This window comes from Crinia signifera, chromosome 2, assembly GCF_055691185.1.
Source record: "Crinia signifera chromosome 2, ASM5569118v1, whole genome shotgun sequence".
NCBI classification, from domain to species: Eukaryota; Metazoa; Chordata; class Amphibia; order Anura; family Myobatrachidae; genus Crinia; species Crinia signifera.
The window spans coordinates 401,388,658-401,460,746 of NC_139218.1; the positions used below are offsets into that span (position 1 = coordinate 401,388,658).

At 50.4% G+C, this 72,089-nt stretch overlaps 2 protein-coding genes across 2 annotated transcripts; one reads left to right on the forward strand and one right to left on the reverse strand.

Annotated features, from left to right (window-relative positions):
• Positions 1-355: 355 nt before the first annotated feature.
• Positions 356-2,356, forward strand: LOC146058634 (olfactory receptor 52K2-like). Its single transcript, XM_083170907.1, is given in 4 exon segments — positions 356-542; positions 545-1,142; positions 1,144-1,318; positions 2,330-2,356. Coding segments are annotated over 4 exon segments (987 nt in total).
• A 25,364-nt stretch (positions 2,357-27,720) lies between these two features.
• On the reverse strand, positions 27,721-49,766 carry LOC146059273 (olfactory receptor 51E1-like). Its single transcript, XM_083171379.1, has 2 exons — positions 49,576-49,766; positions 27,721-29,203 (listed from the first exon to the last, which is right to left on the reverse strand). Exons 1-2 carry the CDS (start codon positions 49,602-49,604, stop codon positions 28,183-28,185), a joined length of 1,050 nt encoding a protein of 349 aa, XP_083027505.1. The 5' UTR covers positions 49,605-49,766; the 3' UTR covers positions 27,721-28,182.
• Positions 49,767-72,089: the final 22,323 nt, after the last annotated feature.

Sequence of the window (72,089 nt, forward strand, 5' to 3'; positions counted from 1 at the left end):
AAGTTCCAGCCAATCAGTTCCTAGCTGCCATGTTACAGGCTGTTTTCAAAATGACAGTTAGGAGCCAGATGCCTGCTACATTATCTATCTCCCCTATATAACTCTCCAAGGCTTAGGACATCTGCCGCATGTCTTGGAGTGTGAGTGGAGGAACCAGAGAACACAGAGGGTCTTGGTTGGAGTTAAGCCCATTGAGACAGCAATGTCCACCACCGGAACATTTAAAAGTTGAGCATGTATTAAAACTGTAGAATGACCATAGAAAAATGGATATAACTCATAATTCCTGTATTGTTATTTGATGTCTCACTACAGGGCCAGAACCCAACCATTACCTTAATATAAGCAGAAGATAATGTCGCTGCCAAATCCTACCAATGACTTTCCCGTCAAGTTCATCCTCCTGGGGATTCCTGGTCTGGAACACACGTACCTCTATATTGCATTTGCCTTTACTTTGGTCTACATAACATCGGTCATAGGAAATGTAACGCTGCTATTTATCATCGAGGTAGGCCGGAGCCTCCATGAGCCGATGTGTCTTTCTGCTTCCTGTCATCCATCGACCTGGTTTTATCCAGTTCTACAACACCCAGGATGTTTGGAATCCTTTGGTTTAACTCCAAAGAGATTTACTCCGATCTCTGTCTCACACAGATGTTCTTTCGCCATTCCTTCTGTATAATGGAGCCTGCGATACTTCTCTCCATGGCATTTGATCGATATGTAGCCATTTGTAACCCTTTAAGATACTCTTCAATAGTAACAAAATGGCTAATTACAGAAATAGGTCTGCTGGCTGTCAGTAGAGCGGTGCTACTAATGGCCCCATTACCATTCCTGTTAAAACGTCTCCCATTCTGCTCTGCCAACATCATCCGCCACTTCTGCTGTGAGCACATGGCCGTGGTGAAGCTGTCCTGTGCCGATACCACTTTCAACAACATTTACGGCATTGTGGTGGCTCTATTCATCGTGGAGTTAGATTTGATCTTCATCATGTGGTCCTACATTCTTATTATCCATGCTGTGTTCTGCCTGGCCTCCACGGAAGCCAAGGCCAAAGCCCTTGGGACATGTGTTTCCCATATTTGTGCCATACTCGCATTCTACGTTCCAGTTGTTCATTCATCCATGGTCCACTGGAAAAAGTGTCCCAATTCATATTCACATCTTGTTGGCCAACGTATACCTGATGCTGCCACCGCTCATTAACCCTATTGTGTATGGCGCAAAGACTCAACAGATTGGAAACAGGATCATGTCCATCTTCAGACTGGATTGCTTGTCTTCTACCAGCATCCGCTTTGGAAATGGAGTAACTCGGACAGGGCCGGTGCTAGGGTGTCCGGCGCCCTCCTGCAAACCCTAAATTTTGCGCCCTTTTACATAGCCATTACAGCAAGCTGCAGCTCGTTTGTGGGAGCGTATGCACTGTCCACCGTCCCCGCTGCCTATGGCCTGTTGCGGGGGCATCACTTCAGCATTTCATGAGAGGCTCCGTCACCACCCACCCTCCCGCCTCTGATGGCCTGTTGTGGAGGCATTGCTTCAGCATTTCATGCGAGTGGTCGAGACAATGCAGGCATGTCAGGTGGAGGGCTTCAACAGCTAGGTGACATCACACACGACCCAACACATGGCCGGCCTGCATCTGGCTTCACAGCTACCATAGGCTGCGCAGCCAGGATGCAGCCGATACTGTGCAAATGTTTCACTGTTTAGCAAACCGCTCACATCTCAGTGCTGTGTCTGCAAAATGTTGTAGGCATTATTTAAAAAGTGTCTAAATTAATATAAAAAAATATATACAATTATTACAAAAATATGTTATAAACATTTATACTAAAAGACGTACTGTTCTTTGCTGTTTAAATCTTGTACAGTCCCTCCTCTTCTATCTGCATAGGCAGGACACTGATGATGCCATTTCCCCTCTTGTGACTGAGAGGGAAAGGAGGGGAGAGAAGGAGGAGATGGAAGAAGGCAGGGGAGGCACACTGAGAAGAGGGAAGGAAGGGGAGGCAGCCTGTTCATCATTTGATTGACAAGCGCAGGGAGCAATGGGTAGGGGGCGGACCCAGACATGACATCCAGGCATTCACAGTGTCAGTGAGTGAGGGGAGTTGCTCTTCAGGCTGCTGGCTGCCTCTCACAATATGTGACAGGCTGCGGCAGCCAGTAGCCATGATCAAAATATATCTAAAAAATATAAAGGTTAGACAAGAGCAAGGCACGGCACTGGCTGCACAGGCTGTACAGAGACTGGGCGGGGGGGGGATCAAGCATTGCCACACTGCACGGTCACCGCCACTCTTTGTTATTACAGCACAAGAGTCCGACGACCTTCGGTTGAGGAAGAGGGGGCAAGAGGAGAACTTTGGAGGACAGACAGTGTGTGTGTGTGCACTCAGGGTGAGGGAGCAGCTTTTCATACTGCCACCCACTATTAAACAGGCGATGCGGGCAGTGTGCAGGCAGTGACAGTGAGGGCTGAGGCAGCTTTAGCAGAGCAGGGAGGGAGACAGCGCCTTTTCAGCATGGCGCCTCCCTGCTTTGCAGGAGCTGCTTAGTGGGTAGCGCCGGCCCTGAACTCGGACTACCGGATTCTCTCAATGAAATACAAAAATAAAAATCTAAATATTACTACTTGGTCACACACATATTGTTGGCCATTAATCCACTTGGATGTTCAATTCACTCTCTACTCCACAGAGATCATCACTGTACAGATGGAACACAACTAAATCGGGAATACAGTAGAGTACGCACAGTCCAAAACCTCATAGGGTCACCAGAAGGTAAAATACCTCACCCATCTCTCCAATTGTACTGCATGACATTGCCAATTAAGGGTGTCTTCTGCTGGCTGAGGGGCCTATTCATTATTACATATGGGTCGGGCTGTTGCTTCTTGGAGCTCATTTTCGGGCCGGCAGGGGAACCGCTCCTGGAGCTATGCTGAATTTCTCTTGGACCTCAGTATCGGCAGATTGTTCCAAGTTGGGTATTAAATTATTCGGGACCAACAGGCCTTCAGTAATGAATTGTCACGGGGCTATGTTTAGATGACGTCGCGTGAGCTTCAGGAACTTGAGACGGACCAGTAGGAGGAGGGTTAAACCGGGCAGGTTTAATATGAGACTTCATACAGACAGTAATGCTTCAAATACTTCTCTGAATGGCAGTCACTGGAATAGGGTAGACCACTAGATAGGCATAGAAATAATGAGAGGATGGCCGTACGGGAGATGCACACGGAAGGTCCACTGGATAAATGGATAAGGTTGGGCAGGGTAAGCTCCAGGGAGGAGGATAATGTCCAATGAAATGAGGTATGCCGGAGATCCGGAGCGGAAGGAGGCACCGAAGCAGGCTGGGTCACTGGCCGTGGCTGGACCGGAGAGAGCGACGGCTGGAGCACCGAGACGGACTGACACAAGGAACGGGACAGGATGCCAAGGGCACGAGAATAGTCAGGAGTTCTCCCAAGGTGTAAGCAGCTCGAGAGACTTATTGCACTGACACAGTTTAGCCTAGGCAGACCCCCTATATCCCTAGGGAAGGTCACCCTCTTGCCCACAACCAAGATGGCGGCGCCCCCCTCCCGACGCCGCCAGGACACTGACAGACCCCTCCCATGCTCCACAGCACCGCACAACCCTGCCGGACCCGCCGCCTCACGCCAGCCCCCGGGAGACGGAGACACACGCCAGCCGACGGCGGGCACGGACGGGTGAGTATAGTAGCCACCGCGCACCGCGGCGGCAGCGGCGAGTGACATGAATAGGTTCTCAAGCATCCAATCAAATTTGCCATTTTATTGATATGTTTACTTTTAGATATCTAATTCTAGACTAATTCTAGACTTTCTACGAACACACTGTTTGGGTTTAGCAATAAAAAATTTTTTTAAAATAAAACTTTGGTTCATTCCTATTTAATTTGAATTTTAATCTTAAACATTAAAACCGGCTGCTCACATTGTGGACCTTATTCAGATCTGATCGCAGTACAAATTTGTTCTCAAAATGGGCAAAACCATGACCACTGCAGGTGGGGCAGATGTAACATGTGCTGAGAGAGTTAGATTTGGGTGGGGTGTGTTGAAACTGAAATCTAAATTGCAGTGTAAAAATAATGCAGCCAGTATTTACCCTGCACAGAAACAAAATATCTCACACAAATCTAACTCTCTCTATACATGTTACATCTGCCCCACCTGCAGTGCACATGGTTTTGCCCAATTTGAGAACAAATTTGTACTGCGATCAGATCTGAATAAGGGCCTGTATCAGAAGGTATCTACATCTTTGGCACACGCTGTAAGAAAGTAACAGGCATCCGGACAGTTTGGTTATTGTGCGCCAAGGTTTAATGACCAATATCCTGTAGACCAATGTTTGCGTCCTTCCTTATGAAGTGGGATCTCAGCTCAGCCCAAAACGGAAGCCACAGACCATGGACGTGACAACATGGATCCAATCCTCAGTGATTATACTTCATTACCTTCATGTGTGAAGGATTAACCTGTGTGACTGCTGTATGTAGATAGAATAGATAATTGCCGATAATAATTATTTATTCCTCTCTGAAATCTCTCTCAGCAGAACTGTGAGCTCCTTATATTATACTGATGCTGAGGTCCCATCACAGGAAAATGATTAATGAAAATGAAAATCTAGTTAAAATATTTCCTTTACAAGGAGGCACAGTACATAGATCAGTGCCGTATACAGACATTTTGGTGCCTTGTGCCAGAAAGGGAATTGGTGCAACCCCCACCTTATGCACATAATCCCCCCAGGAGTAGCACCGCTTATGCACATAATACCCCCAGGAGTAGCACCGCTTATGCACATAATCCCCCCAGGAGTAGCACCGCTTATGCACATAATACCCCCAGGAGTAGCACCGCTTATGCACATAATACCCCCAGGAGTAGCACTGCTTATGCACATAATACCCCCAGGAGTAGCACCGCTTACAGTATGCACATAATACCCCCAGGAGTAGCACCACTTATGCACATAATACCCCCAGGAGTAGCACCGCTTATGCACATAATACCCCCAGGAGTAGCACCGCTTATGCACATAATACCCCCAGGAGTAGCACCGCTTACAGTATGCACATAATACCCCCAGGAGTAGCACCACTTATGCACATAATACCCCCAGGAGTAGCACTACTTATGCACATAATTCCCCCAGGAGTAGCACCACTTATGCACATAATGCCTACAGGAGTAGCACAACTCCACAGGATTAGGGCTGCGCTGCTTACACACCTAATGGCCACAGGAGAAGTGCCACTTATGCACATAATGCCCCCAGGAGTAGCACCACTTATGCACATAATACCCCCAGGAGTAGCACCACTTATGCACATAATACCCCCAGGAGTAGCACTACTTATGCACATAATTCCCCCAGGAGTAGCACCACTTATGCACATAATACCCCCAGGAGTAGCACCGCTTATGCACATAATGCCTACAGGAGTAGCACAACTCCACAGGATTAGGGCTGCGCTGCTTACACACCTAATGGCCACAGGAGAAGTGCCACTTATGCACATAATGCCCACAGGAGTAACACTGTTTACACGTACAATGCCCACAGGAGTAGTGCCTGTGGGAGTAGCAAAGTTTACACACATACTGTAGCTCCTGCAGGAGTAGCGCTGCTTGCACACATGGGACCTTATTGTTGTTATTATTATTATTATGAGCCGCTCTCGGGCCAGCATTCCCTGGAGCTGGGGGGATCGGAGGCTCTTCTAGCTGCTGGCGCTGCTGTCTGTCAGACTGTGTGTTAGGCATAGCAGTCGGACAGCAGCAGGATGCAGAGCAGGGAGAGTGCATATCCTACCTGGTGTCTTCCTGCTCTGCAGACTATGTGTATGCCAGCAGATGCACCAACAAGGCACCACTGGCACACACCGAGTTCTGGCCTTCCGTAGCTACACTGATGTACGGCACATTAGCACCCCAGGAAACCAGCCCCCTTTTATCCCCCCACTCCCATACTGTGATTGGGTGGCCCAGGTGTAATTGCGTGCTGCTCAGCTTAGATCCCCTCCTGGGCTGGTCTAGGGGGTACATTTACTAAACTTCTATCAAAAGTTATTTCTCAGAAATGGCAAAGTCCTTGAGCAAAATATTCCTTGTCAGTCATGTAGCTTAGAAAAGCAGAACAGGCGTAGGCATAACTTATAACACAACATGGCAGACAGGATACAAAATGGCAGCTACAATGTGGAGAATACAATATCAGCTTTCAAAAAATAAAAAACAGCTGATGTTGCCCATCGCAACCAATCAGATTCTGCCTATCATTCCTCTACTGCATCCTAGAAAATAATAGACAGAATCTGCCGTCTGTCGCCGCCCCGCCAAGCACCCCTATCCCGCCGCCCATGCAAATCCCCCCTCAATCCCCCACAGCCTTACCTATCGCGCTGGTCCCGGTGGCTCCGTTCTTCTGCTGAGGACCACCAGAAAATGGCCGCCCCCATACAGCAGAACTGTGTGCTATATGGGGGTGGCCATTTTGTGGTGTTCCTCAGCAGAAGAACGGAGCCGCCGGGACCAGCACGATAGGTAAGTCTGCGGGGGATTGAGGGGGGTTTAACTATAGCACCGCAGCCCCCGGCGCCCCCACATGCACAGTGCCCCCCCCCCGTGGTGGCGGGGGCTGCGGTGCTATAGTTACGCCGCTGGCCTCCCTGTTAAGGGGTATTTGCCGATATCCTTTGGTTAGATCTAAGGTGGATGTGTAGCAGGCTCCACCTAACCTGTCAAACAGCTCATCCATTCATGGCTTGGGGAACGCAACTGTCACGGTTACCTTATTTAACTTCCAGTAGTTCAGGCAGAACCAGGTGGGGACCAGTACCAGACCTGTCACTACGGGAAGGTATTGTAACCCCTAGCCTGCCTCAATAACTCTTGTGTCATTCTATATGCTGGTTGCTTGTAGAACTTTGCTTCTCCAGTCTCCACATGATGTGTGGCTAGCTTAAGCCAGCCTGGCAAGCAGGCGTATTGGGCCTTATGTTCCATTAGCACCTTCCCCATTCTGCTGCTGTTGGTCCATATCATGGTTGCCTACCTCACCCTCTGCTTCAGGGACACAATGCTCTGTTCCTGGACTTCCCTGGTAATGTATGATTGCCAGCACCTGTGGTGACACCTTTCTTATCAGTTACCTAGCTCGCCACAGGTGCTGGCAATCATACATTATCCATACATCCCAGCATGCCCCTCTCCAGGAGGACACAATGCTCTGTTCCTGGGCTTCTCTGGTAATGTATGATTGCCAGCACCTGTGGTGACACCTTTCTTATCAGTTACCTAGCTCCCCACAGGTGCTGGCAATCATACATTATCCATACCTCCCAGCATGCCCCTCTCCAGGAGGACATAATGCTCTGCTCCTGGCCTTCCCTGGTAATGTATGATTGCCAGCACCTGTGGTGACACCTTTCTTATCAGTTACCTAGCTCCCCACAGGTGCTGGCAATCATACATTATCCATACCTCCCAGCATGCCCCTCTCCAGGAGGACACAATGCTCTGTTCCTGGACTTCCCTGGTAATGTATGATTGCCAGCACCTGTGGTGACACCTTTCTTATCAGTTACCTAGCTCCCCACAGGTGCTGGCAATCATACATTATCCATACATCCCAGCATGCCCCTCTCCAGGAGGACACAATGCTCTGTTCCTGGGCTTCTCTGGTAATGTATGATTGCCAGCACCTGTGGTGACACCTTTCTTATCAGTTACCTAGCTCCCCACAGGTGCTGGCAATCATACATTATCCATACCTCCCAGCATGCCCCACTCCAGGAGGACATAATGCTCTGCTCCTGGCCTTCCCTGGTAATGTATGATTGCCAGCACCTGTGGTGACACCTTTCTTATCAGTTACCTAGCTCCCCACAGGTGCTGGCAATCATACATTATCCATACCTCCCAGCATGCCCCTCTCCAGGAGGACACAATGCTCTGTTCCTGGACTTCCCTGGTAATGTATGATTGCCAGCACCTGTGGTGACACCTTTCTTATCAGTTACCTAGCTCCCCACAGGTGCTGGCAATCATACATTATCCATACATCCCAGCATGCCCCTCTCCAGGAGGACACAATGCTCTGTTCCTGGGCTTCTCTGGTAATGTATGATTGCCAGCACCTGTGGTGACACCTTTCTTATCAGTTACCTAGCTCCCCACAGGTGCTGGCAATCATACATTATCCATACCTCCCAGCATGCCCCTCTCCAGGAGGACATAATGCTCTGCTCCTGGCCTTCCCTGGTAATGTATGATTGCCAGCACCTGTGGTGACACCTTTCTTATCAGTTACCTAGCTCCCCACAGGTGCTGGCAATCATACATTATCCATACCTCCCAGCATGCCCCTCTCCAGGAGGACACAATGCTCTGCTCCTGGGCTTCCCTGGTAATGTATGATTGCCAGCACCTGTGGTGACACCTTTCTTATCAGTTACCTAGCTCCCCACAGGTGCTGGCAATCCTACATTATCCATACCTCCCAGCATGCCCCTCTCCAGGAGGACACAATGCTCTGCTCCTGGACTTCCCTGGTAATGTAGGATTGCCAGCACCTGTGGTGACACCTTTCTTATCAGTTACCTAGCTCCCCACAGGTGCTGGCAATCATACATTATCCATACCTCCCAGCATGCCCCTCTCCAGGAGGACACAATGCTCTGTTCCTGGACTTCCCTGGTAATGTATGATTGCCAGCACCTGTGGTGACACCTTTCTTATCAGTTACCTAGCTCCCCACAGGTGCTGGCAATCATACATTATCCATACCTCCCAGCATGCCCCTCTCCAGGAGGACACAATGCTTTGTTCCTGGACTTCCCTGGTCATGTATGATTGCCAGCACCTGTGATGACACCTTTCTTATCAGTTACCTAGCTCCCCACAGGTGCTGGCAATCATACATTATCCATACCTCCCAGCATGCCCCTCTCCAGGAGGACACAATGCTCTGCTCCTGGACTTCCCTGGTAATGTATGATTGCCAGCACCTGTGGTGACACCTTTCTTATCAGTTACCTAGCTCCCCACAGGTGCTGGCAATCATACATTATCCATACCTCCCAGCATGCCCCTCTCCAGGAGGACACAAAGCTCTGCTCCTGGGCTTCCCTAATAATGTATGATTGCCAGCACCTGTGGTGACACCTTTCTTATCAGTTACCCAGCTCCCCACAGGTGCTGGCAATCATACATTATCCATACATCCCAGCATGCCCCTCTCCAGGAGGACACAATGCTCTGTTCCTGGGCTTCTCTGGTAATGTATGATTGCCAGCACCTGTGGTGACACCTTTCTTATCAGTTACCTAGCTCCCCACAGGTGCTGGCAATCATACATTATCCATACCTCCCAGCATGCCCCACTCCAGGAGGACATAATGCTCTGCTCCTGGCCTTCCCTGGTAATGTATGATTGCCAGCACCTGTGGTGACACCTTTCTTATCAGTTACCTAGCTCCCCACAGGTGCTGGCAATCATACATTATCCATACCTCCCAGCATGCCCCTCTCCAGGAGGACACAATGCTCTGTTCCTGGACTTCCCTGGTAATGTATGATTGCCAGCACCTGTGGTGACACCTTTCTTATCAGTTACCTAGCTCCCCACAGGTGCTGGCAATCATACATTATCCATACCTCCCAGCATGCCCCTCTCCAGGAGGACACAATGCTTTGTTCCTGGACTTCCCTGGTCATGTATGATTGCCAGCACCTGTGATGACACCTTTCTTATCAGTTACCTAGCTCCCCACAGGTGCTGGCAATCATACATCATCCATACCTCCCAGCATGCCCCTCTCCAGGAGGACACAATGCTCTGCTCCTGGACTTCCCTGGTAATGTATGATTGCCAGCACCTGTGGTGACACCTTTCTTATCAGTTACCTAGCTCCCCACAGGTGCTGGCAATCATACATTATCCATACCTCCCAGCATGCCCCTCTCCAGGAGGACACAATGCTCTGCTCCTGGACTTCCCTGGTAATGTAGGATTGCCAGCACCTGTGGTGACACCTTTCTTTTCAGTTACCTAGCTCCCCACAGGTGCTGGCAATCCTACATTATCCATACCTCCCAGCATGCCCCTCTCCAGGAGTACACAATGCTCTGCTCCTGGGCTTCCCTGGTAATGTAGGATTGCCAGCACCTGTGGTGACACCTTTCTTATCAGTTACCCGGCTCACCACAGGTGCTGGCAATCCTACATTATCCATACCTCCCAGCATGCCCCTCTCCAGGAGGACACAATGCTCTGTTCCTGGGCTTCACTGGTAATGTAAGATTGCCAGCACCTGTGGTGAGACCTTTCTTATCAGTTACCCAGCTCCTCACAGGTGCTGGCAATCCTACATTATCCATACCTCCCAGCATGCCCCTCTCCAGGAGGACACAGTGCTCTGTTCTTGGGCTTCCCTGGTAATGTATGATTGCCAGCACCTGTGGTGACACCTTTCTTATCAGTTACCTAGCTCCCCACAGGTGCTGGCAATCCTACATTATCCATATCTCCCAGCATGCCCCTCTCCAGGAGGACACAGTGCTCTGTTCCTGGGCTTCCCTGGTAATGTAGGATTGCCAGCACCTGTGGTGACACCTTTCTTATCAGTTACCTAGCTCCCCACAGGTGCTGGCAATCATACATTATCCATACATCCCAGCATGCCCCTCTCCAGGAGGACACAGTGCTCTGTTCCTGGGCTTCCCTGGTAATGTAGGATTGCCAGCACCTGTGGTGACACCTTTCTTATCAGTTACCTAGCTCCCCACAGGTGCTGGCAATCATACATTATCCATACCTCCCAGCATGCCCCTCTCCAGGAGGACATAATGCTCTGCTCCTGGCCTTCCCTGGTAATGTATGATTGCCAGCACCTGTGGTGACACCTTTCTTATCAGTTACCTAGCTCCCCACAGGTGCTGGCAATCATACATTATCCATACCTCCCAGCATGCCCCTCTCCAGGAGGACACAATGCTCTGCTCCTGGGCTTCCCTGGTAATGTATGATTGCCAGCACCTGTGGTGACACCTTTCTTATCAGTTACCTAGCTCCCCACAGGTGCTGGCAATCCTACATTATCCATACCTCCCAGCATGCCCCTCTCCAGGAGGACACAATGCTCTGCTCCTGGACTTCCCTGGTAATGTAGGATTGCCAGCACCTGTGGTGACACCTTTCTTATCAGTTACCTAGCTCCCCACAGGTGCTGGCAATCATACATTATCCATACCTCCCAGCATGCCCCTCTCCAGGAGGACACAATGCTCTGTTCCTGGACTTCCCTGGTAATGTATGATTGCCAGCACCTGTGGTGACACCTTTCTTATCAGTTACCTAGCTCCCCACAGGTGCTGGCAATCATACATTATCCATACCTCCCAGCATGCCCCTCTCCAGGAGGACACAATGCTTTGTTCCTGGACTTCCCTGGTCATGTATGATTGCCAGCACCTGTGATGACACCTTTCTTATCAGTTACCTAGCTCCCCACAGGTGCTGGCAATCATACATTATCCATACCTCCCAGCATGCCCCTCTCCAGGAGGACACAATGCTCTGCTCCTGGACTTCCCTGGTAATGTATGATTGCCAGCACCTGTGGTGACACCTTTCTTATCAGTTACCTAGCTCCCCACAGGTGCTGGCAATCATACATTATCCATACCTCCCAGCATGCCCCTCTCCAGGAGGACACAAAGCTCTGCTCCTGGGCTTCCCTAATAATGTATGATTGCCAGCACCTGTGGTGACACCTTTCTTATCAGTTACCCAGCTCCCCACAGGTGCTGGCAATCATACATTATCCATACATCCCAGCATGCCCCTCTCCAGGAGGACACAATGCTCTGTTCCTGGGCTTCTCTGGTAATGTATGATTGCCAGCACCTGTGGTGACACCTTTCTTATCAGTTACCTAGCTCCCCACAGGTGCTGGCAATCATACATTATCCATACCTCCCAGCATGCCCCACTCCAGGAGGACATAATGCTCTGCTCCTGGCCTTCCCTGGTAATGTATGATTGCCAGCACCTGTGGTGACACCTTTCTTATCAGTTACCTAGCTCCCCACAGGTGCTGGCAATCATACATTATCCATACCTCCCAGCATGCCCCTCTCCAGGAGGACACAATGCTCTGTTCCTGGACTTCCCTGGTAATGTATGATTGCCAGCACCTGTGGTGACACCTTTCTTATCAGTTACCTAGCTCCCCACAGGTGCTGGCAATCATACATTATCCATACATCCCAGCATGCCCCTCTCCAGGAGGACACAATGCTCTGTTCCTGGGCTTCTCTGGTAATGTATGATTGCCAGCACCTGTGGTGACACCTTTCTTATCAGTTACCTAGCTCCCCACAGGTGCTGGCAATCATACATTATCCATACCTCCCAGCATGCCCCTCTCCAGGAGGACATAATGCTCTGCTCCTGGCCTTCCCTGGTAATGTATGATTGCCAGCACCTGTGGTGACACCTTTCTTATCAGTTACCTAGCTCCCCACAGGTGCTGGCAATCATACATTATCCATACCTCCCAGCATGCCCCTCTCCAGGAGGACACAATGCTCTGCTCCTGGGCTTCCCTGGTAATGTATGATTGCCAGCACCTGTGGTGACACCTTTCTTATCAGTTACCTAGCTCCCCACAGGTGCTGGCAATCCTACATTATCCATACCTCCCAGCATGCCCCTCTCCAGGAGGACACAATGCTCTGCTCCTGGACTTCCCTGGTAATGTAGGATTGCCAGCACCTGTGGTGACACCTTTCTTATCAGTTACCTAGCTCCCCACAGGTGCTGGCAATCATACATTATCCATACCTCCCAGCATGCCCCTCTCCAGGAGGACACAATGCTTTGTTCCTGGACTTCCCTGGTCATGTATGATTGCCAGCACCTGTGATGACACCTTTCTTATCAGTTACCTAGCTCCCCACAGGTGCTGGCAATCATACATTATCCATACCTCCCAGCATGCCCCTCTCCAGGAGGACACAATGCTCTGCTCCTGGACTTCCCTGGTAATGTATGATTGCCAGCACCTGTGGTGACACCTTTCTTATCAGTTACCTAGCTCCCCACAGGTGCTGGCAATCATACATTATCCATACCTCCCAGCATGCCCCTCTCCAGGAGGACACAAAGCTCTGCTCCTGGGCTTCCCTAATAATGTATGATTGCCAGCACCTGTGGTGACACCTTTCTTATCAGTTACCCAGCTCCCCACAGGTGCTGGCAATCATACATTATCCATACCTCCCAGCATGCCCCTCTCCAGGAGGACACAATGCTCTGCTCCTGGACTTCCCTGGTAATGTAGGATTGCCAGCACCTGTGGTGACACCTTTCTTTTCAGTTACCTAGCTCCCCACAGGTGCTGGCAATCCTACATTATCCATACCTCCCAGCATGCCCCTCTCCAGGAGTACACAATGCTCTGCTCCTGGGCTTCCCTGGTAATGTAGGATTGCCAGCACCTGTGGTGACACCTTTCTTATCAGTTACCCGGCTCACCACAGGTGCTGGCAATCCTACATTATCCATACCTCCCAGCATGCCCCTCTCCAGGAGGACACAATGCTCTGTTCCTGGGCTTCACTGGTAATGTAAGATTGCCAGCACCTGTGGTGAGACCTTTCTTATCAGTTACCCAGCTCCTCACAGGTGCTGGCAATCCTACATTATCCATACCTCCCAGCATGCCCCTCTCCAGGAGGACACAGTGCTCTGTTCTTGGGCTTCCCTGGTAATGTATGATTGCCAGCACCTGTGGTGACACCTTTCTTATCAGTTACCTAGCTCCCCACAGGTGCTGGCAATCCTACATTATCCATATCTCCCAGCATGCCCCTCTCCAGGAGGACACAGTGCTCTGTTCCTGGGCTTCCCTGGTAATGTAGGATTGCCAGCACCTGTGGTGACACTTTTCTTATCAGTTACCTGGCTCCCCACAGGTGCTGGCAATCATACATTATCCATACCTCCCAGCATGCCCCTCTCCAGGAGGACACAGTGCTCTGTTCCTGGGCTTCCCTGGTAATGTAGGATTACCAGCACCTGTGGTGACACTTTTCTTATCAGTTACCCAGCTCCTCACAGGTGCTGGCAATCCTACATTATCCATACCTCCCAGCATGCCCCTCTCCAGGAGGACACAATGCTCTGTTCCTGGGCTTCCCTGGTCATGTATGATTGCCAGCACCTGTGGTGACACGTTTCTTATCAGTTACCTGGCTCCCCACAGGTGCTGGCAATCATACATTATCCATGCCTCCCAGCATGCCCCTCTCCAGGAGGACACAATGCTTTGCTCCTGGACTTCCCTGGTAATGTAGGATTGCCAGCACCTGTGGTGACACCTTTCTTATCAGTTACCTAGCTCCCCACAGGTGCTGGCAATCCTACATTATCCATACCTCCCAGCATGCCCCTCTCCAGGAGGACACAATGCTCTGTTCCTGGGCTTCCCTGGTAATGTATGATTGCCAGCACCTGTGGTGACACCTTTCTTATCAGTTACCTAGCTCCCCACAGGTGCTGGCAATCATACATTATCCATACCTCCCAGCATGCCCCTCTCCAGGAGGACACAAAGCTCTGCTCCTGGGCTTCCCTAATAATGTATGATTGCCAGCACCTGTGGTGACACCTTTCTTATCAGTTACCCAGCTCCCCACAGGTGCTGGCAATCATACATTATCCATACCTCCCAGCATGCCCCTCTCCAGGAGGACACAATGCTCTGCTCCTGGACTTCCCTGGTAATGTATGATTGCCAGCACCTGTGGTGACACCTTTCTTATCAGTTACCCAGCTCCCCACAGGTGCTGGCAATCATACATTATCCATACCTCCCAGCATGCCCCTCTCCAGGAGGACACAAAGCTCTGCTCCTGGGCTTCCCTAATAATGTATGATTGCCAGCACCTGTGGTGACACCTTTCTTATCAGTTACCCAGCTCCTCACAGGTGCTGGCAATCCTACATTATCCATACCTCCCAGCATGCCCCTCTCCAGGAGGACACAATGCTCTGTTCCTGGGCTTCCCTGGTCATGTATGATTGCCAGCACCTGTGGTGACACGTTTCTTATCAGTTACCTGGCTCCCCACAGGTGCTGGCAATCATACATTATCCATGCCTCCCAGCATGCCCCTCTCCAGGAGGACACAATGCTTTGCTCCTGGACTTCCCTGGTAATGTAGGATTGCCAGCACCTGTGGTGACACCTTTCTTATCAGTTACCTAGCTCCCCACAGGTGCTGGCAATCCTACATTATCCATACCTCCCAGCATGCCCCTCTCCAGGAGGACACAATGCTCTGTTCCTGGGCTTCCCTGGTAATGTATGATTGCCAGCACCTGTGGTGACACCTTTCTTATCAGTTACCTAGCTCCCCACAGGTGCTGGCAATCCTACATTATCCATACCTCCCAGCATGCCCCTCTCCAAGAGGACACAATGCTCTGTTCCTGGGCTTCCCTGGTAATGTATGATTGCCAGCACCTGTGGTGACACGTTTCTTATCAGTTACCTAGCTCCCCACAGGTGCTGGCAATCCTACATTATCCATACCTCCCAGCATGCCCCTCTCCAGGAGTACACAATGCTCTGTTCCTGGGCTTCCCTGGTAATGTAGGATTGCCAGCACCTGTGGTGACACCTTTCTTATCAGTTACCTAGCTCCCCACGTGCTGGCAATCATACATTGTACATACCTCCCAGCATGCCCCTCTCCAGGAGGACACAATGCTCTTCTCCTGGGCTTCACTGGTAATGTAAGATTGCCAGCACCTGTGGTGACACCTTTCTTATCAGTTACCCAGCTCCTCACAGGTGCTGGCAATCCTACATTATCCATACCTCCCAGCATGCCCCTCTCCAGGAGGACACAATGCTCTGCTCTTGGGCTTCCCTGGTAATGTATGATTGCCAGCACTCGTGGTCCTCCTCTACGCCTCTCAGTCCGCAGCGGGGAGCTGCCGGAGTCGCCGGCAGCTTGAAGAAGATGGAAGAAGCCCTGGACTACTGTGGATCAAGCCTGAAGAACTTCCATGGAGGACCTGGATGAGTTGGATTTCCTTCCACAGGTCCACCATGGATTTCTTCGGACCCCGGACCGGACGCCGACATGAAGATCGACATGCAGAAGAATGCCGACATGGATCCGGAACCAAGACAAGGCACCGGATCAAGACTCTGGGACCTACCTAGGATCAAGATAGGTAAGTATCAGTGTGTGTGTAATGTATGTATTAAACTTTTATTTTTCAGGTGTCAGTGTGTATTTATTTAACTATTTTTTTTACTGTGGAACTAAAAGACCCAGCGGGCCCTTTAATACCCCGCAGGATGGGACTTGTGGTTCTCCAAGTCCCAGCTTGCGGGAGAGGCTTGCTGGGACTCATAGTTCCACAGTTTAAAACAATAGTTTATTCATCTTTTTTTTACACCAAGATCAGCCCGGTGGCCACCGCACAGGGCCAGTGGCGGATTCAGGGGGGGGGCACCCGGGCACGTGCCCCCCCTGTCATTTATTTTGTAGCTGAGGACCAGGGCTTTCCAACGAGCCCAGCCCCGTGTCTCTAGCCCCCGGGAACCGGAGATATCGCCTGGCAAACCTGTAACGTTTTTTCCCCATAGGATAATGTGGGACCCGTCAATTCCGACCCCCACCTGGTTCCGACGGCTGCCAGTTCCCACCCTGGCATCACAGAAGCTTGCGGTTGATATCATTCAATTTCAAATCGCTGGGCCTTCAATATGATACCAGGCTGGTCCAAATCGGTCAATCGGTTCCAGAGGTATTGCGTGTAAACCGATTTTTTTATTTTTGAAATGTAATTTCATGGCTGTTCATGATTTTGAGGGCAGATTACTCTGGAACCAAACATTTCAGCTTCACTGGACCAAAATCATTCAAAGCCCACTCAAATGTTCTTCAATAAAATACTTGTCTCATGTAAATGGGTCAGTTGGTTCCGAAGATATAGCCGGTTAAATGAGATAACTGGTTAAAGGGGGGAGGGGTGGTTTTCTCTCCCCCTCAGACCAGAAAATGCAGGGACTAGGCTGGTGTAAAAGGGGCCAACCTGGGAATGCATTTTCTGGTGTGAAAGGGGTATTATTTCCAATAGCCAAGACCTGCAGTGCTCTGAATACAGCCAGGCTCTGCCACTGTCAGTGGCTATCACTTCTGCCTGGTGGCGGCTGTCCCCCATTTACCACAAGCATGTATTCCCCTTTGGCAATGAGCATATAATCCCACATGGCAACGAGCATGGAACCTCTGGCAATGAGCATGGAACCCTTGGCAATGAGCATGTAGAGAAGCAGCACTTCTCTGCTCTTATGTAGCATAATTTTTAATAGGCATTATGGTGTTTGGCATAACACATAATGGACATAATGGCGTGTAACTTAACGTGTCATGGACATTATGGTGTAAATGTTTAATGCGCGCCTTTGGTGGACAATGTCCCTGTTTATGAAGTGTATTGTGAATTTTGCCTTAATCTGTGTGGCATTATGTGAATTCTGGCTCAATCCGTGTGGCATTATGTGAATTTTGGCTCAATCCATGTGGCATTATGTGAATTTTGGCTCAATCCGTGTGGCATTATGTGAATTTTGACACAATCCATTTGGCATCATGTGTAAGGGGCAAGTATAATGGGGTCTAGTATTTTGGTGCATAATGTGTAGAAGTTGTATATGGTGTTGACACGCCCCCTGTTGAGTGGCCACACACCATTTTCTGGAGCGCGCCTTTGGCGCGCGCACAACTACATCCTTCACTTTTGTCGCCATGGTGGGCCTGCATACTTTAAATGCCAGGGCCTATTTTTAATTCCATTCCCACCCTCTCCTGCCGCTCTCTTAGCATGTACACTGGCACCACTAACACCGCCCCTCCCCCACCCAAACCCTTTTTTATCATGGTGCCCCCCCTGTCATTTTATCCTGGATCCGCCCCTGCACAGGGCCACCGGGGACTGCACCAAGCTTCAGCCTGGTCAGGTAAGTCCTGGAGGGGGGGCACCCCTTTATTGGGGGGTCCCCACTCCCCCAGGGCCCCTGGCCAGGCTGACTGGTCAGAGGGCTGAATGCTTTGGCCGGGGGGACTTGTATAAAAAGTCTCCCCCCGGCTGTGGCATTACTCTGCTGGCTGGTTTGGCCTGGAGCTGGTTCTTAAAATACGGGGGACCCCTAGTCATTTTGTCCCCCGTTTTTTTATTTATTTATTTATTTTTTCTATTTATTTTTACTCTCTGCAGCCTGCACGGATCTGACTGATCCGTGCAGACTGCCTCCACTAATTCGTATTAGCGGCCGTATATACGGCCAGCTAATACGAATTAGTATGACATCGGAGGGTTACAAAGCAGTCGTATATGACTGCTTTGTAAATCCCCCTCCGGAACACGACTTTGTGTGCAGTCGTAGGAAAAATACTAATACGAAAAACTAGGTTTTTCATATTAGTAAATTTCCCCCTAAATCTCTATATTCCTAGGGCTTGCAGTGATGGCTTCTGAGACTGGTTGTTACAGTAACTAATGTGTTTTATTGCATATATTGTATAATTTTCCCTGTACAGAGTATTTGTACTTATACAATGTATTAAGGGTCTAGTTTGGGATGCAGTTTAAATCCCGGCGGTCGGGATCCCGGCGTTCAAAATCCCGAATGCCAAAATCCCGACACTTTCTCCCCCCGTGGGTGTCCACGACACCCTCGGAGGGAGAATAAATTAGTGTGCCGAGCGTAGCGAGGCACCGGGCCCGCTGCGTGGCGAGCGCAGCGAGCCCGCAAGGGAGGGCAATCCACGTCCCCCCCTTGTCGGGATTTCGGCGTTCGGGATTCCGGCATCGGGATTTTGAACGCCGGGATCCCGACCTCCGGCTTTTCATGCCGAATCCTCTAGTTTACATCAGAAGCGCTCCATAGGATAATTATTGCTTGTACTATCCTCCTATATTGAGTAAATCTTACTGCTTTACCACTCCACTGATTGGCTGCATGCATAGGCAAACGCAGGGGGATTTCTGGTTGCCCGGAAACCCCCTCCTCTTGGCAAGTGCCTTAATAATAATACACAAGTACCGCTAAGGCTCCTGTCTCTTCCTCCTGGCAGCTGCTCTCTGGTCCATTGCAATGATTAAGGGCTCAGATCCACACATACAGTAAATGTGGTAGAAGCAGCTGGTAAAATCTCATCTCATCGTATGCCTAAAGCAGCCCATACACGCTGCTTTGTGGGCGTGCTGTACTAGCACGGATCACATTGCATTGCATTGCCTGTGCATCCGTTGTGCATGCAATGCGATGCAATGTGATGAAACCTAAGTACAAAAAGTATGTGCAAGCACATACTTTTTGTACTTAGGTTTTATCACATTGCATCGCATTGCATGCACAATGGATGCACAGGCAATGCAATGCAATGTGATCCGTGCTAGTACAGCACGCCCACAAAGCAGCGTGTATGGGCTGCTATATACAATGGTATATAAATTTAAATTGTATAAGATCGGGTCCCATCGCAGCACATCTCATCTCATTGCATACCATCTTAAGCCTTATGGTATGCAATGAGATGGGATGAGATGGGAGCCGTGATAATACACAAGTACCGCCTTAGCAAACAGTGGGAGATTGTAAGCTTATAAAATGCAGTACTGGTTCTATTATGTTTGTGTATTTATTTATTATATGTTTAACCTTTTCATGACCACTTATTTTATTTAAATGTATGAAACGGTCATCTGTGAAATATAGAACATCTGTGCTGCTAAATATTAATACTGTATCCAGTGTTTAAAAAGTCAAATTTTCAGGGCTGTTACCGCTCCCCAGACTCCCTACTTACTACAATGCGCTGCAGAGTGGGAGATTTTGGATTACATTTGGAAACCCCCTCTAAAAGTCCTGCGTTTGACACTGGCATGCACGACCACAAGCATACCTCCCAACTGTCCCGATTAGCGCGGGAAAGTCCCGATATTCGGGGACGTTCCCGCGTCCCGCCCGGGGCCGCCATTGTCCAGCGGTGGGGGGGACAGTTGGGAGCCCCCCCAGCTTGCCGAGAATAGACGCTGTGCGCATGCGCACAGCGTCTATTCAGCGACGACGAGTGGCGAAAATGGGGCGTGGCCGGATTTAGCGGCACCCCGTGAGGCCACGTCCCTTTTCTCGAGGCCACGCCCCCTTTCGCCGCGCGAACGTCCCGACCTGCCAACTTCAAAAGTTGGGAGGTATGCCACAAGTGAAGAACTCTGCATCCGGGGACCAGGGGATCAGTGACACAATTTATTACACAAGTCCGCAGCGTCCTCGGAGCTGCCCTGTACGAACCGCATCTCATCACAGTCTTGTAGGACCAGATCTGTTTGTCTGACATGTTTGTCCATCTGTCATCCGCCTGTCCCTGTTTCCACTATGGGCCTGTCCTTTGTTCTGTACTATCTGTCTCCAGCTGCAGGAAACCTTTCTCTGGCCAGGTTCTAGAACACAGCGATTTCCTGACATCTTAAGTAGATCCAGTCATTCCTTGTAGTTGGGCTCATTTGTTGCTGTTACTGTTTCCTGTCTGTGAGGCTGCGGCAGACGACTGTCCAACCATTATTTATGTCAGATACTAAACATCAGCCAAGTCATCTGACCGCAGCGTAATAGGAGAGAGTCTCGTTAGTGACAGTTATAGGCATTTAGTATGACAATACCTCCCAGCATTAATCTACATAGGAACAGGGCCCTGCTCGGGCCAATGGTGTATGAGCTCACAAAAAAGGGGTGTGGCCTGTGGGAGTGTACCCCCATATCACATCTACAGTATAGCCTAACTCCCAACTGTCCCAATTTTAGGACTTTCCCTCTTTCCCACCCATAGCCAGCAGTATCCCATAATAATGGTGGGGGGAAAGGGGGCAGTTGGGGGTCATTCTATCATTCACAGCTGTGCTTAGCAGCTTGTCAGAGCAGCTGTAAATAGAAATGGGTTGTTCCCCCACAGTGACGAGAATAGGAGGCACTCTCTTTGCATGCGCAGGCACAGCATCGCCTCGTGCGGGTCCCGTGTTCAGCAGTATGAATGTTCGCAGATATGCTGTAACAACAATTACAGTGATTTCCTCCAGCTTCCCCCCATGGGACACTGTGGCAAGCAGGTGGGATGATGAGACTCAGACTATATGACTATCCTGCTGAAAGATGGGAGGTATGCATACTGTACTCTGTGCTGCTGAGGACCCTGCTCCTCTCACAGTCTGTGGCTTCCTGCTGCCTCCATTCCCCTCCTCACATCATGTCACTGCCCCTGTCACATGTAGCCCTGTCCTCACTGACACATCACTCATCTCCCGATATACTGTGTGCTGCTGGAGACCCTGCTCCTCCCACTATATAACTCTCAGTCTGTGGCTTCCTGCTGCCCCCATTCCCCTCCTCACATCATGTCACTGCCCCTGTCACATGCAGCCCTGTCCTCACTGACACATCACTCATCTCCTGATATACTGTGTGCTGCTGGAGACCCTGCTCCTCTCACTATATAACTCTCAGTCTGTGGCTTCCTGCTGCCTCCATTCCCCTCCTTACATCATGTCACTGCCCCTGTCACATGCAGCCCTGTCCTCACTGACACATCACTCATCACCTGATATACTCTGTGCTGCTGGGGACCCTGCTCCTCCCACTATATAACTCTCAGTCTGTGGCTTCCTGCTGCCCCCATTCCCCTCCTCACATCATGTCACTGCCCCTGTCACATGCAGCCTGCCCTCACTGACACATTACTCATCACCTGATATACTCTGTGCTGCTGGGGACCCTGCTCCTCCCACTATATAACTCTCAGTCTGTGGCTTCCTGCTTCCCCCATTCCCCTCCTCACATCATGTCACTGCCCCTGTCACATACAGCCCTGTCCTCACTGACACATCCCTCATCTCCTGATATACTCTGTGCTGCTGGGGACCCTGCTCCTCCCACTATATAACTCTCAGTCTGTGGCTTCCTGCTTCCCCCATTCCCCTCCTCACATCATGTCACTGCCCCTGTCACATGCAGCCCTGTCCTCACTGACACATCACTCATCTCCTGATATACTCTGTGCTGCTGGGGACCCTGCTCCTCCCACTATATAACTCTCAGTCTGTGGCTTCCTGCTTCCCCCATTCCCCTCCTCACATCATGTCACTGCCCCTGTCACATGTAGCCCTGTCCTCACTGACACATCACTCATCTCCTGATATACTCTGTGCTGCTGGGGACCCTGCTCCTCCCACTATATAACTCTCAGTCTGTGGCTTCCTGCTGCCCCCATTCCCCTCCTCACATCATGTCACTGCCCCTGTCACATGCAGCCATGTCCTCACTGACACATCACTCATCTCCTGATATACTCTGTGCTGCTGGGGACCCTGCTCCTCCCACTATATAACTCTCAGTCTGTGGCTTCCTGCTTCCCCCATTCCCCTCCTCACATCATGTCACTGCCCCTGTCACATGCAGCCCTGTCCTCACTGATACATCACATATCTCCTGATATACTCTGTGCTGCTGGGCATCCTGCTCCTCCCACTATATAACTCTCAGTCTGTGGCTTCCTGCTGCCCCCATTCCCCTCCTCACATCATGTCACTGTTCCTGTCACATGCAGCCCAGTCCTCACTGACACATCACTGTTGACCTAAGCCATGTGGACCTAGACACCTGTCGACATTCACTCATGTCGACCTAGAACCCTGTCGACCTAGTTGCCTGTCGACCTTACGGTGTCGACCTAATGACTGTCGACTTTAGTGGGGTCCACAATACGATCCACACCCAATGATATACAGTGTGTATAATCAGTAACAAGGCCGTATGTCCCAATGTAAGGACACACTGTTATACATTATGTACCTAATACAGAAATAATTCCCCGCGGGACTCATTGTGACAACACTATTTCTTTATTTCACATTCTATAATCACAGCTTTATTTTATCGTTATTTATGTTATCTGCATTATGGCAAATTGTGAATGATTTATATTTATTTATTTATTTGCAGTTACTTATATAGCGCAGCAGATTCCGTTGCGCTTTACAATAGTAGACAGTGATAAAACAAACTGGGTAACAGACAGACTTGGAGGTTAGAGGGCCCTGCTGCAAGCTTACAATCTGAAAATAAAAGTGGTTTTATAATAGACGGGTGCTCCTCCGAGACAATGTACTTCTCTTCTGCTGACGTTGGTGTCATAAAGAATAAGCGGCCAAACTGGTCCTTGCGATCTAGCAACGGTCCATGTTTTCCAAATCACCTAGGCAGTCATTACTAACTGTCACATTCCCCCAGATCACCTAGCTGGTGCACAGGTGCAGTCATTACTAACTGTCACATTCCCCCAGATCACCTAGCCGGTGCAGAGGTGCAGTCATTACTAACGGTCACATTCCCGAGACCACCTAGCTGGTGCACATGTGTAGTCATTACTAACTGTCACATTCCCCAGATCACCTAGCTGGTGCACAGGTGCAGTCATTACTAACTGTCACATTCCCCCAGATCACCTAGTTGGTGCACAGGTGCAGTCATTACTAACTCTCACATTCCCCAGATCACCTAGCTGGTGCACAGGTGCAGTCATTACTAACTATCACATTCCCCAGATCACCTAGCTGGTGCACAGGTGCAGTCATTACTAACTGCCACATTACCCCAGATCATCTAGCTGGTGCACAGGTGCAGTCATTATTAAATGCCACATTACCCCAGATCATCTAGCTGGTGCACAGGTGCAGTCATTATTAAATGTCACATTTCCCAGATCATATAGCTGGTGCACAGGTGCAGTCATTACTAACTGTCACATTTCCCAGATCACCTAGTTGGTGCACAGGTGCAGCCATTACTAACTGTCACATTACCCAGACCACTTAGCTGATGCCCAGGTGCAGTCATTACTAGCTGTCACATTACCCAGACCACCTAGCTGGTGCACAGGTGCAGTCATTACTAACTGTCACATTACCCAGACCACCTAGCTGGTGCACAGGTGCAGTCATTACTAACTGTCACATTACCCAGACCACTTATCTGATGCCCAGGTGCAGCCATTACTAGCTGTCACATTACCCAGACCACTTAGCTGGTGCACAGGGTGCCTGAAACACATGAGCTGTTGGTAGATTTTGAGGCCAGGTTTTTTCCACCCCGTACTACAGCATCCAATGACACCTCACAGACTTGTAGGTCCAGTTGCCCTTCTCAGTATCATGTAACAGGTTCCATCTCTCCTACTGATACACAATGAGCCTGGCCACCCCCGTGAGATCAGACTAAACTGCAAAGTAGTGCACGCACCCTTCTAAATGGAGCCAATCCCACAACCATACCCAAAACAAAGATTACTTTGAAATCCATTCGAGACTAGGGCCGTCACCTGCTGTCTTGATTTGTGCATAAGCTTCCCAGGCAAATTAACCCACAATGTTCCCCTATGGATCAACCCACCATGCCCACCTATGGATCAACCCACCATGCCCACCTATGGATCAACCCATCATGTCCACCTATGGATCAACCCATCATGCCCACCTATGGATCAAGCCACCATGTCCAAAATGGAACAACCCACCATGTCCACCTATGGATCAAGCCACCATGTCCAAAATGGAACAACCCAACATGCCCACCTATGGATCAACCCACCATGTCCACCTATAAATCAACCCATCATGTCTAAAATGGATCAACCCAACATGTCCACCTATGGATCAACCCGCCATGTCCATGTATGGATCAACCCATCATGACCGCCTTTGGATCAACCCATCGTGTACGCCTATGGATCAACTCACCATGTCCATCTCAGGATACAAGAGGACTTAATCTATATCCACGGCCACCGGTCCATCACAGTCTCTGACTGAGTAGTGGTCGAGAGACCATCTAGTATTCATATAATTACCCACCAAGGGACCAACCAGAGAGCTACATGGACAACTGCATCCCAACCACCTAAGAAAAGCCGCAAGAAGAAGTCACTAGCTAAAGGTGACCGAGAGACCCAAAATACATTGACCTGAATCCAAATCCAACTAAGTGGCCTCCTCCAACATGGAATCAAAGATAATGAAAGTTAAAAAATAAACAAAAGGTAAAAAAGGAGGGTAAAGCAAAGCACCTAAACCTAAACACTACCCTGTATAGGGGGTATACACATCCAGCCCCCAGTGGCCATCTCAGATGCTGAGAAACCCAATAATGCCACAGCAGTAGCATCCCCAATCCAGAAGTACCGCTGCCGCCATACTCACATGTATGGAAAAATCAAACACTATAAAAACCCATTTACATTAATACACCGACAATGGAGAACCTTCAAAGCATATCACCCACACACCAGGCCTTGGGGGCTGTAGAAAAGGCAGGACTGTGCCAAAACCGAGGGAGAGAGACGCATGAGAATGAGAACCAATGCAAAGAGTGATGACCGTGATGGGAATCTAACTTAAGACCTCCATGGTGCGAGGTGGCAATAACGCTAACCATTGCTAAGATCGCATTAGACAATCACAGACATAGAACAGTCCTACAGGTACCTGTCACCGTACGGCATTTATACCATAGTCCCCTGGTTCCGGCCCAATTCTGCCTCCTTGATCACCTGAGGATAGACCATGGGGGCTATTTACTAAGCCCAGGAGAGAGATAACGTGGAAAGTGGCAATCCACCAGCTAATCAGCATCTAACTGGCATGTTTCAAAGCCAGCCTGTAACATGGCAGGTAGGAGCAGATTGGCTCTCCAACGCTCTGTAAATAGACCCATGACAGAGTCACAGTGTTTGGCCTTGACCTTTTCAGCCTGTCGACCTTTTAACCCTGTCGATCTATTGTATGTCGATATTTTGGGATAGAGAGGGTTATTATTTTATATCTAGACACTGTGGCGTATATTTACTAAGATGGGATGGGTACGAATGTACTCCTCATTTCCAGGTGCATTTGGCTGAAGCCTGCACAGATCAGTCATTACAGTCAGATCCGTCATTACAGTCAGATCAGTCAGATCCGTCATTAGTCAGATCCGTCATTACAGTCAGATCAGTCAGATCCGTCATTACAGTCAGATCCATCAGATCCGTCATTACAGTCAGATCCGTCATTACAGTCAGATCAGTCAGATCCGTCAGATCAGTCAGATCAGTCAGATTAGTCATTACAGTCAGATAAGTCATTACAGTCAGATGAGTCAGAACCGTGCAATGCTTTTCCTTAAAAAAGTAGAAAAATAAAAAAATAATTTAAAAAAGGCACCCCCCTTCACGAGTATAACCAGCCCCAGGCTCATTGAGCCGGTCCTGGTTGCAGAAAATACGAGGGACAGAAGGAATAGAGGTTCAGAAACCGCTCCGGGCTCCTGCAACAGCCGGGGGACACTTTTTACATAAGATCCTCTGGCCAAAAGCATGACACCCTGGGGAACCCCAGCCTGGGTTAAATCCCGGGGCTGTCCCCACCACCCCTAGGCTGTGGGTGACGGGTTCTTGTGGGTGATTGTGTTCTTTAGTAGAACTACAGGGCCCAGCAAGCCTCCTCCTCAGCATTGGAAAACACGAATACAGAGAATATGGAAGCTTTCGTATCCCGGTCGTACCCATTCGTACACGGGATCAGCCTTCTCAGTAAATTTCCCCCACTAGATCTATCAACCAGTGCTTGCCATAGGTTGATTCTCGAGCACAATGTCTAGAACCACTGTCAGTGTTACAGCGTACAGGGGCGCAGAAAGCATATACAGGGGCATATCAGCAATTGCCAGTGGCCTCACAAGTGGGTGCCGGCTCCTGCTCAGTGACAGAAGCCAGGTGCTGCAATGTAACATTTCGTGTAGCACCTGGCTCCTGTCACTATGTGGGTGGCGGCTCCTGCTCCGTTACAGAAGCCAGGTGCTGCAATGTAACATTTCCTGCAGCACCTGGCTCCTGTCTCTATGTGGGTGCCGGCTGCTGCTCAGTGACAGAAGCCAGGTGCTACACTGTAACATTTCCTGCAGCACCTGGCTCCTGTCACTATGTGGGTGCCAGCTCCTTCTCAGTGACAGAAGCCAGGACTGTAACATTTCATGCAGCACCTGGCTCCTGTCACTATGTGGGTGCCGGCTCCTGCTCAGTGACAGAAGCCAGGACTGTAACATTTCATGCAGCACCTGGCTCCTGTCACTATGTGGGTGCCGGCTCCTTCTCAGTGACAGAAGCCAGGTGCTACACTGTAACATTTCCTGCAGCACCTGGCTCCTGTAACTATGTGGGTGCCGGCTCCTTCTCAGTGACAGAAGCCAGGACTGTAACATTTCATGCAGCACCTGGCTCCTGTCACTATGTGGGTGCCGGCTCCTGCTCAGTGACAGAAGCCAGGACTGTAACATTTCATGCAGCACCTGGCTCCTGTCACTATGTGGGTGCCGGCTCCTGCTTAGTGACAGAAGCCAGGTGCTGCAATGTAACATTTCGTGCAGCACCTGGCTCCTGTCACTATGTGGGTGCCGGCTCCTGCTCAGTGACAGAAGTCAGGTGCTACACTGTAACATTTCCTGCAGCACCTGGCTCCTGTCTCTATGTGGGAGCCATGGCATTCCCGGGGGCAGCCCGCACCTCCAGAAGTGCTGGAAATGGGGTTCCTGCTGCAAGGCCACACACCCTTCCATCATGAGGCTGTGGCCCCTTTTTGCGGCTGACCACACCGGGTGTCACCAGGTGATGTGACAACCCAGGGACTCGTGAGTACAGAAAGGGTAGGCTGCACCTCTGAATCAGGCCCATAATTACCTGCAATATTGTCTGTCAGTAGTGTTACATCCTATCACAGCGAAGATTGCAATGTCACATGACACATTATTTCCCATGTTCTGTACACATATTACATCCTGCAATGTCACATGACACATTATTTCCCATGTTCTGTACACATGTTACATCCTGCAATGTCACATGACACATTATTTCCCATGTCCTGTACACGTTACATCCTGCAATGTCATATGACACATTATTTCCCATGTCCTGTACACATGTTACATCCTGCAATGTCATATGACACATTATTTCCCATGTTCTGTACACATGTTACATAGTTTCCGGGATACTGATCCCTGCTTAGTTACATTACTGAATAACCTGCGCAACCTACTGCGAATCTGCTTGGTCTTAATGCCGTAGATTAGAGGGTTTATCATCGGGGGGAGAAGAAGGTAAACGTTCCCAAACAGGATATGCAGGCTGGGGACTACGCTGATATTGAAGCGGTGTACCACAGACAGACCAATCAGAGGTATGTAGTAGACAAGCACCGCACATATGTGTGCCGCACACGTACTGAAGGCCTTGAGGTTGGCATCTGCCATCAGACCAACCACGGTCTTAATGATCAGTAGATAGGAGCCAGAGATAAACACACAGTCTACTCCCATGACGAAGAGGATGACAAAAAGGCCGTAGATAATGTTGACCCTTATATCAACACAGGCCAGATTCATGACCTCCTGGTGCAGGCAGTAGGAATGCCCCAGGACATTGTCTCTCCACAGTGGCAGCCTCTTGATGAGGAGCGGAAGAGGGATCATCACAGCTGCCCCTCTGATGACAATGACCAAAGAGATCTTCAAGATGGTCTTGTGTGTTAGAATAGAAGAATATCTCAGAGGAAGGCAGATGGCTACGTAGCGATCTACAGCCATGGCCACCAATATTCCAGACTCCAGCGCTGACAGGAAGTGGATGAAGAACATCTGGGCCAGGCACATATTGAAAGTGACCTGCAGAGAGTCAAACCAGAAGATGCCCATCATTCTCGGCATGGTGGTGGTGGCCACCATGAGGTCAATGACGGCCAGCATGAAGAGGAAGATGTACATAGGCTCGTGTAGCTCCTGGTCCACCTTGATGATGTATAGGAGAGTCAGGTTCCCAATGACAGCCACCAGGTAGATGAAGAGGATGAGATACCCGATCCAGGAATGTGGGCCAGGAGAGTCCGGAATTCCGGTGAGGACAAAGTCGCTGATATTGCTGCAGTTAGAGAATGGCATGATCAGTGTCCGGTCACAGGAGGTCCATGGTCTCCTGTAAGAGAAATGAGGATTACACAGGACTCTGTGCTCTTCCTGACAGTGCGGCTGATTCAGAGTTGGCAGCAATGTACTGTATGTGCTCTCTCTCTCTCTCTCTCTCTCTCTCTCTCTCTCTCTCTCTCTCTCTCACTGAGTAACATTGAGGCTATTGACACAACTTCCCTGTCCTCCTTTTTCTACTCCTATACTCTGGTTTTTATGTCCTGAACAAGCCACTTCACTATATAATGCATCCCTTACTTCTGCTCTTAATTCTGTTGCTCCACCAACCACTATTCACCCTCGCAGGTCACCCGTGGCATTCCAAATGCACCAGATACCTGCAACAATGCTCACGTACGACAGAGGAGAAAGTCTATGGACGACTTCCTCCAATTCAAACTTATGCTCATCCTTTAGTGCTGCCCTTTCCCTGGAATAACAGTCACACTTTAAGAACCTCATGTCCCATATTTCCAGTCTCTACACCTCTTTGTCACTGTCAACTGCCTCCTCTGCCCAACTCCACCTCCCCTCTGGTCTTTTCTTCATTTGGACACTTATTTCACATTCAAAACTGACTCCATATATCAGGACATCACATCCCACCAGACCATCAGCCACTGGCCACTTCCTCTTCCCATCCCTCTTACCAACTCTGGTATCTTTACCTGTTGAGGAAGTCATGCCCCCCCCCGCTTCCTTATCACCACATGACCCCTCCGGTCTCCTTCGCTACCTACGTCCTTCTGTCTGTTCCTACTAGCCCACCTCCTCAATCTATCCCTCACAGCAGACAGTGTCCCCTCTGCCTTTAAGCATGCCTCTGTCTCCCTTGTCTTAAAAAACCTGGTCCTAGCACCCTCCCCAACCACCAACCCACCTCTCTCCTCCGTTTTGCATCCAAATTCCTTGAGCTTATTGTCTACAACTGCCTCATCACCTTTCTCTCCTCCCGATCTCTGCTGGACCCATTCTAGTCTGGCTTCCATCCACTCCACTGACACTGCCCTCTCTAATGTCTGCAATGATCTCCATGCTGCCAAATCTAAGGGCCACTACTATTCTTGTCCTCTCTGCCAAGGGCGTCGGAATGTGGGGGCAAGGAGACAGCTCACTTCCCCAAACATAAGCGAAGGAGCCAACGCTGAAGGCAGAGAAGGATGGCACTCTCCCTGCTGCATACAGCATTACTGCCAGCTGCCATTGCGCAAGTCTGACAGGCAGTGGCGCCGGCAGTTTGAAGAATGGCGCCTGTTCCTTGCTGATCTCAGGTCTAGCAGGCTGCTCACAGTGCTGCTGTCGGAGCCCTGAGCAACATCAAACAAGGGGGGGGGGACTTCGGTTTTCTGGCTGCGGAGGCTCCATGTTTGTATCTGGTTTACAACTCTGGCTTGGACTGTGCTGGAGCTGAGGCTGCAGGTGAGAGGATGTAGTGTGCAAAGTGGGCTTACCCTGCTTCTTGTACAAGGGGCTCTTCCTAGTGTAATGTGTATAAGGGGCTCTACCTAGTGTAATGTGTATAAAGGGCTCTACCCAGTGTAATGTGTATAAAGGGCTCTACCTAGTGTAATGTGTATAAGGGGCTCTACCTAGTGTAATGTGTATAAGGGGCTCTACCTGGTGTAATGTGTATAAAGGGATCTACCTAGTGTAATGTGTATAAAGGGCTCTACCTAGTGTAATGTGTATAAGGGGCTCTACCTAGTGTAATGTGTATAAGGGCGTCTACCTAGTGTAACGTGCATAAGGGGCGTCTACCTAGTGTAATGTGTATAAGGGGCTCTACCTAGTGTAATGTGTATAAGGGGCTCTACCTAGTGTAATGTGTATAAGGGGCTCTACCTAGTGTAATGTGTATAAGGGGCTCTACCTAGTGTAATGTGTATAAGGGGCTCTACCTAGTGTAATGTGTATAAGGGGCTCTACCTAGTGTAATGTGTATAAAGGGCTCTACCTAGTGTAATGTGTTTAAGGGGCTCTACCTAGTGTAACGTGTATAAGGGTCTCTACCTAGTGTAATGTGTATAAGGGGCTCTACCCAGTGGCGTAACTCCCGGAGGCAATGGAGACATAGGCCGCCGGGCGTTAGCCACTAGGGGGGCACAGAGAGAGGAGCATGGTGCAGTGCACTCAGCATTAAAGAAAATGAAAATAAACTACAGCTCCTAGCAGACCTTGCTGCAGGAAGCTCAGAGCTGCTGGGAGCATAATTTTACTTTCAGTTTCTGTAATGCAGTGCACGCATCCTTCCTTGCAGCCAGACAAGAGGGAGCGAGTGGCTCCGGAGGAGCAGCCCGAAAAGGGGGCGTGGCTACACGGCACAGGACTGTACTGTACACACAGTGATTGCCAGCCAGGCCCTTCAGCAGTAGCATGGTGAGTGTGACTGTTATATCCAGTATGTATTTATCTGTGTGTGTAACTATTGTGTACAGTATGTATTTCTGTGTGTGTGTGTGTGTGTGTGTGTGTAACTATTATGTACAGTATGTATTTCTGTGTGTGTGTGTGTGTGTAACTATTATGTACAGTATGTATTTCTGTGTGTGTGTGTAACTATTATGTACAGTATGTATTTCTGTGTGTGTGTGTGTGTGTGTGTGTGTAACTATTATGTACAGTATGTATTTCTGTGTGTGTGTGTAACTATTGTGTACAGTATGTATTTCTGTGTGTGTGTGTGTGTGTGTGTGTGTGTGTGTGTGTGTGTGTGTAACTATTATGTACAGTATGTATTTCTGTGTGTGTGTGTGTGTGTGTGTAACTATTATGTACAGTATGTATTTCTGTGTGTGTGTGTGTGTGTGTGTGTGTGTAACTATTATGTGCAGTATGTATTTATCTGTGTGTGTGTGTGTAACTATTATTTACAGTCTGCATTTCTCTGTGTATATATGTGTGTGTGTGTGTGTGTGTGTGTGTGTGTGTAACTATTATGTACAATATGTATTTATGTGTGTGTGTGTGTGTGTGTGTGTGTGTAACTATTATGTACAATATGTATTTGTGTGTGTGTGTGTGTAACTATTATATACTATAAACATCCATTTGCAGGCTACGTGGAAACACCCACATGATTCGATGGTCGCCGACCATCCAATGATGTGGAACGTGCACGCAGATCTAAGTGACTCTCAGTTCACTTAGATATGCGTGCACACTGAGAGGAACTTGGCAGGCAGCTGACATCCGGTGACCCCTGGCACCCACGTCAAGGGCCAATTACCATGGGAACACCCATAAAATGCTGAGCATTCCCTTGGGTGTGAATATACGCAGCCACCCCTGCCCGCAGTCTTGGGTGCCTGCGCTTGGCGAACAGTGTGGCGATTCACATGCGCCAGCGCATACGCACATCAGTTCCTCGTGCGAATGCACGGTGGATGCAAATAAATTAGAATGACCCCCTTTATGTAGGTATATGTGTACCCATATCTGCAGCCCAAATAAATGGGTACATTTATGCAAATAATGTGAGATGTGCCAGGAGGCGTTTTTTAATAAGTAAGCAGTCTGTGTGCGTGGATGTTTGTAAGTGTATGAGTGTATTTTTGTTAGTGACAGAAGTGTATGTGTGTATTTTTGTTAGTGACAGAAGTGTATGTGTGTATTTTTGTTAGTGACAGAAGTGTATGTGTGTATTTTTGTTAGTGACAGAAGTGTATGTGTGTATTTTTGTTAGTGACAGAAGTGTATGTTATGTAAGAGGTGTGCTGCAGGTGTGTTTTCACTGAGGGCTGCACAGAATCACTAATAGCCGAGCACAGTATCACTAATGGCAGAGCACAGTACCACTGATGGCCAAGCACAGTATCACTAATGTCCGGACACAGTATCACTAATGGCCGAGCACAGTATCACTAATGGCCGAGCACAGTATCACTAATGGCCGGGCACAGTATCACTAATGGCCGAGCACATTATCTCTAATGGCCGAGCACAGTACCACTGATGGCCAAGCACAGTATCACTAATGTCCGGGCACAGTATCACTAATGGCCAAGCACAGTATCTCTAATGGCCGAGCACAGTATCACTAATGGCCGAGCACAATATCACTAATGGCCGAGCACAATATCTCTAATGGCCGAGCACAGTATCGCTAATGGCCAGGCACAGAATCACTAATGGCAGAGCACAGTATCACTAATGGCAGAGCACAGTATCACTAATGGCCGGACACTGTATCACTGATGGCTGAGCAGAGTATCACTGATGGCCGAGCACAGTATCACTGATGGCCAGACACTGTATCACTAATGGCCAAGCACAGTTTCCCTGATAGCCGAGCACAGTACCACTAATGGCTGAGCACAGTATCACTAATGACCGGGCACAGTATCACTAATGGCTGAGCACAGTATCACTGAGGGCTGCACAGAATCAATAATAGCCGAGCACAGTACCACTAATGGACGAGCACAGTACCACTAATGTCCGGGCACAGTATCACTAATGGCTGAGCACAGTATCACTGAGGGCTGCACAGAATCACTAATAGCCGAGCACAGTATCACTAATGGCAGAGCACAGTACCACTGATGGCCAAGCACAGTATCACTAATGTCCGGACACAGTATCACTAATGGCCGAGCACAGTATCACTAATGGCCGGGCACAGTATCACTAATGGCCGAGCACATTATCTCTAATGGCCGAGCACAGTACCACTGATGGCCAAGCACAGTATCACTAATGTCCGGGCACAGTATCACTAATGGCCGAGCACAGTATAGCTAATGGCCGAGCACAGTATCACTAATGGCCGGGCACAGTATCACTAATGGCCGGACACTGTATCACTAATGGCCGAGCACATTATCTCTAATGGCCGAGCACAGTACCACTGATGGCCAAGCACAGTATCACTAATGTCCGGGCACAGTATCACTAATGGCCGAGCACAGTATCACTAATGGCCGGGCACAGTATCACTAATGGCCGGACACTGTATCACTAATGGCCGAGCACATTATCTCTCATGGCCGGACACCGAATCACTAATGGCTGAGCACAGTATCACTAATGGCAGAGCACAGTACCACTGATGGCCAAGCACAGTATCAGTAATGTCCGGGCACAGTATTACTAATGGCCGAGCACAGTATCACTAATGGCCGGACACTGTATCACTGATGGCTGAGCACAGTATCACTGATGGCCGAGCAAAGTATCACTGATGGCCGGACACTGTATCACTAATGGCCAAGCACAGTTTCCCTGATAGCCGAGCACAGTACCACTGATGGCCGAGCACAGTACCACTAATGGCTGAACACAGTACCACTAATGTCCGGGCACAGTATCACTAATGGCCGAGCACAGTATCACTGAGGGCTGCACAGAATCACTAATAGCCGAGCACAGTACCACTGATGGCCAAGCACAGTACCACTGATGGCCAAGCACAGTATCACTAATGGCCGGACACTGCATTACTGATGGCCGAGCACAGTATCACTGATGGCCGAGCACAGTATCACTAATGGTTGTGCGCAGTATCACTGATGGGCAAGCACAGTATCACTAATGGCCGGGAACAGTATCACTAATGGCAGAGCACAGTATCATTGATGGCCGGGCACTGTATCACTGAGGGCTGCACAGTATCACTAATGGCAGAGCACAGTTTCACTGAGGGCCGAGCACAGTATCACTAATGGCCAGACACTGTACCACTAATGGCCAGACACTGTACCACTAATGGCCAGGCACAGTACCACTAATGGCCGAGCACAGTATCACTGATGGCCGAGCACAGTATCACTAATGGCCAGACACTGTACCACTAATGGCCTGGCACAATACCACTAATGGCCAGGCACAGTACCACCAATGGCCGAGCACAGTATCACATATGGCCGAGCACAGTATCACTGATGGCCAGGCACAGTATCACTGTGTCACATTTCATGAAGTACCAGCTGGAGTGTAACGGAGGCTGGGTGCTTTGATATAAGGCTGTTACATTAACGACAGAAGGGAATGAAGCAAGTGAATAAAGTAAACCTTATATAATGAAGATACTGCGGTACAGGAAATGAATGATGACACAATAATAAAACTGTAGTTTCTGATAGATAATAAAGTCAATAATATACAATACTTTATGGAAGAAGTTTGGAGATGATTGGTAATTGAATAATTGAATAACTGTGAGATTGGATGATTGAGTGATTGGAAGAAAGATTGGGTGATTGTTCGAAGAATTGGATGATTGGATGAGGATTGAATGATTGGTTGAAGAATTGGATGATTGGATGGGAATTGGATGATTGGAAGAAGAATTGGATGATTGGATGAAGATTGGATGATTGGTTGAAGAATTGGATGATTGGATGAGGATTGGATAATTGGTTGAAGAATTGGAAGATTGGATTGGATGATGAAGTCCGAAGGAATCTGTGCTGAGTAGGATCGTAGCTGCAGAACCAGGGATGACCACAGAGATTAACCGTCAGGAATGCAGAAGAAGATATTATCCCTTTGGAGGGTTAACCTTGTCCTATCCGTATAGGCGGCAGCGGGTTCCGTGATGATATGGTACAGGCAGTGAAACGATCAGCAGGACTTGAGAGAGACTTCACCAAAGGCGCAAGAACTGTAGCAGCAACTACAGACAGCCAGGGAGGATCAATGATGCATGTGGGTAGACATCATTGTACTGACTGCCGGTCTAGCCCGGCAAGTCAGTATTTGAAGTGTGAGCTGCGCGGTGATTGATTTGCCACTTGACCTTACTGGAAGGAGCGGCGCAGCATAGGCTGAAGGATCCCAAAAGATGGCCACCGCCAGCGATGGCGAGGGAAACCAGCCAGCGGTGATTGCGCACGGATGCGCTGCAGCCGGCGTGTCCTGCCAGAGGCCTGACCAGACACAGATCCATCATGGCGGCTCATGTCTCACGCTACCCAGAGCCCACCTGGCACAGGGGCACACACCACCGCTGTCACCCGGAGATGACAGCGCGACAGCATGCACTCCGCCAGCCTGGGAACCAGCAGCGGAGGTGAGCGCCAGGGCAGTAGATGACCTGTCAGAGGTCTTTGGGCTAGGGACAGCACAGAGGAAACGGGTAGCAGACATGGTGGTCGTGACAGCACCCTTTCCTTTACGAGTGGCCCCAGGACACTCCTTGGGCTTGGTTGGGAATTTCCTATGAAAATCATTTTAGGAGCATGTACCTCAGAAGCATTGGTCCAGGACCTCTCCTCAGGCCCATAGCCTTTCCAGTCGATTAAGTACTGCAGTCGTTTGTACCTGATACAAGAGTGCAGAATGTGGGCCACTTCATGTTCTACGCCCCTGTGAGTAAAAACTTTGGGAGATTTAGGAAGAGCAGCATGAAACTTGTTTAGCACTAACGGTTTAAGCAATGAGATATGAAAATAATTTGGGACCCTTAAATAATGTGGTTATTTTAACTTATAGGCAACTGGATTGATGATCTGAGTTATCGGAAAAGGACCGATAAAACGAGGTGCAAATTTTATTGAAGGAACACGAAGACGAAGGTTGCGAGTGGACAGCCATACCTTGTCAGCCACCTGTGGGAACAGCTCTTCTTCAGCAAATTTCTTATATTTCTGTGAAGCTTTGGTCAATGATTTCCTGACTTTCCTCCAATGTTGGCGAAGCTGCAGGAGAGTTAACGCCACCACTGGCACAGATGTTGAAGGTAGCCGCTGGAAGTCAGGAACCCTGGGATGGAAGCCATAATTAATAAAGAAAGGTGTAGAAGAAGAAGATGAATGGTACTGGTTGGTATGACCAAATTCGGCCCATGGCAACACCTCGACCCAGTCATCCTGGGAGGAGGAAACATGTAAACGCAAAAATTTCTCTACATCCTGATTGACTCTCTCTGTCTGGCCATTAGATTGGGGATGGTAGGCTGTACTGAAATTGAGTTGGATCTTGAGAACTTTGCATAATGCTAGCCAGAATTTCGCGACGAACAGTACCCCTCAATCTGAGACGATTTCCTCAGGTAGCCCGTGGGTTCTGAAGATCTCTTTGATAAAAAGGTTTGCTAACTTTGGGGTGGAAGGCAACCCCCGAAGCGGTATGAAATGATCCATTTTAGAAAATCGGTCAATGACGACCCATATGGTAATAAAGTCCATTGACAAGTGAGTCCACGGCCGCTGTGGAATGGAAAGTGGCATCAATGGACCTACTGGAGCTAAATTGGAGGATTTATGTTGGGCACAATGAGGACAAGAAGCAATATATTCCTGAACATCTTTCTTTAGAGCAGGCCACCAGTACCTTCGAGAAAGGAATTCATAGGTCTCTGAATCCCTGGATGACCGGAGAACTTGGAATCATGAGCCCAACGGAGAATTTGCTTCCTTGAGCTAGGTTTAACAAAGGTTTTACCTGGAGGAACTGACACTTGTACAGTTGTTGCAGCGAAAGAGAGAGGATCAATAATTGGACTTCCTTCGTAGGATTTAGACTCCTCCTCAGTCTCCCATGACCTAGGCAGAGCATCTGCCTTGCAATTTTTTGCTCCAGGCAGGAGAAAAAGACAATTTAAAATTAAATCTAGAAAAGAACAATGCCCATCTGACCTGTCTAGGATTGAGACATTGAGCATTTTTCAAATAAAGCAAATTTTTATGATTGGTAATAATATTAATAACATGAACTGCCCCCTCGAGTAGATACCGCCACTCCTCCAAGGCCATTTTGATTGCTAACAGTTCTTGGTCCCCTATAGCGTAGTTCTGTGCCGCCGGGGAAAATTTCTTAGAGAAGAAACCACATGGATGCAACTGTCCATCAGTATCAGTCTGGGAAAGCACAGCCCCTACGCCAATGGCAGAAGCGTCAACTTCCAGAGTAAAGGGTAATCTGACATCTGGTTGAGCCATAACTGGTGCTGAAATTAACTTTTCTTTGAGCAGTGTAAAAGCTTTAGAAGCCTCGGGATCCCATTTGGAGGGTTTGGCACCTTTGCGGGTAAGAGCAGTTATTGGAGCTACAATAGTAGAAAAGCCTTTGATGAACTTTCTATAGTAGTTCGCAAATCCGAGGAATCTTTGGACCCCCTCGGAGGGTGTGAGGACAAGGCCACGACTGGATTGCTTCCACTTTGGTTGGATCCGTTTCCAGACCGGAGCCAGATACAATGTACCCTAAGAAGGGTATGGAGAAGACCTCAAAATGCACTTTTCCAATTTGCAGAAAAGGAGATTATTTCTGAGGCCAGAGAGCACTTCTCTGACAACTTCTCGATCTTTCTGAAGACTATTTGCAAATATCAGGATATCGTGAAGGTAGACCACTACATGTTTGTACAGAAGATAACGAAAAAGTTAATTCATGTAAGACTGAAAAACCGCTGGTGCATTACTCAGACCAAAAGGCATGACAAGGTATTCATAATGTCCATCGCTGGTATTAAAAGTGGTCTTCCACTCATCTCCCTCACGAATGCGAATGAGATTGTAGGCTCTACGGAGATCTAATTTTGAAAAGATGGTCGCCCCTTTGATTCTGTCAAAACGTTCTGTGATGAGTGGTAATGGATAGCGGATTTTGATGGTAATTTCGTTTAATCCTCGATAATCGATGCAAGGCCGTAACCCTCCATCCTTTTTCTTAACAAAAAAGAAGCCGGCTCCAGCAGGAGAAGAAGAGGGATGGATAAACCCTTTGGATAGGTTTTCCTTTATATACTCAGACATAGCCTGTGTCTCAGGTAATGACAAAGGGTAAGTACGACCCCGAGGAGGGTTCTTTCCTGGTATTAGATCGATTGAACAGTTCCATGGACTATGTGGAGGTAATTTATCAGTAGCTTTTTTGCAGAAAACATCAGAGAAGTCTTGATATGGGGTAGGTAACCCTTCTGGAATTTGAAGGGAGACTTGGCTTGTAGGTGCCACTGATTTGAGACATGATTTGGTACATGTGGCACCCCAGGCTTGGACCTGGGACGTTACCCAATTGATACTGGGATTATGGGCACTTAACCAGGGGAGACCCAAAACAATTGGGTAGGAGGATTTGGGGATGACAATATGTAGCAGTCCAACTTGTAAAGTTAGTGGTTGAGTTCGTAGAGTGACAGTCTCTCCCAATATACGACTCCCATCTACAGCGGTAAGGTACACTGGATGCTGGAGGGGGATGGTAGGTAGATGCCAACGTTTGACAACATCAGTGGTGATGAAACTCTTTGCTGCTCCTGAGTCGAGAAGAGCTGGCAACTGTCTGAACTGATGTTTAACTTGTAATGAAACTTGAAGGATACAGTCTTTGTTATTTGGAGAGGTAACAACAGTATCACTGATGGCCGGGCACAGTATCACTGATGGCCGAGCATTGTATCACTGATAGACAGACACTGTATCACTGATGGCCGAGCATTGTATCACTGATGGACAGACACTGTATCACTGATGGCCGAGCACTGTATCACTGATGGCCGGGCACAGTATCACTGATGGACCCCTTCAGTGGAACGCACTCCCTCGCTCCATTAGACTCTCCCTGACCTTGCAAAGCTTCAAACGGGCACTGAAAACTCACCTATTCATCAAAGCGTACCCTTCCACTGCATAAACCAGCTGGTTCTCCGACCCCTTGCCTTTTTACATCCTGCTATCTAACCACCACCCACTTGCTTGCACCTCATGTAATCTGTCTGTCTCCCCTTCCTACTAGATTGTAAGCTCCTCTGAGCAGGGCCCTCTTCCCTCCTGTTGTCAAAGCCCACTTCTCTTCACATGTCACTCACAGCTCTCCTATACTCCAACACTCAGTGACCATCTTCGTCCGCATACTCATCTCCATCATTGGCCTCAAGCCTCTAGTTGTTTGTTGATTGAGTCCTCACTACTTACATTTAAGCTGTAATGTGTATTGATCTGTGGCACACTTTATTTGTACTCTATTTTTGTTATTTATTCAATGTTATGCCAAGCTTTGTCTCCCTGTATTGTTCCTTTGTACGGCGCTGCGAAACACTTGTGACGCCTTATAAATAAAATTATAATAATTATAATAATAATGGACAGACACTGTATCACTGATGGCCGCGCACAGTATCATTGATGGCCGAGCATTGTATCACTGATGGACAGACACTGTATCACTGATGGCCGAGCACAGTATCACTAATGGCCGGGCACAGTATCACTGATGGCTGGGCACAGTATCACTGATGGCCGAGCACTGTATCACTGATAGATAGACACTGTATCACTGATGGCCGAGCACAGTATCACTGATGGCCGGGCACAGTATCACTGATGGCTGGGCACAGTATCACTGATGGCCGAGCACTGTATCACTGATGGACAGACACTGTGGGACAAAACCATGTGCACTGCAGGGGGGGGGGGGGGGGCAGATGTAACATGTGCAGAGAGAATTAGATTTGGGTGAGTAATTTTGTTTCTGTGCAGGGTAAATACTGACTGCTTTATTTTTACACTGCAATATAGATCTCACTTTGAAGTAAAACCCCACCCAAATCTAATTCTCTCTGCACAAGTTACATCTGCCCACCTGCAGTGCACATGGTTTTGCCCATCTAAGAAGGATTTTGTCAGAAAGAATGAACCAAAATAAGGCCCTGTATCACTGATGGCCGAACACAGTATCACTGATGGACGGGCACAGTATCACTAATGGCAGAGCACAGTATCACTGATGGCTGGACACTGTATCACTGATGGCAGAGCACAGTATCGCTGATGGCCGGTCACAGTATCACTGATAGCCGAGCACAGTATCACTGATGGCCGAGCATAGTATCACTGATGGCCAGACACAGTATCACTGATGGACGGGCACAGTATCACTGATGGCCAGACACAGTATCACTAATGGCAGAGCACAGTATCACTAATTGCCGAGCACAGTATTACTAATGGCCGAGCACAGTATTACTAATGGCCGAGCACAGTATCACTGATGGCCGAGCAGAGTATTACTAATGGCCGAGCACAGTATCACTTCTCTCCGCTATATAACTACTGACCATAATCCTTTTAATATTCTGTGGGGTAACCGAGGGCTGACGTTGCTCAGACGGGAATGAACAATGCCGCTTATATTGCTTGGCTTAGGAGTGCGCTCTCTATAAACCTTGTGAAGCGTAGAGATGTTCTCGGTAGATAACCACATGGTAACGTACAGGTGATCACGCAAGGGTGGTATATAGCAGTGTAATACCTCACTGTATCCTGTATACAGGGTGACTGCGCGTACCTTGCCCTGTGCCACTTACTGGCTGCTGGTGATATATATGTATAATTGTATCATATATATATATATATATATATATACTAGGTGATTCATCGCGCCCTACGGGCGCTCTTCACACCGGCGTAAGGGGCTACGCCCCTTAATTTGTGAACATTTGTATTGTGAGAAATATGGTTAGAATTGTATGAAAGATGCCCTGTATTGCAGCTTCTGGCAGTGGGTGAGGGTCCAGCGTGGCAGCACAGGAGTACCGGACGGTGGCCCTGAGTCAGTGTCTCCTCCTACTGGGTGGGAGTTAGGGTGCATGAGAGAAGGAGGCTGGGATATGAGGCATGATAGGGGTATGTGGGCAACACAGCGTCAGCGATTACCCAGTGGTGGAAGTTACGGTTCAGGAGAGCAGGAAGCTGGGTAGTGATAGGGGTGTGTGGGCATACGGGGGACTAAAGAGGGTGGTGGACACTGTGCAGCTTCTGCCAGTGGGTGAGGGTCCAGCGTGGCAGCACAGAAATACAGGAGTCAGTGTCTCCTCCGACTGGGTGGGAGTTAGGGTGCATGAGAGCAGGAGGCTGGGCGGTAAAGCATGATAGGGGAATGTGGGCAACACAGGGTGAGCGGGTCTCCACTGGCGGAAGTTACGGGCAGGAGAACAGGAGGCAGGGCAGTGTCCTCCCACATTGATGGCAAAAGTATTCAACATCGGCCATAAACCATCGATTTTTTGAAAATCATTGATGGTCGATGGGCATCCCTAGAACTGGAGGAGGGTGGGGGACAGTATGCAGCTCCCGGCAGTGGGTGAGCGTCTCCTCCCACTGGGAGGGAGTGAGGGTGCATGAGAGCAGGAGGCTGTATAATAGTGGTATGTGGGCAAGACATTGATAAAAGTTGTGGCACTGGTGCAGAGGGCAGTGGGGAAACCTGCAGTGCGGCAGCCAGGGCCGGATTTCCCACCTAGGGGCGGTACCTGCTTGTGGTGGTACAGGATCCCCCATTGTCACGGGGGGTACGTGAAATGCTAGAGCGGGGGCCGCGGTGGTCCGCTCTGGGGGGTGGAATTGCCGGAAGGGGGTCTGCGGGGTCTGCAAATTGCGGGGGGGGGGGGGTGGTGTGTGGGGATCCGCGGTTAGCGGGAGGGGGCGGGGGTCCGCAAATCGTGGGCGGGGGCGCTTGAATCCTGGGAAGGGGGGTCCGCAAATTGCGGGAGGGGGGTTGTCGGGGTTAGTGAATTGCGGGAGGGGGGATTGCGGAGGTCCGTGAATTGCGGGAGGGGCGCGTGGGGTGCCGTGAGTCAAGGGGGGGTGGTGCGGGGGTCCGTGAATCACGGGAGGGGTCATGAATCGCAGGAGGGGGGGGGTCGTGGGGGGGCTGCAAATCGCAGGAGGGGGGGTGTGGGGGGTTGTCGTGAATTGCATGAGGGAGGCGTGAATCAAGGGAGGGTGGGCGCAGGGGGGTGATGCGGGGGTCAGTGAATCGGGGAGGGGGCATGAATCGCGGGAGGGGGGGGGTTCCGAATCGCAGGAAGGGGGGTATGGGGGGTGCCGTGAATTGCGTGAGGGGGGCATGAATCGTGGGAGGGGGGGGGTCCCCGAATGTGTGAATTACGGGGCGGTCGCAAATCGCGAGAGGTGCCGAGGGGGCCCGCAAATCGCGGGAGGGGGGCGCTACGGGGGGGTTTCGTGAATCGCGGGAGGGGGGGTCGTGGGGGGTTGCGAATCGCAGGAAGGGGGGTGTGGGGGTTGCCGTGAATTGCGTGAGGGGGGCATGAATCGCGGGAGGTGGGGTCCCCGAATGTGTGAATTAGGGGGCGGTCGCAAATCGCGAGAAGTGCCGAGGCGGCCCGCAAATCGCGGGAGGGGGGCGCTACGGGGGGTTGCAAATCACAGTAGGGGGGGGTGCCGTGAATCGCGGGAGGGGGGGTCGCGGGGGGCCCTTTTAATGCCGGGAGGGGGGGTCGCAGGGGTCCCGCGAATTGCGGGAGGGGGCTCGCGGGAGGGAGGGGTCGCTGGGGTCCCGCGATTTGCGGGAGGGTCGCGGGGGTCCCGCGTTTCGCGGGAGGGGGTGGTCGCGGAGGTCCAGCGAATCGCGGGAGGGGGTGGTCGGGTCTGGGACGGATATTAGACAGCACTTACATCGACAGCCATTACATCGACAACATTAGTTCGACAGCTCAATAGGTCGACATGGTTTTAGGTCGACATACCATTAGGTCGACATGTCATTATGTCGACAGCTCCTTAGGTCGACAGCTCATTAGGTTGACATGTTTTTAGGTCGACACTGCCATTAGGTCGACAGAGTCTATGTCGACAGTCAAAAGGTCGACATGGGTTTTTTCACTGTTTTTTTTGGCCGAAATGTCGACACTGTCGACATGGACACAGTTTGAAGTGTACCGCAGCCGCTCGCTATGCTTCGGGCACGGTGCCTCGCTGCGCTCGGCACACTATTTTATTCTCCCACCACGCCCTAGTGGATAGTAGGGCATGAAATACCGCCTGTCGGCACATGTCGGCTCGATAAACAGTGAAAAAACCCATGTCGACCTTTTGACTGTCGACATAGACACTGTCGACCTAATGGCAGTGTCGACCTAAAAACATGTCGACCTAATGAGCTGTCGACCTAAGGAGCTGTCGACCTAATGAGCTGTCGACATAATGACATGTCGACCTAATGGTATGTCGACCTAAAACCATGTCGACCTAATGAGCTGTCGAACTAATGGTGTCGATGTAATGGCTGTCGATGTAAGTGCTGTCTAACAATAGTCCGGATACCGGGGTGGTCGCGGGGGTCCCGCGAATCGCGGGAGGGGGGTCGCGGGGGTCCCGCGAATCGCGGGAGGGGGGGTTCGCGGGGGTCCCGCGAATCACGGGAGGGGGGGTCGCGGGGGTCCCGCGACTCGCGGGAGGGTGGAAAGCGGGGTCCGGCGAATCGCGGGAGGGGGGGTGCGGGGTCCGGCGAATGGCGGGAGGGGGGGTCAAGTGGGTTCCGCAAATCGCGGGAGCGGGGGTCGCGGGGGTCCCGCGAATCGCGGGAGGGGGGGTCGCGGGGGTCCCGCGAATCGCGGGAGGGGGGGGCGGGGGTCTCGCGATTCGCGGGAGGGGGGTCGCGGGGGGTCCCGCGAATCGCGGGAGGGGGGGTCGCGGGGGGGTCCCGCAAATCGCGGGAGGGGGGGTTCGCGGGGGGTCCCGCGAATCTCGGGAGGGGGGGGTCGCAGGGGGTCCCGCGAATCGCGGGAGGGGGGTCGCGGGGGTCCTGGCAGAGGGTAGGGATGTGCAGGAGTAATGGTGGATGGTGGATGGTGGCTGTGGAGTAATGGTGGATGGTGGGCGTGTACTGTAGCCCTGGCTGGGTGGGGGGAGGTGATGTCAAGGGGGTGGAACGTCAGACACATGAAAGTGAAACTGTTCTACACAGGAACGTTCTCCACAGGGGTTGAGTGACAGATCTGGCTAAATATATAAGAGATATATACTGTGGACTCACAGGTGCTGATAATGGGGGATGGATCTGTATATAAGAATGTCTGCTGAGGACAGATAATATAATGGGGGATGGATCTGTATATAAGGATGCTGATAATATAAGGGGGGATGGATCTGTATATAAGGATGCTGATAATATAATGGGGGATGGATCTGTATATAAGGATGCTGATAATATAATGGGGGATGGATCTGTATATAAGGATGCTGATAATATAATGGGGGATGGATCTGTATATAAGGATGCTGGTAATATAATGGGGGATGGATCTGTATATAAGGATGCTGATAATATAATGGGGGATGGATCTGTATATAAGGATGCTGATAATATAATGGGGGATGGATCTGTATATAAGGATGCTGATAATATAATGGGGGATGGATCTGTATATAAGGATACTGATAATATAATGGGGGATGGATCTGTATATAAGGATGCTGATAATATAATGGGGGATGGATCTGTATATAAGGATGTCTGCTGATGACAGATAATATAATGGGGGATGGATCTGTATATAAGGATGCTGATAATATAATGGGGGATGGATCTGTATATAAGGATGCTGATAATATAATGGGGGATGGATCTGTATATAAGGATGCTGATAATATAATGGGGGATGGATCTGTATATAAGGATGCTGATAATATAATGGGGGATGGATCTGTATATAAGGATACTGATAATATAATGGGGGATGGATCTGTATATAAGGATGTCTGCTGATGACAGATAATATAATGGGGGATGGATCTGTATATAAGGATGCTGATAATATAATGGGGGATGGATCTGTATATAAGGATACGGCATCTCCTGCATACACAGGTCCGATGTTACCTGTTCTCAGTCCATTCCGAAAGAGCAGCCTGATATATCGGATGAAAACTTCCCCAATCGGCGATGCTTGACAACAGGTTGGATCCGATGTGCTGCGATATATAGCATCGGCGATGCTTGACAACAGGTTGGATCCGATGTGCTGCGATATATAGCATCGGCGATGCTTGACAACAGGTTGGATCCGATGTGCTGCGATATATACCATCGGCGATGCTTGACAGCAGGTGGGATCCGATGTGCGTTCCCTGCGATATATTGCAATGCATGCTGGGACCTACCCTCAGCGCCCGGGCTGCCCCTGCCAGTGCCTGACCGCTGGATCCGAGATACCCACCTTCATATGTACGATGATGGGTCATAGGGTCAACACTATGAAGGACGATATACATTACATCGACCACTAACGGTCAACAGGGCTTAGGTCGACACAAGAAAATAGTCGACATGGCTAAGGTCGACGGGTTCGGAAGGTCAACACAAGCATTAGGTCAACAATGGGAAGGTAGACAGTCAAAAGGTGACATGAGTTCTTCACGTGTGGGTGTGGTGAGCGCAGGTGCAAAAATATAAATAGGACTATTCTCCTCCACCCCAACCCAGGTTCACAATATGCAACATGGCAGTGGGTGACAGGGAGAGGGGACAGGGAGAGGCAGACGGTGATGAGGAGAGGCAGAGGGGACAGGGAGAGGGGACAGGGAGAGGCAGAGGGGACAGGGAGAGGCAGAGGGTGACAGTGAGAGGCAGAGGGGACAGGGAGAGGCAGAGTGTGAGAGGGAGAGAAAGAGGGTGACAGGAAGAGGCAGAGGGTGACAGGCAGAGGAAGAGGGGACAGGGAGAGGCAGAGGGTGACAGGGAGAGGCAGAGGGATCAGGGAGAGGCAGAGGGTACAAGGAATGACAGGGAGAGGCAGGTAGAGGCAGAGAGAGACAGAGGGTGACGAGTAGAGGCAGAGGGGACAGTGAGTGACAGGGAGAGGAAGAGGGTGACAGTGAGAGGCAGAAGGGACAGGGAGAGGCACAGTGTGACAAGGAGAGGCAGAGGGTGACAGGGAGAGGCAGAGGGTGACAGGAAGAGGCAGAGGGGACAGGTAGAGGCAGAGGGTGACAGGGAGAGGCAGAGGGGACAGGGAGAGGCAGAGGGTACTAGGAGTGACAGGGAGAGGCAGAGGGGACAGGAAAAGACACAGGACAGGGAGAGGCAGAGTGTGACAGGGAGAGGTACTGTAGAGTGTGACAGGGAGAGGTAGAGTGTAGCAGGGAGAGACAGCGTGTGACATGGAGAGGAGGAGTGTGACAGGGAGAGGCAGAGGGGACAGGGAGAGACAGAGGGTGACAGGGAGAGGCAGAGGGGGCAGGGAGAGGCAGAGGGTGACAGGAAGAGGCAAAGGGGACAGGGAGTGACAGGGAGAGGCAGAGGGGACAGGGAAAGACACAGGGGTCAGGGAGAGGCAGAGTGTGACAGGGAGATGTACAGTGTGACAGGGAGAGGCAGAGTGTAGCAGGGAGAGGCAGTGTGTGACAGGGAGAGGCAGAGGGGACAGGGAGAGACAGAGGGTGACAGGGAGAGGCAGAGGGGACAGGGAGAGGCAGTGGGTGACAGGGAGAGGCAGAGGAGACAGGGAGTGACAGGGAGAGGCAGAGGGTAACCGGGAGAGGCTGAGGGGACAGGGAGAGGCCGAGGGGACAGGGAGAGGCAGAGGTGATAGGGAGAGGCAGAGGCGACAGGGAGAGGCAGAGTGTGACAGGGAGAAGTAGAGTGTGACAGGGATAGGCAGAGGGTAACATGGAGAGGCAGGGAGTGAAAGGGAGAGGCAGATGGTGACAAGGAGAGGCAGAAGGGAGAGGCAGAGGTGATAGGGAGAGGCAGAGGGGACAGGGAGAGGCAGGGTGTGACAGGGAGAAGTAGAGTGTGACAGGGATAGGCAGGGAGTGAAAGGGAGAGGCAGAGGGTGACAGGGAGAGGCAGAGTGTGACACAGAGAGGCAGAGGGTTACAGGGAAAGGCAGAGCGGACAGGGAGAGGCAGGGAGTGACAGGGAGAGGCAGAGAGTGACAGGGAGAGGCAGAAGGGACAGGGAGAGGCAGAGTGTGACAGGGAGAGGCAGAGGGTACAGGGAGTGACAGAGAGAGGCAGAGGGGACAGGTAGAGACAGAGTGTGACAGGGAGAAGTAGAGTGTGACAGGGATAGGCAGAAAGGAAAGGGAGAGGCAGGGAGTAACAGGGAGAGGCAGAGGCAGAAGGGACTGGAAGAGGCAGAGTGTGACAGGAAGAGGCAGAGGGTGACAGGGAGAGACAGAGAGTGTCAGGGAGAGGCAGAGGGTAACAGGGATAGGCAGGGAGTGACAGGGAGAGGCAGAGGGTAACCGGGAGAGGCAGAGGGGACAGGGAGAGGCCGAGGGGACAGGGAGTGACAGGGAGAGGCAGAGGTGATAGGGAGAGGCAGAGGGGACAGGGAGAGGCAGAGTGTGACAGGGAGAAGTAGAGTGTAACAGGGATAGGCAGAGGGTAACATGGAGAGGCAGGGAGTGAAAGGGAGAGGCAGATGGTGACAGGGAGAGGCAGAAGGGAGAGGCAGAGGTGAGAGGTAGAGGGGACAGGGAGAGGCAGAGTGTGACAGGGAGAAGTAGAGTGTGACAGGGATAGGCAGAGGGTAACATGGAGAGGCAGGGAGTGAAAGGGAGAGGCAGAGGGTGACAGGGAGAGGCAGAGTGTGACACAGAGAGGCAGAGGGTTACAGGGAAAGGCAGAGCGGACAGGGAGAGGCAGGGAGTGACAGGGAAAGGCAGAGAGTGACAGGGAGAGGCAGAAGGGAAAGGCAGAAGGGACAGGGAGAGGCAGGGAGTGACAGGGAGAGGCAGAGTGTGACAGGGAGAGGCAGAGGGTACAGGGAGTGACAGAGAGAGTCAGATGGGACAGAGAGAGGCAGAGGGGACAAGGAGAGACAGAGTGTGACAGGGAGAAGTAGAGTGTGACAGGGATAGGCAGAAAGGAAAGGGAGAGACAGAGAGAGGCAGGGAGAGGCAGAGGGTGATAGGAAGAGGCAGAAGGGACTGGAAGAGGCAGAGTGTGACAGGGAGAGGCAGAGGGTGACAGGGAGAGACAGAAGGGACAGGTAGAGGCGGAGGGTGACAGGGAGAGGCAGAGGGTGAAAAGGAGAGGCAGAGTGTGACACAGTGAGGCAGAGGGTGACAGGGGAAGGGAGAGGGGACAGGGAAATGCAGGGAGTGACAGGGAGAGGCAGAGGGTGACAGGGAGAGGCAGAGGAGACAGGGAGAGGCAGAGAGTGACAGGGAGAGGCAGGGGGTCACAGGGAGAGGCAGGGGGTAACAGGGAGAGGAAGATGGTGACACGGAGAGGCAGGGGGTGACAGAGAGAGGCAGAGGGGACAGGGAGTGACAGGGAGAGGCAGCGGGGCAGAGTGTGACAGAGAAAAACAGTGGGTGACAAGAAGAAGGTGACAGGTATAGTTATGGGCTCCTTAGTCCTCAGGGGCCCCAGTGCACAATTGGTAGTTCCATCTCTATTACATACTGCCCCCAGTCCCCAGATCCCCTGGTATAACAGTGTTATGGGCAGAACAGGAGGACACAGGAGCGTAGAGGGGGCGACACACATCTGACACCATGATGAGAATTCGCTGACTCTTATACAATTTATTATTCACCATCTATAACTTATTATACATGAGACGGACAAGTAACGGAACTTTCCACACTGTACACACACATACTGTACACACACACACACACGTACACATACATACATACACACACATGTACACACACACATACACACAGAGCCACATGCTCGGTACCTGTCAGTAAGGAACAGTCTGTCGCCCATGAGGCTCTGTGCGGTGGAAGCGGGTCCCCATCTTCCAGGTGGTAGGAAGGTGCCCAATTTGCCCCAGATCAGTGGCCTGGCACAGTCTTTGGAGCAGGGGGGCAGCGGTGAGAGACAGTCACCAGTATGAGACCGCAGAGGACTGAGACATCCAGGAGCTGCCGAGTGCAATGTTCACAGTGGGTGATAAATAGAGAAGGAGGAAGCCACTCAGTACAGCAAACAGATGGGACACCGGCTCCAATAACTCATCTCCAGGAAACAGGAGCGCAGCCAAGCACTGGCTCTGTACAGCATATAGGGGACAGGGCCAGCACTGCCAGGAGACACACACCAGCCAAGCACTGGCTCTGTACAGCATATAGGGGACAGGGCCAGCACTGCCAGGAGAGACACACCAGCCAAGCACCGGCTCTGTACAGCATATGGGGGACAGGGCCAGCACTGCCAGGAGACACACACCAGCCAAGCATCGGCTCTGTACAGCATATGTGGGACAGGGCCAGCACTGCCAGGAGACACGCACCAGCCAAGCACTGGCTCTGTACAGCATATAGGGGACAGGGCCAGCACTGCCAGGAGAGACACACCAGCCAAGCACCGGCTCTGTACAGCATATAGGGGACAGGGCCAGCACTGCCAGAACACACACACCAGCCAAGCACCGGCTCTGTATAGCATATAGGGGACAGGGCTAGCACTGCCAGGAGACATGCACCAGCCAAGCACTGGCTCTGTACAGCATATAGGGGACAGGGCTAGCACTGCCAGGATACACACACCAGCCAAGCACCAGCTCTGTACAGCATATGTGGGGCAGGGCCAGCACTGCCAGGAGACACACACCAGCCAAGCACCGGCTCTGTACAGCATATAGGGGACAGGTCCAGCACTGCCAGGAGACACACACCAGCCAAGCACCGGCTCTGTACAGCATATAGGGGACAGGTCCAGCACTGCCAGGAGACACACACCAGCCAAGCACCGGCTCTGTACAGCATATAGGGGACAGGTCCAGCACTGCCAGGAGACACGCACCAGCCAAGCACCGGCTCTGTACAGCATATAGGGGACAGGTCCAGCACTGCCAGGAGACACACACCAGCCAAGCACCGGCTCTGTACAGCATATAGGGGACAGGTCCAGCACTGCCAGGATACAAACACCAGCCAAGCACTGGCTCTGTACAGCATATAGGGGACAGGGCTAGCACTGCCAGGAGACACACTCCAGCCAAGCACCAGCTCTGTACAGCATATAGGGGACAGGTCCAGCACTGCCAGGATACAAACACCAGCCAAGCACCGGCTCTGTACAGCATATAGGGGACAGGGCTAGCACTGCCAGGAGACACACTCCAGCCAAGCACCAGCTCTGTACTGCATATAGGAGACAGGGCCAGCACTGCCAGAAGACACGCACCAGCCAAGCACTGGCTCTGTACAGCATATATGGGACAGGGCCAGCACTGACAGGAGACACGCACCAGCCAAGCACTGGCTCTGTACTGCATATAGGAGAGACAGGGCCAGCACTGCCAGGATACACACACCAGCCAAGCACCAGCTCTGTACAGCATATAGGGGACAGGGCCAGCACTGCCAGGATACACACACCAGCCAAGCACCAGCTCTGTACAGCATATAGGGGACACGGCTAGCACTGCCAGGAGACACGCACCAGCCAAGCACTGGCTCTGTACAGCATATATGGGACAGGGCCAGCACTGCCAGGAGACACGCACCAGCCAAGCACTGGCTCTGTACAGCATATAGGGGACAGGGCTAGCACTGCCAGCAGACACACAGGGTTAGGGTTAGAGTTATCCTGTAGATAGGGTTATGCTGTAGTTATGGTTAGGCTGTGGTTAGGGTTTGGTTGCAGTTAGGGTTAGGCTGTGGTTAGCATTGGGCTGTGGCTAGGGGGGTGTGGTATATGGTCCCGACAGTCGGGATCCTGACAGTCATTAGCCCAACGTCGGGATCCTGACTGGCCGGACTCAGACAGTGGGGCAAGCGCAACAAAGCCCCTCGCGGACTCACTGCGCTCGCCACCCATTCTATTCTCCCTCTATGGGGGTCGGGACCCCGAGTGTCGGGGTAATGGCTGTCGGGAAACTGTCCGGCACCCGTGGGTAGGTTCTGCGCAGTGTAACCCTGCTGCCTGCAGCCTCTGTACTTATAGTCAGTTAGTCTGGAATAACATAGGTGTCCCCATGTCAGGGTATATGGCACGCGGTGCGCGCTGCCCACCGGTATATACACTATAGATAACATATATGAGGCAGATGGGAACAGACCCCCCCTCCCCAGGAATTCCGCACACGCCGCGTTCCCCGCTCTCTGAGGAGCTGCCAGGAGAACATGTCTCAGGAATCCTGGACTCACATTTATTCTTCTATAAACAGGAAAAGGATTTATGTCCCTTTATAATTAGACTGAGTCATTGTGCAGTGTTCAGCATCACTGCGAGTAACCTGGGGACATTACTGGCCCTTATTCTGGTTCACTCCTTCTGGCAAATTCCTTCTCACATGGACAAAACCATGTTCACTGCAGGGGGGCAGATGTAACAGGTGCAGAGAGAGTTAGATTTGGGTGAGTTATTTTGTTTCTGTGCAGGGTAAATACTGACTGCTTTATTTTTACACTGCAATATAGATCTCACTTTGAAGTAAAACCCCACCCAAATCTAATTCTCTCTGCACATGTTACATCTGCCCCACCTGCAGTGCACATGGTTTTGTCCTTGGTTTTGCCAGAAGGAGTGAACCAGCATAAGGCCCATTGTGCTGTGTGGCTGGCAGAGGGATATACACTGTGTTCTTACAAGTATGTGCTCTGTGCTGCGCGGCTGACAGAGGGATATACACTGTGTTCTAACAAGTATGTGCTCTGTGCTGTGCGGCTGACTGAGGGATATACACTGTGTCCTTACAAGTATGTGCTCTGTGCTGCGCGGCTGGCAGAGGGATATACACTGTGTCCTTACAAGTATGTGCTCTGTGCTGTGCGGCTGACTGAGAGATGTACACTGTGTCCTTACAAGTATGTGCTCTGTGCTGCGCGGCTGACTGAGGGATATACACTGTGTCCTTACAAGTATGTGCTCTGTGCTGCGCAGCTGGCAGAGGGATATACACTGTGTCCTTACAAGTATGTGCTCTGTGCTGTGCGGCTGACTGAGAGATGTACACTGTGTCCTTACAAGTATGTGCTCTGTGCTGTGCGGCTGACTGAGAGATGTACACTGTGTCCTTACAAGTATGTGCTCTGTGCTGTGCGGCTGACTGAGAGATGTACACTGTGTCCTTACAAGTATGTGCTCTGTGCTGTGCGGCTGACAGAGGGATATACACTGTGTCCTTACAAGTATGTGCTCTGTGCTGCGCAGCTGGCAGAGGGATATACACTGTGTCCTTACAAGTATGTGCTCTGTGCTGTGCGGCTTGCAGAGGGATATACACTGTGTCCTTACAAGTATGTGCTCTGTGCTGTGCGGCTGACTGAGAGATGTACACTGTGTCCTTACAAGTATGTGCTCTGTGCTGCGCGGCTAGCAGAGGGATATACACTGCGTCCTTACAAGTATGTGCTCTGTGCTGTGCGGCTGACTGAGGGATATACACTGTGTCCTTACAAGTATGTGCTCTGTGCTGCGCAGCTGGCAGAGGGATATACACTGTGTCCTTACATGTATGTGCTCTGTGCTGTGCGGCTGACTGAGAGATGTACACTGTGTCCTTACAAGTATGTGCTCTGTGCTGCGCGGCTGACAGAGGGATGTACACTGTGTCCTTACAAGTATGTGCTCTGTGCTGCGCGGCTGGCAGAGGGATATACACTGTGTCCTTACAAGTATGTGCTCTGTGCTGCGCGGCTGACTGAGAGATGTACACTGCGTCCTTACAAGTATGTGCTCTGTGCTGCGCGGCTGGCAGAGGCATGTACACTGTGTCCTTACAAGTATGTGCTCTGTGCTGTGCGGCTGACAGAGGGATATACACTGTGTCCTTACAAGTATGTGCTCTGTGCTGCGCGGCTGGCAGAGGGATATACACTGTGTCCTTACAAGTATGTGCTCTGTGCTGCGCGGCTGACAGTGTATACATGTATGTGCTCTGTGCTTTGCGGCTGACAGAGGGATATACACTGTGTTCTTACATGTATGTGCTTTGTGCTGCGCGGCTGGCAGGGAGATGTACACTGTGTCCTTACAAGTATGTGCTCTGTGCTGTGCGGCTGACAGAGGGATATACACTGTGTCCTTACAAGAATGTGCTCTGTGCTGTGCGGCTGACAGAGGGAAATACACTGTGTCCAAGTATGTGCTCTGTGCTGCGCTGCTGACAGTCAGGTATATGTCCTCTCACCTGTGTCAGTGTGCTCTCGGTGCACAGTCAGGTATATGTCCTCTCACCTGTGTCAGTGTGCTCTGTCAGTGCACAGTCAGGTATATGTCCTCTCACCTGTGTCGGTGTGCTCTGTCAGTGCACAGACAAGTATATGTCCTGTCACCTGTGTCGGTGTGCTCAGTCAGTGCACAGTCAGGTATATGTCCTGTCACCTGTGTCAGTGTGCTCTGTCAGTGCACAGTCAGGTATATGCCCTGTCACCTGTGTCGGTGTGCTCTGTCAGTGCACAGTCAGGTATATGTCCTCTCACCTGTGTCGGTGTGCTCTGTCAGTGCACAGTCAGGTATATGTCCTGTCACCTGTGTCAGTGTGCTCTGTCAGTGCACAGTCAGGTATATGTCCTGTCACCTGTGTCAGTGTGCTCTGTCAGTGCACAGTCAGGTATATGTCCTGTCACCTGTGTCGGTGTGCACTGTCAGTGCACAGTCAGGTGTATGTCCTGTCACCTGTGTCAGTGTGCTCTGTCAGTGCACAGTCAGGTATATGTCCTGTCACCTGTGTCAGGGTGCTCTGTCAGTGCACAGTCAGGTATATGTCCTCTCACCTGTGTTGGTGTGCTCAGTCAGTGCACAGTCAGGTATATGTCCTCTCACCTGTGTCGGTGTGCTCTGTCAGTGCACAGTCAGGTATATGTCCTCTCACCTCTGTCAGTGTGCTCTGTCAGTGCACAGTCAGGTATATGTCCTGTCACCTGTGTCAGTGTGCTCTGTCAGTGCACAGTCAGGTATATGTCCTGTCACCTATGTCCGTGTGCTCTGTCGGTGCACAGTCAGGTATATGTCCTGTCACCTGTGTCAGTGTGCTCTGTCTCTGCACAGTCAGGTATATGTCCTCTCACCTGTGTCAGTGTGCTCTGTCAGTGCACAGTCAGATACCAGTCCTCTCAGTTGTGTCAGTGTGCTCTGTCAGTGCACAGTCAGGTATATGCCCTGTCACCTGTGTCAGTGTGCTCTGTCAGTGCACAGTCAGGTATATGTCCTGTCACCTGTGTCAGTGTGCTCTGTCAGTGCACAGTCAGGTATATGTCCTGTCACCTGTGTCAGTGTGCTCTGTCAGTGCACAGTCAGGTATATGTCCTGTCACCTGTGTCAGTGTGCTCTGTCAGTGCACAGTCAGGTATATGTCCTGTCACCTGTGTCAGTGTGCTCTGTCGGTGCACAGTCAGGTATATGTCCTCTCAGCTGTGTCAGTGTGCTCTGTCAGTGCACAGTCAGGTATATGTCCTCTCACCTGTGTCAGTGTGCTCTGTCGGTGCACAGTCAGGTGTATGTCCTGTCACCTGTGTCAGTGTGCTCTGTCAGTGCACAGTCAGGTATATGTCCTGTCACCTGTGTCAGTGTGCTCTCGGTGCACAGTCAGGTATATGTCCTGTCACCTGTGTCAGTGTGCTCTGTCAGTGCACAGTCAGGAATATGTCCTCTCACCTGTGTCAGTGTGCTCTGTCAGTGCACAGTCAGGTATATGTCCTATCACCTGTGTCAGTGTGCTCTGTCAGTGCACAGTCAGGTATATGTCCTCTCACCTGTGTCGGTGTGCTCTGTCAGTGCACAGTCAGATACCTGTCCTCTCACCTGTTTCAGTGTGCTCTGTCAGTGCACAGTCAGGTATATGTCCTGTCACCTGTGTCGGTGTGCTCTGTCAGTGCACAGTCAGATACCTGTCCTCTCACCTGTGTCAGTGTGCTCTGTCAGTGCACAGTCAGGTATATGTCCTGTCACCTGTGTCGGTGTGCTCTGTCAGTGCACAGTCAGGAATATGTCCTCTCACCTGTGTCAGTGTGCTCTGTCAGTGCACAGTCAGATACCTGTCCTCTAAGCTGTGTCAGTGTGCTCTGTCAGTGCACAGTCAGGTATATGTCCTCTCACCTGTGTCGGTGTGCTCTGTCAGTGCACAGTCAGGTATATGTCCTCTCACCTGTGTCGGTGTGCTCAGTCAGTGCACAGTCAGGTATATGTCCTCTCACCTGTGTCAGTGTGCTCTGTCAGTGCACAGTCAGGTATATGCCCTCTCACCTGTGTCAGTGTGCTCTGTCAGTGCACAGTCAGGTACCTGTCCTGTCACCTGTGTCAGTGTGCTCTGTCAGTGCACAGTCAGGTATATGCCCTGTCACCTGTGTCAGTGTACTCTGTCAGTGCACAGTCAGGTACCTGTCCTGTCACCTGTGTCAGTGTGCTCTGTCAGTGCACAGTCAGGTATATGTCCTGTCACCTGTGTCGGTGTGTTCCGTCAGTGCACAGTCAGGTATATGTCCTGTCACCTGTGTCAGTGTGCTCTGTCAGTGCACAGTCAGGTATATGTCCTGTCACCTGTGTCGGTGTGCTCTGTCAGTGCACAGTCAGGAATATGTCCTCTCACCTGTGTCAGTGTGCTCTGTCAGTGCACAGTCAGATACCTGTCCTCTAAGCTGTGTCAGTGTGCTCTGTCAGTGCACAGTCAGGTGTATGTCCTGTCACCTGTGTCAGTATGCTCTGTCAGTGCACAGTCAGGTATATGTCCTCTCCCTGTGTCAGTGTGCACTGTCAGTGCACAGTCAGGTATATGTCCTGTCACCTGTGTCAGTGTGCTCTGTCAGTGCACAGTCAGGTATATGTCCTGTCACCTGTGTCAGGGTGCTCTGTCAGTGCACAGTCAGGTATATGTCCTGTCACCTGTGTCAGTGTGCTCTGTCAGTGCACAGTCAGGTATATGTCCTGTCACCTGTGTCAGTGTGCTCTGTCAGTGCACAGTCAGGTATATGTCCTCTCACATGTGTCGGTGTGCTCTGTCAGTGCACAGTCAGATACCTGTCCTCTAAGCTGTGTCAGTGTGCTCTGTCAGTGCACAGTCAGGTATATGCCCTCTCACCTGTGTCAGTGTGCTCTGTCAGTGCACAGTCAGGTATATGCCCTGTCACCTGTGTCAGTGTACTGTCAGTGCACAGTCAGGTACCTGTCCTGTCACCTGTGTCAGTGTGCTCTGTCAGTGCACAGTCAGGTATATGTCCTCTCACCTGTGTCAGTGTGCTCTGTCAGTGCACAGTCAGATACCTGTCCTCTCACCTGTGTCAGTGTGCTCTGTCAGTGCACAGTCAGGTATATGCCCTCTCACCTGTGTCAGTGTGCTCTGTCAGTGCACAGTCAGGTATATGCCCTGTCACCTGTGTCAGTGTACTGTCAGTGCACAGTCAGGTACCTGTCCTGTCACCTGTGTCAGTGTGCTCTGTCAGTGCACAGTCAGGTATATGCCCTGTCACCTGTGTCAGTGTGCTCTGTCAGTGCACAGTCAGGTACCTGTCCTGTCACCTGTGTCAGTGTGCTCTGTCAGTGCACAGTCAGGTATATGTCCTGTCACCTGTGTCGGTGTGTTCCGTCAGTGCACAGTCAGGTATATGTCCTGTCACCTGTGTCGGTGTGCTCCGTCAGTGCTCAGTCAGGTATATGTCCTCTCACCTGTGTCGGTGTGCTCTGTCAGTGCACAGTCAGGTATATGTCCTCTCACCTGTGTCAGTGTGCTCTGTCAGTGCACAGTCAGGTATATGTCCTGTCACCTGTGTCGGTGTGCTCTGTCAGTGCACAGTCAGGTATATGTCCTGTCACCTGTGTCAGTGTGCTCTGTCAGTGCACAGTCAGGTATATGCCCTGTCACCTGTGTCAGTGTACTCTGTCAGTGCACAGTCAGGTACCTGTCCTGTCACCTGTGTCAGTGTGCTCTGTCAGTGCACAGTCAGGTATATGTCCTGTCACCTGTGTCGGTGTGTTCCGTCAGTGCACAGTCAGGTATATGTCCTGTCACCTGTGTCGGTGTGCTCCGTCAGTGCTCAGTCAGGTATATGTCCTCTCACCTGTGTCGGTGTGCTCTGTCAGTGCACAGTCAGGTATATGTCCTCTCACCTGTGTCAGTGTGCTCTGTCAGTGCACAGTCAGGTATATGTCCTGTCACCTGTGTCGGTGTGCTCTGTCAGTGCACAGTCAGGTATATGTCCTGTCACCTGTGTCAGTGTGCTCTGTCAGTGCACAGTCAGGTATATGTCCTGTCACCTGTGTCAGTGTGCTCTGTCAGTGCTGAGTCAGGTGTATGTCCTCTCACCTGTGTCAGTGTGCTCTGTCAGTGCACAGTCAGGTATATGTCCTGTCACCTGTGTCAGTGTGCTCTTTCAGTGCTGAGTCAGGTGTATGTCCTCTCACCTGTGTCAGTGTGCTCTGTCAGTGCACAGTCAGGTATATGTCCTCTCACCTGTGTCAGTGTGCTCTGTCAGTGCACAGTCAGGTATATGTCCTGTCACCTGTGTCAGTGTGCTCTGTCAGTGCACAGTCAGGTATATGTCCTCTCACCTGTGTCAGTGTGCTCTGTCAGTGCACTGTTAGTGGTGATGGCTGTTGGCTTGGTCTCAGTGACTGGACATTTATAAACTGCAGCCAGTGAGTGTGGTGAGAACTGGGAATTCCCGACTTACACTGGAGAATCACAGACGAGGTAACATAAAAGCTGTTAGAAGTTTCCTCTTTGCATGTAATTTACTAAGACGGGGGAACTTTAATGTCCCTGTGGGGAGCTGTCATTTTACAAAACACTAGTTTATAAACTGTAATATGGATCTTATTCTGGTTGACTCGCAAGCCTTCAAAATTCACTAAATGCCGCCCATCGCTCGCACTGCCTGCCACCCCCCTCGCACTGCCTGCCACCCCCCTCGCACTGCCTGCCACCCCCTCGCACTGCTGCCACCCCCCTCGCACTGCCTGCCACCCCCTCGCACTGCCTGCCACCCCCTCGCACTGCCTGTCACCCCCTCGCACTGCCTGCCACCCCCCTCGCATGCCGCCATCCCTCTTGAATTTCCGCACGGCTGCGAATGGATGTTTTGCGTAATCATTCATTCGCACTTGGAGAGAAATCATTTGATGGTCCGCGACCAGTGACACCTCTATGGTCATGGCAGATCACGGCAGGCGGTGTTACAAGGCTCGCTAAGCAGCGGGGATGTGCGGACCGTGGCGGGTGGTGTTAGAAGGCGGACCGTGGCGGGCGGTGTTAGAAGGTTCGCTAAGCAGCGGGGATGTGCGGACCGTGGCGGGCGGTGTTAGAAGGCGGACCGTGTATTTTTCAACACACCCTGTACGTTACCTCGTAGTTTTTTTGTTTGCTATGTACGGCGCTGCGGACACTTTGCGGCGCCTTATAAATAAACGTACTACTACTACTACCGTGGCGGGCGGTGTTAGAAGGTTCGCTAAGCAGCGGGGATGATGTGCGGACCATGGCGGGCGGTGTTAGAAGGCGGACCGTGGTGGGCGGTTCGCTAAGCAGCGGGGATGTGCGGACCATGGCGGGCGGTGTTAGAAGGCGGACCGTGGCGGGCGGTGTTAGAAGGTTCGCTAAGCAGCGGGGATGATGTGCGGACCATGGCGGGCGGTGTTAGAAGGCGGACCGTGGTGGGCGGTGTTAGAAGGTTCGCTAAGCAGCGGGGATGTGCGGACCATGGCGGGCAGTGTTAGAAGGCGGACTGTGGCGGGCGGTGTTAGAAGGCGGACCGTGGCGGGCGGTGTTAGAAGGTTCGCTAAGCAGCGGGGATGATGTGCGGACCATGGCGGGCGGTGTTAGAAGGCGGACCGTGGTGGGCGGTTCGCTAAGCAGCGGGGATGTGCGGACCATGGCGGGCGGTGTTAGAAGGCGGACCGTGGCGGGCGGTGTTAGAAGGTTCGCTAAGCAGCGGGGATGATGTGCGGACCATGGCGGGCGGTGTTAGAAGGCGGACCGTGGTGGGCGGTGTTAGAAGGTTCGCTAAGCAGCGGGGATGTGCGGACCATGGCGGGCAGTGTTAGAAGGCGGACTGTGGCGGGCGGTGTTAGAAGGCGGACCGTGGCGGGCGGTGTTAGAAGGTTCGCTAAGCAGCGGGGATGTGCGGACCATGGCGGGCGATGTTAGAAGGTGGACCGTGGCGGGCGGTGTTAGAAGGCGGACCGTGGCGAGCGGTGTTAGAGGGCAGATCACGGCAGGCGGTGTGACAAGGCTCGCTAAGCAGCGGGGATGTGCGGACCATGGCAGGCGGTGTTAGAAGGTGGACCGTGGTTAGAAGTCTCGCTAAGCAGCGGGGATGTGCGGACCATGGCGGGCGATGTTAGAAGGTGGACCGTGGCGGGCGGTGTTAGAAGGCGGACCGTGGCGGGCGGTGTTAGAAGGTTCGCTAAGCAGCGGGGATGATGTGCGGATCATGGCGGGCGGTGTTACAAGGCGGACCGTGGTGGGCGGTGTTAGAAGGTTCGCTAAGCAGCGGGGATGTGCGGACCATGGCGGGCAGTGTTAGAAGGCGGACTGTGGCGGGCGGTGTTAGAAGGCGGACCGTGGCGGGCGGTGTTAGAAGGTTCGCTAAGCAGCGGGGATGTGCGGACCATGGCGGGCAGTGTTAGAAGGCGGACTGTGGCGGGCGGTGTTAGAAGGCGGACCATGGCGGGCGGTGTTAGAAGGCGGACCATGGCGGCCAGTGTTATGAAGGCGGACCGTGGCGGGCAGTGTTAGAAGGCGGACTGTGGTGGTCGGTGTTATGAAGGCGGACCATGGCGGGCGGTGTTAGAAGGCGGACCATGGCGGGCGGTGTTAGAAGGCGGACCATGGCGGCCAGTGTTATGAAGGCGGACCGTGGCGGGCAGTGTTAGAAGGCGGACCGTGGTGGGCGGTGTTAGAAGGCGGACCATGGCGGGCGGTGTTAGAAGGCTCGCTAAGCAGTGGGGATGTGCGGACCATGGCGGGCAGTGTTAGAAGGCTCGCTAAGCAGCGGGGATGTGCGGATCCATGGCGGGCAGTGTTAGAGGGCAGATGACGGCGGGGGGGGGGGGGGGTGTTAGAAGGCTCGCTAAGCAGCGGGGATGTGCGGACCATGGCGGGCAGTGTTAGAAGGCGGACCGTGGTGGGCGGTGTTAGAAGGTTCGCTAAGCAGCAGGGATGTGCGGACCATGGTGGGCAGTGTTAGAAGGCGGACTGTGGCGGGCGGTGTTATGAAGGCGGACCATGGCGGGTGGTGTTAGAAGGCAGACCGCGGCGGGCGGTGTTAAAAGGCGGACCATGGCGGCCGGTGTTAGAAGGCTTGCTAAGCAGCGGTGATGTGCGAACCATGGCGGGCAGTGTTAGAAGGAGGACCGAGGCGGGCGGTGTTAGAAGGCGGACCGTGGCGGGCGGTGTTAGAAGGCTCGCTAAGCATCGGGGATGTGCGGACCAAGGCTGGCAGTGTTAGAAGGCGGACTGTGGCGGGCGGTGTTAGAAGGCGGACCGTGGTGGGCAGTGTTAGAAGGCGGACCATGGAGGGTGGTGTTAGAAGGCGGACAGTGGCAAACGGTGTTAGAAGGTGGACCGTGGCGGGCAGTGTTAGAAGGCGGACCGTGGCGGGCGGTGTTAGAAGGCGGACCGTGGCGGGCAGTGTTAGAAGGTGGACCATGGCAGGCGGTGTTAGAAGGCGGACTGTGGTGGGCAGTGTTAGAAGGCGGACTATGGCGGGCTGTGTTAGAAAGCGGACCGTGGTGGGCGGTGTTAGAAGGCGGACCGTGGCGGGCAGTGTTAGAAGGCGGACCGTGGTGGGCAGTGTTAGAAGGTGGACCGTGGCGGGCGGTGTTAGAAGGCGGACCGCGGCAGGCGGTGTTAGAAGGCTCGCTAAGCAGAGGGGATGTGCGGACCATGGCGGGCAGTGTTAGAAGGCGGACCGTGGCAGGCGGTGTTAGAAGGCGGACCATGGCGGGCGGTGTTAGAGGGCTCGCTAAGCAGCGGGGATGTGCGGACCATGGCAAGCAGTGTTAGAAGGCGGACCGTGGCGGGCAGTGTTAGAAGGCGGACCGTGGCGGGCAGTGTTAGAAGGCAGACCATGGCGGGCGGTGTTAGAAGGCGGACCGTGATGGGCAGTGTTAGAAGGCGGACCATGGCGGGCGGTGTTAGAAGGCTCGCTAAGCAACGGGCATGTGCGGACCATGGCGGGCAGTGTTAGAAGGCGGACCGTGGCAGGCGGTGTTAGAAGGTGGACCATGGCGGGCGGTGTTAGAAGGCCATTTGCTGCTTAGCGAGCCAACCAGAAACACCCCCCATATGTGCTTTGCGAATGACCCTGAATCAGCCCTGTGCGGATTATATGATCAGGAGTCAGATACTGAGCCCTGAGATGATTTACATAGAGGATTATCTGGACGGGAACTCTCGCAGCTGATACACCCTATGCAAACGTGCGAGGACCGAGGCTGATGACGATTACAGGGAAAAACTGCCCATTGTTGGCCTGAACGTCTCTGATATCTGATAACAAGACACTGGTCTGCTGTTCTGTATCCTCCTGTGATTGCTTTATGGAACTAAAACACGTCAGATATAAAGATCTGTCAGAGGATGGTGCCTTATATCAGGGAACAGAGCAACATAACATTACCCTATCAGCATCCTACATCAGCACGCTCAGAGATACCGGGCGTATCAGTATCCTATATCTACAAACTCAGAGATACCAGGTGTATCAGTGTCCTACATCTACACACTCAGAGATACCGCGTGTATCAGTATCCTACATCTACACACTCAGAGATACCAGGTGTATCAGTATCCTACAACCTACACACTCAGAGATACCGGGCGTATCAGTATCCTACATCTACACACTTAGAGATACCGGGCGTATCAGTATCCTACATCTACACACTCAGAGATACAGGGTGTATCAGTATCCTACATCTACACACTCAGAGATACCTTGTGTATCAGCATCCTACATCAGCACACTCAGAGATACCGGGCGTATCAGTATCCTACATCTACACACTCAGAGATACCGGGTGTATCAGTATCCTACATCTACACACTCAGAAATACTGGGCATATCAGTATCCTACATCTACACACTCAGAGATACCTTGTGTATCAGTATCCTACATCTACACACTCAGAGATACCTTGTGTATCAGTGTCCTACATCTACACACTCAGAGATACCTTGTGTATCAGTATCCTACATCTACACACTCAGAGATACCAGGCGTATCAGTATCCTACATCTACACACTCAGAGATACCGGGTGTATCAGTATCCTACATCTACACACTCAGAAATACTGGGCATATCAGTATCCTACATCTACACACTCAGAGATACCTCGTGTATCAGTATCCTACATCTACACACTCAGAGATACCGGGTGTATCAGTATCCTACATCTACACACTCAGAGATACCAGGCGTATCAGTATCCTACATCTACACACCCAGAGATACCAGGCGTAACAGTATCCTACATCTACACACTCAGAGATACCGGGCATATCCGTATCCTACATCTACACACTCAGAGATACCAGGTGTATCAGTATCCTACTTCAGCACGCTCAGAGATACCAGGTGTATCAGTATCCTACATCTACACACCCAGAGATACCAGGCGTAACAGTATCCTACATCTACACACTCAGATATACCGGGCATATCCGTATCCTACATCTACACACTCAGAGATACCAGGTGTATCAGTATCCTACATCTACACACTCAGAGATACCGGGCGTATCAGTATCCTACATCTACACACTCAGAGATACCGGGCGTATCAGCATCCTACATCTACACACTCAGAGATACCGGGCGTATCAGTATCCTACATCTACACACTCAGAGATACCGGGTGTATCAGCATCCTACATCTACACACTCAGAGATACCGGGCGTATCAGTATCCTACATCTACACACGCAAAGATACCTTGTGTATCAGTATCCTACATCTACACACTCAGAGATACCTTGTGTATCAGTATCCTACATCTACACACTCAGAGATACCTTGTGTATCAGTATCCTACATCTACACACTCAGAGATACCGGGCGTATCAGTATCCTACATCTACACACTCAGAGATACCGGGCGTATCAGTATCCTACATCTACACACTCAGAGATACCTTGTGTATCAGTGTCCTAAATCTACACACTCAGAGATACCGGGCGTATCAGTATCCTACATCTACATACTCAGAGATACTTTGTGTATCAGTATCCTACATTTACACACTCCGAGATACCGGTCGTATCAGTATCCTACATCAGCACGATCAGAGATACCAGGTGTATCAGTATCCTACATCTACACACTCAGAGATACCGGGCGTATCATTATCCTACATCTACACACTCAGAGATACCGGCGTATCAGCATCCTACATCTACACACTCAGAGATACCGGGCGTATCAGTATCCTACATCTACACACTCAGAGATACCTTGTGTATCAGTATCCTACATCTACACACTCAGAGATACGGTACCTTGTGTATCAGTATCTTACATTTACAGACTCAGAGATACCGGTCGTATCAGTATCCTACATCTACACACTCAGAGATACCGGGCGTATCAGTATTCTACATCTAAACACTCAGAGATACTGGGCGTATCAGTATCCTACATCTACACACTCAGAGATACCGGGCATATCAGTATCCTACATCTACACACTCAGAGATACCGGGCGTATCAGCCTCCTACATCTACACACTCAGAGATACCGGGCGTATCAGTATCCTACATCTACATACTCAGAGATACTTTGTGTATCAGTATCCTACATCTACACACTCAGAGATACCGGGCATATCAGCATCCTACATCTACACACTCAGAGATACCGGGCGTATCAGTATCCTACATCTACATACTCAGAGATACTTTGTGTATCAGTATCCTACATCTACACACTCAGAGATACTGGGCGTATCAATATCCTACATCTACACACTCAGAGATACCAGTTGTATCAGTATCCTACAACCTACACACTCAGAGATACCTTGTGTATCAGTGTCTTAAATCTACACACTCAGAGATACCGGGCGTATCAGTATCCTACATCTACACACTCAGAGATACCTTGTGTATCAGTATCCTACATCTACACACTCAGAGATACCTTGTGTATCAGTATCCTACATCTACACACTCAGAGATACCTCGTGTATCAGTATCCTACATCTACACACTCAGAGATACCGGGTGTATCAGTATCCTACATCTACACACTCAGAGATACCTGGTGTATCAGTATCCTACATCTACACACTGAGAGATACCGTGTGTATCAGCTGCCTAATGCTCAGAGATACCGGGTGCATCAGTATCCTACATCTACACAGTCAGTGGTACCGGGCGTATCAGTATCCTACATCTACACACTCAGAGATACCCGGTGTATCAGCTGCCTAATGTTCAGAGATACCAGGTGCATCAGTATCCTACATCTACACACACAGAGATACCGGGTGTATCAGTATCCTACATCTACACACTCAGAGATACCGGGCGTATCATTATCCTACATCTACACACTCAGAGATACCGGCGTATCAGCATCCTACATCTACACACTCAGAGATACCGGGCGTATCAGTATCCTACATCTACACACTCAGAGATACCTTGTGTATCAGTATCCTACATCTACACACTCAGAGATACGGTACCTTGTGTATCAGTATCTTACATTTACAGACTCAGAGATACCGGTCGTATCAGTATCCTACATCTACACACTCAGAGATACCGGGCGTATCAGTATCCTACATCTAAACACTCAGAGATACTGGGCGTATCAGTATCCTACATCTACACACTCAGAGATACCGGGCATATCAGTATCCTACATCTACACACTCAGAGATACCGGGCGTATCAGCCTCCTACATCTACACACTCAGAGATACCGGGCGTATCAGTATCCTACATCTACATACTCAGAGATACTTTGTGTATCAGTATCCTACATCTACACACTCAGAGATACCGGGCATATCAGCATCCTACATCTACACACTCAGAGATACCGGGCGTATCAGTATCCTACATCTACATACTCAGAGATACTTTGTGTATCAGTATCCTACAGCTACACACTCAGAGATACTGGGCGTATCAATATCCTACATCTACACACTCAGAGATACCAGTTGTATCAGTATCCTACAACCTACACACTCAGAGATACCTTGTGTATCAGTGTCTTAAATCTACACACTCAGAGATACCGGGCGTATCAGTATCCTACATCTACACACTCAGAGATACCTTGTGTATCAGTATCCTACATCTACACACTCAGAGATACCTTGTGTATCAGTATCCTACATCTACACACTCAGAGATACCTCGTGTATCAGTATCCTACATCTACACACTCAGAGATACCGGGTGTATCAGTATCCTACATCTACACACTCAGAGATACCTGGTGTATCAGTATCCTACATCTACACACTGAGAGATACCGTGTGTATCAGCTGCCTAATGCTCAGAGATACCGGGTGCATCAGTATCCTACATCTACACAGTCAGTGGTACCGGGCGTATCAGTATCCTACATCTACACACTCAGAGATACCCGGTGTATCAGCTGCCTAATGTTCAGAGATACCAGGTGCATCAGTATCCTACATCTACACACTCAGAGATACCGGGTGTATCAGTATCCTACATCTACACACTCAGAGATACCGGGCGTATCAGTATCCTACATCTACACACTCAGAGATACCGGGCGTATCAGTATCCTACATCTACACACTCAGAGATACCGGGCGTATCAGTATCCTACATCTACACACTCAGAGATACCTTGTGTATCAGTATCCTACATCTACACACTCAGAGATACCTTGTGTATCAGTGTCCTAAAGCTACACACTCAGAGATACTTTGTGTATCAGTATCCTACATTTACACACTCAGAGAAATCTATCAGTATCCTACATCTACACACTCAGAGATACCGCGTGTATCAGTATCCTACATCTACACACTCAGAGATACCTTGTGTATCAGTGTCCTACATCTACACACTCAGAGATACCTTGTGTATCAGTATCCTACATCTACACACTCAGAGATACCTTGTGTATCAGTATCCTACATCTACACACTCAGAGATACCGGGTGTATCAGTATCCTACATCTACACACTCAGAGATACCGGGTGTATCAGTATCCTACATCTACACACTCAGAGATACCGGGCGTATCAGCATCCTACATCTACACACTCAGAGATACCGGGCGTATCAGTATCCTACATCTACACACTCAGAGATACCGGGCGTATCAGTATCCTACATCTACATACTCAGAGATACTTTGTGTATCAGTATCCTACATCTACACACTCAGAGATACTGGGCGTATCAATATCCTACATCTACACACTCAGAGATACCAGTTGTATCAGTATCCTACAACCTACACACTCAGAGATACCTTGTTTATCAGTGTCTTAAATCTACACACTCAGAGATACCGGGCGTATCAGTATCCTACATCTACACACTCAGAGATACCTTGTGTATCAGTATCCTACATCTACACACTCAGAGATACCTTGTGTATCAGTATCCTACATCTACACACTCAGAGATACCTCGTGTATCAGTATCCTACATCTACACACTCAGAGATACCGGGTGTATCAGTATCCTACATCTACACACTCAGAGATACCTGGTGTATCAGTATCCTACATCTACACACTGAGAGATACCGTGTGTATCAGCTGCCTAATGCTCAGAGATACCGGGTGCATCAGTATCCTACATCTACACACTCAGAGATACCTTGTGTATCAGTATCCTACATCTACACACTCAGAGATACCTTGTGTATCAGTATCCTACATCTACACACTCAGAGATACCTGGTGTATCAGTATCCTACATCTACACACTGAGAGATACCGTGTGTATCAGCTGCCTAATGCTCAGAGATACCGGGTGCATCAGTATCCTACATCTACACACTCAGAGATACCTTGTGTATCAGTATCCTACATCTACACACTCAGAGATACCTTGTGTATCAGTATCCTACATCTACACACTCAGAGATACCGGGTGTATCAGTATCCTACATCTACACACTCAGAGATACCGGGTGTATCAGTATCCTACATCTACACACTCAGAGATACCGGGCGTATCAGCATCCTACATCTACACACTCAGAGATACCGGGCGTATCAGTATCCTACATCTACACACTCAGAGATACCGGGCGTATCAGTATCCTACATCTACATACTCAGAGATACTTTGTGTATCAGTATCCTACATCTACACACTCAGAGATACTGGGCGTATCAATATCCTACATCTACACACTCAGAGATACCAGTTGTATCAGTATCCTACAACCTACACACTCAGAGATACCTTGTTTATCAGTGTCTTAAATCTACACACTCAGAGATACCGGGCGTATCAGTATCCTACATCTACACACTCAGAGATACCTTGTGTATCAGTATCCTACATCTACACACTCAGAGATACCTTGTGTATCAGTATCCTACATCTACACACTCAGAGATACCTCGTGTATCAGTATCCTACATCTACACACTCAGAGATACCGGGTGTATCAGTATCCTACATCTACACACTCAGAGATACCTGGTGTATCAGTATCCTACATCTACACACTGAGAGATACCGTGTGTATCAGCTGCCTAATGCTCAGAGATACCGGGTGCATCAGTATCCTACATCTACACAGTCAGTGGTACCGGGCGTATCAGTATCCTACATCTACACACTCAGAGATACCCGGTGTATCAGCTACCTAATGTTCAGAGATACCAGGTGCATCAGTATCCTACATCTACACACACAGAGATACCGGGTGTATCAGTATCCTACATCTACACACTCAGAGATACCGGGCGTATCAGTATCCTACATCTACACACTCAGAGATACCGGGCGTATCAGTATCCTACATCTACACACTCAGAGATACCGGGCGTATCAGTATCCTACATCTACACACTCAGAGATACCTTGTGTATCAGTATCCTACATCTACACACTCAGAGATACCTTGTGTATCAGTGTCCTAAAGCTACACACTCAGAGATACCTTGTGTATCAGTATCCTACATCTACACACTCAGAGATACCTTGTGTATCAGTATCCTACATCTACACACTCAGAGATACCTTGTGTATCAGTGTCCTAAAGCTACACACTCAGAGATACTTTGTGTATCAGTATCCTACATTTACACACTCAGAGAAATCTATCAGTATCCTACATCTACACACTCAGAGATACCGCGTGTATCAGTATCCTACATCTACACACTCAGAGATACCTTGTGTATCAGTGTCCTACATCTACACACTCAGAGATACCTTGTGTATCAGTATCCTACATCTACACACTCAGAGATACCTTGTGTATCAGTATCCTACATCTACACACTCAGAGATACCTTGTGTATCAGTATCCTACATCTACACACTCAGAGATACCGGGTGTATCAGTATCCTACATCTACACACTCAGAGATACCGGGTGTATCAGTATCCTACATCTACACACTCAGAGATACCTCGTGTATCAGTATCCTACATCTACACACTCAGAGATACCGGGTGTATCAGTTTCCTACATCTACACACTCAGAGATACCGGGTGTATCAGTTTCCTACATCTACACACTCAGAGGTACCGGGCGTATCAGTATGCCACATCTACACACTCAGAGATACCGGGCGTATCAGTATCCTACATGCTCAGAGATACCGGGTGTATCATATAGCCACCAATCTGTCCACAGCCATGGCCACCAGAACGCCAGACTCCATGGCTGCAATAGTGTGAAGGCAGTGGCAGGACCCCAGGCGGATCTGGTGGTAATAAACAGAAGATTCCAGGGACGGTGGGAAGGGTGGTGATGGACACGCCAATGTCCGCCATGGCTAACATAGCAAGCAGCACGTACATGGGATGGTGAAGGCTTTCCTCTCGCTTACTAATGACCAATACAGTCCAGAAACCGAGTAGCACAATGACATATACTGTAGGAGACGCATAGGAAATGTGAGCATGGTCTGGTTATTCCCCAGTTCTGGAATCTCGGTCAGGAGGAATGTCACCTGCGTATACCGAGGAGCGGACATGGCTCCTTACAGGTCTCTGGAATAAAAGAAAAGACGTATTCGCTCCGGGTACCGATGTTTTGGATCTGCGCATGCGTATATGCTAATATATGCTTGTGAAGGGCCGCTGTGCGGAGGCGGAGGCAATTTGCACAGTCGCTGAGGCGTTCGCACAGGGGAGCGGGCTAAGGGCCTTATTCTGTGTGAAATTTACAGCTTTAATGGACAAATGGATGTTTTGCATATACATCCATTCTCCGGCCTTGCGTGCGGGAAAAAATCATTTGATCGCCGCCGATGGTGTCTTAGATCTGCAGGTGCCCTGTACGGGAAGTGGGCGGGTAGCTGTCATCCACTGATGTCAGCTGCCCGCCCCCAGCATGTGCGTCACGGGCGCATTAGCAAGGAAACACCCGGCGTTTTCGTGGGAACACCCATGAAATGCTGGGCGTTCCCTTCGGCACAGCCCGTCCCCGTCGCACCATGCCCCCGCCTGTATTGCTAGGTGCCAACGAGATGGTGAACGAGTAGTTCGCTGCACCAGCTTACACCAAGCAGCTACACATGCGCGTAAAAGTAACTGCGCGGTTGCTCACCATCGCTCCACTGCGCATATAAGCAAGGGAGCGAAAGAACCAGAATAAGGTCCTAAGAGGGGTCGGGGGGAGGAACATGGTACTGCCCAGAGTTTTATGGGCATCTCCACATCACAGCTGCCAGCCCTGTTATAGGAGCCGCACACCGCAGATATAGGTCAGTCGCATTGCGGCGGGGATGTTTGCGTGCCGGTGGTGGGTGGGCATTCGCTCGCCCCATGGGTGGCTATAGAGGGCTAGCTAGGCTGCGAATTTATGCTGCTTAGCGAGTCAACATGAATCAGGCCCTTTATTCCTAAACTGTAACGTAACCTCGCTTATTACTCAATATAATATGTAGAATTTTAAATCAACTCCATGAATATTATGTTCTATGGTTTACAGACATCGCGGCCGGGATGTAATCAGACACGGGAAAAAGTCGCACAAAGTCAGCGTTAGACTTTTCTCGGGAACTCGGCCAATGGCGTGCGTCTTTCACTCTCCGAATATACATCGGATCCAACTTCTGATGGTGTTTTTAGAGTGTTCCACTTTTCAGACCGACCAGAATGTGACATATACTGTATAGTATGTCATGGTGCGGAGTTATCAAGGCTCGCACAACACGAATGAGCAGGCCGGGCGATTATCGATAGACTAGGCTTAAATGCAATAAAATCTTGATGGTGTTTTATCGCTGGGAGTGCGCAGGGTGATTTCTTAGTATAGTTACCAATTATATGGAAATGTTTCCAGCTCCTCGTAAATCTCCACCTGCACCACTGCGTTTATAGAGTGTAAGTGCTAACCAGCCGGGAGACGACCTGTAACTCAGTGGTGCAGGTGGATAGTTACGAGGAGCTGGAAACATTTCCATATAATGGTAACTGTACTAACAAAATGGTTATTATACTCTTATATTGCCAGCACTGTGCATATGAACGTTAATATTTACTAACACCAGGATAATAAGGATTCATTACTACATATACTGATAGGTTAATTGGCTCCCAACAAAACTAACCCTAGAATGTCTATGTGTACATGTGATTGTAAGCTCCACTGGGGCAGGGACTGATGTGAAGGTTCAAATGCTCTCTGTACAGCGCTGCGGAATATGTGTGCGCTATATAATAACTGGTAATAATAGTCTCTGTACAGCGCTGCGGTATATGTGTGCGCTATATAATTACTGGTAATAATAGTCTCTGTACAGCGCTGCGGAATATGTGTGTGCTATATAATAACTGGTAATAATAGTCTCTGTACGGCGCTGCGGAATATGTGTGCGCTATATAATAACTGGTAATAATAGTCTCTGTACAGCGCTGCGGAATATGTGTGTGCTATATAATAACTGGTAATAATAGTCTCTATACAGCGCTGTGGAATATGTGTGCGCTATATAATAACTGGTAATAATAGTCTCTGTACAGCGCTGCGGTATATGTGTGCGCTATATAATTACTGGTAATAATAGTCTCTGTACAGCGCTGTGGAATATGTGTGCGCTATATAATAACTGGTAATAATATTGTCTGAACAGCGCTGCGGAATATGTGTGCGCTATATAATAACTG

Excerpts from the sequence above, each read along its gene's own strand:
- LOC146059273 (XM_083171379.1), bottom strand. The coding sequence starts at position 49,604 with ATGGGCGACAGACTGTTCCTTACTGACAG. Across the intron at positions 29,204-49,575 it reads AGACTGTTCCTTACTGACAG|GAGACCATGGACCTCCTGTG; the intron begins GTACCGAGCATG and ends TTTCTCTTACAG.